The following is a 72,089-nucleotide window of genomic DNA, read 5'->3' as shown; positions in this document are numbered from 1 at the left end:
ACGCTCCGTGTGAGCACTGCTCTGCGAGTACCGCACTGCTCCCCACAGCTCAGCACATATATATATATATATATATATATATATATATATATATATATATATATATATATATATATATGTATATATATACCTGGAAAAAGTGCCATGAGTGAATTGCTACAACACCAAGCCTTTGATAAAATACAATCCAAACATAAAAGTCCTGGAATGGCAGGTGAGGAAACGCTTCCCATCACAATGACAGCAGTATCTCTGCTAAAGGCTAAAATCCAGCATATTATGCTGCCGATACACTTCCCATGCTGCTGAAGACGAGCACACTGAGTAAATCATCTGTGATTGCGTATTCCAGTTTGAACACAAAACAAATGATTGGTCAATATTGTTTAAATATGTGAAAACTGTACATTATGTCTGAGATCTCTGTTGGTCTTGTTGTACAGTTGTTTGGAATGAATCACAATATTTATGTTTCCAACAATGTATGTGCACACGCAGTTTCAGGTTTTCACACAGACGCATGGAAAACTTTAATCAAAGACAAAAACTGATGAAAGAGTTCAGATTCCAAGAAGGGAATGGTGTTTAAAATCTGACTGAGGCTGAACAGCATCAGTGCCATTCTCTAAATAACTACATACATACATACATACCATACATATGTTGTTTTGTCTGCTTGTGTTTATCAGTTTCTTGGCTCTGGCTCTGATTCTAACGCTGAGGTATGCTGGTCGCCATCAGCCTCAGCAGCCACTTTAACCGCGGCTGGAGCTAACTGTGGCTAGCTGACTACGCCGCCGTTAGCTTGCTTGTGTTTCGCATCGACTGGCTGGCTGACGGTAGACAGTCCATCGAGCCAGGGCGTCCTGTTCTGGCCTCAGATTACAACAATGAGATTTTAGCGTTTACTGGAGTGTTTGAGAGTGTATATCACAATAGAAAAACTTAACAGATGTAATCCCATCATCCCAGACCATTGCCACAGATGTGGTGAAGAGAAAGGAACATTCTTCCACTGTATTTGGAGTTCTGGATGTTTGTGGCACAAGTTGTCATGGAGATCTTCTCAGTTCAATTAGTAGTAAACCCTCCTTTTATTTCAGCAGTCGTCTCTTTATTGTTCATTTTTGTTGGTTGCTGGCGGTGTTAACACATCAGTGCCATCAAAATATCAATGGGAACATTCTATCCTTTGGAGTACTTCCCTCTTTTTTTTTACAGACAGTTTCATATCTCATGAAATTATTTGTTACATGTTTAAAAAAACTCTGATTGACCTGGTAGTGATTCATCTGTAAATACGGATAATGTTTCACCTTCACATCATCTGTTAAACGCTAAGGAGAATGAAAACTAGGTTTCACTGGATATGAAGAAGAAAAGTTGTAAACCATGATATTTCTAAATATTCCGTGTGAGAGAAGATCCACAAGTGTTTCATTTACACATGATGGTAAAACGAGTTGAGGGTTTGAGCAGTGTGCTCAGTAATGAAGGTGCTGGTGTGCAGCTGGTCTCTGCTCAGCTCAGAGCCACGAAGAGCATCTTCCTCCTCATCAGGACGGCAGTGAGGACAGGCCTTCATCAGCTGTTTGGACATTTGGACACTGGAAGACAGTCAATCACTGAGTTCAACAACTTCACGACCTGCTATCTGATGAAGAAGCAAACATCTGACAGACACTCACTAGCTGCTGCAGCGGCGGTCTGGATGGCTGAGTGTGAGGAACAGATGGAGGATTTCTAAGGACCGGATCTGTTTGTAAGGGTTCACATCCAGCATCTCTGTGACCAGATCAACGGAGCTCTTTAGGTCCCACTGCTCGGCCGCGATGTCCTCTGGTGTCTTCAGGGAACTGCAGGGACAGAAGAAAACACCAGTCAGAAAAGACTGAAACTTTTACGTTCAGACCATCGAAATGGTTGTTTTCCCTCACCAGCAAAAGATCCGTCAGACTCTCCATGAGGGACACCGGCAGGTCAGGATCACACTCCATCTGCTCTGGTGACTGAAGTACAGGAAAGATTTCATTTAGTCCCAAGAAAAGAAAAACAACCATCACCTCTGATCAGCACTGTTCTCAGAGAGACCATGAATGGTACCTTCAGAACTCAAGTTCCAGGCTGTCCATCGAAGTGGCTTTATTGAAGAAGTCACTGGCGTATTTTCCAGAGTTTAGTACCTCGTCTGGATTCTGTCCAATCAAGGACACGACGAGTCTTACTTGTGGACAAAACACGTTGGACTGTAAGTTAAGACAGAGATACTCTCATTTGACTGACATGCTTCTTGCAGTAAAGTACTGAGATCAGTGGCTGAACACTGCAGTAAGAATCAACCTGTACAACTCCAGGAGGATGAAATATCACCGTTGGATCTTGACTGTAGCACTGACCATATCAACGACGTTTCAACCAGGTAACAGGGATCTCCTCATCATCACCTTGACTGCAATGCAGCCCAGAGCCCATGTGTCAACGGCGTGGTCGTAGAGTGCTCGCACCAGCAACTCTGGAGCTCTGAGGAGGACACAAACACACTTTAGTCTCCATGACTTGGACTCGAGCAGGAATAACAAATGGAGATGTGGGCTTGCCGTGCTGACACAGCCGGTCCAGAGTCTGGTTACTTACAGGTACCAAAGGGTCCAGCGGCGGTAATCCGTCTGTCTCTCAGGGTCTGTGTGAGCCAGAGCGAAGTCCATGAGTTTCACCCTGAGCGGCTGCTGAACATGATTCACAAATATCACGTTCTCGGGCTTGACATAGGCATGGACAAACCCGAAGCTCTAGAGAACTGGAACTGGAGAGCTTCGGCCAGATGAAACCGAGGTCAGAGCAACATGAAAGTTCCCTGCATGTCCCAAACATTTCACATGACTGAAGACACACAAGGATCAGTGATCAGTAAACCTGCCGCAGCTCTTTACTCTGACTGTAGCAGCCCTCAAATAAAGATCAGACAGTCAAACCTGCTGGACGACGGGACGAATGTCCTTCAGCGTCATGGAATAATGCTGGATGTACTGAGACAGGCTAATGTCCAGCCTCTCGAACTCCAGGCAGTAACAACCGCCAGCCGTGAAGTCGTCGATCCATCGAACGATGCTGAACATGTGGGAGCCCATACAGCGCGTCATGCTGAGACAGACGGCCTGCAACCCAATCAGATCAAGTCTCATGTTAGACTCAGTGTTTCTGGAGAGAAAACCAGTGAAACTGCACTGGAGGGGCTTTTCTTCAACTCACCTCGCTCCTGGAGGAAGCGATGGAACTCTCATCTTTGATTTTCAAAGCCACCAGGTTGTTGGTGGGTTTCTTTTTGCAGAGAGAATATGATGGCTGCTGATGGATTCATCTCACATTTTCAACCCATAAATTCAAATACCTACAAATTTGAACTCATCCTTTTGTTAAAGGGAATTTCATGACGTTCAGGTTCAGTGTTGATAAACAGCACTCATAATAGTTCTGATTTTTCAACTTAAGGGCATCGTTAATGACTAACTAGCTACAGATTTGAAGAAAATACAAAAAAAGTGAATACAAAAATTAGATGTTACTGTGTTATAGTCTGATGAAGGTCTGTGTGAGTACAGGTGAATTATGAGGATTAGGCTCATCTTTCGAAGACTGAAAACGTTCCAGATCTCCTGCTGTGGCCGTCTGTGTGTTGGACTGTTCAGGCCAGCAGCGCACCGAGCACGGCTGGTGGGACAGGCATGACACACAGAATGCTGCGCTGCTTGTTTGACAACCTTGGGAACTCACACATGATTGGCTCTGGAACCAGGAAGTAGTGACGGTCTAGCCCCGCCCACTGAGGTTGTTCCAGCAGTGTTCCAGTGTAGATAAACAACAGAGTCGTAATCTGATGGAAGTCTGAGTCAGATCACTTTTTGAAACCTTCCAGTGTGAAGTCGAACTTCTGCTCTTGAACTCTTTTATATAATCTCAGAGGTTTTTCTCCTGCAACATGTTATGACCGTGTTCCCGGAGTGTTTGTGGCCGTCATCCACAGGCCCTGCAAACTAATTGTGCCTACTTATATACATTACACATCTCTCTGCTTTAATCTTGCTCATTTGCCATAATTATGGCTGGTGTGCAGCCTTATGAGGCTCTAAAGCAGGGCGACATGATGAGGTTGTTCTCTTTTATTCCTTCACTTCCTTGGTTTTTATGGCCTAATTAGGCCAGTCCTAGGGGAGAACGCTGTGCTCTGGCACAGAGGAGACGGGGAGGAAAGAGAAAAAGAAAGTCAGGCGTGCAGGATGAAGGCAGGGCTGCAGCGGGGGGGCGAACCACAGAAGGATCGAGAGGCTGATAGACAGTCGATACATGAGAGGCAGTCAAACATGTCGTGGTGGGAGGAGGGAGGAAGGATGGAGGACTGCATGTGTGAGCCGCTCACTCAAGTGCTTATCCAAAAGTGAGCCAACGGCCACCAGGGGACACTGCTGAGAGCTGCTCTTCACATGAAAAGACATTATGGATTAATAGATTCCTATTGGAGCTGAGATGTGACTTGTTCAAACACACTCTGCTCAGTGCTGCCTCTGCAGACCACAACAGGTATTTCAACCAGATTTTACTCACCGTTTCCTTCATTACACATCAGTTGAAGGGCGTGTAGCTTCAGGCAGGGGCACCGTCGATGATCTGTCTGTAAATTCTGTTAATTCGTTGGACAAGGCACCAGTTAGAAAACCAAGTTACAAACCCAGTAAGAGTCAGTGGATCCAGGGAATCCCTGCACTTTGACCTCTGAATACAAACCAAACAGTCACACTGATGGACTTTTAACTGAATATTTCTACAGAAACTTTCAGGGGGAATCTGAAAACTTAGAGGAAATTCTGTTGCGTTGAGGCGTCTCGCCATTTATATAATTCATCAGGGCTTGAAATGATCAATTTTCTTTTGATTTTTACATTTTTTAATCATTACACAGTTTTGCCTGCCAGTGCTGATTGGAATTCTCCACTTCTGTGGACAGAAGTTATACTGGAAATAATCACACTGGCCCTCATTTATCAAACGAGCGTTCGGACTGGGCGTACGACTATTTTCACGCTAGGATCAGCATTTATCAATATGATCGCGATAAGGATGGATGAAATCTCTCCACAGGTCTGACATCGCATAGTTTGAGTCGGTGTGGATTTGCGGTGCAGCAAAACCTGGAGGAGCGTCAAAATAATTATAAAGCTGCTGCTTCAGATGCTCAGAGGCAGGAGTCTCTGTTTCGACCCAGCAGGGGGAACAATGCTGTTCACCCCCGAAAAGGTGCAGCTTTACACAATATTACATCAACCGATGTGGTGACTTTTGATGTGCCGGAGCCACGAGAGGACCTGAAGAACCAAGACCCAATCATTTGTAGCTGAAATCAGTCAGACTGTTTCATAAATCTCACGTGGGTCCTGTTGTACGTTGAGATCAGCAATCAGATCTGCCCTCGTTTCTACTCTGGATTGATAAATAAGGGCCACTGTGTTTAAAACCATCAGCAGTGAGTGCCTTGCCCTGCGCCCTGCGGCCATGTGGGGGCGCTCAGGGCCGGTTTTGGTTTTGTTTGTCCCTTGTGCTGGCCCTGCCCCACCTGTTTCTGTCTGCTCCTGCCTCGTTACCACCTTAATGTGTTGCAGCTGTCTTGCCCTCTATTCAAGTCCTGCTCCCCTGGTGTGTCTTGTCGGTTCCTTGTGGGTCTGTCTGCGTGCTTCTGTGTCCTTGCCTGCATGTCGGCTCAGGTCAGCGTTCCTGTATCCTGCGTTCCTTTATCCCGTGTTCCGGTATTCCTGCGTTCCGGTATTCCTGCGTTCTGGTATTCCTGCTTTCCTGTTCCTGAAAATAAATGAGTTTGAACTCCACCTTGCTGCCTGCGCATGGGTCCTTTCACCTGCGCCCGTGACAGTGAGAGTTTGTTTTAAAAGTTCACTTCACAAAAGGGAAAAAGTTGAGTTCCGGAGCTTCCCCATATTATCAAGCGAGCACAATAGTCTGTTAAAGAGACGGCGCTGTGTTTTGTCTCAAGCAGAAGGCGGTGATTGAGTGAATCTGAGCAGATCCTGTACTGTTGCCTGGGAACAGCGTGGCTCCCATCAACACGTCCACCTCGAGGCGTCCCAGAGACCAGACAGCCATAGTGTTGTTAAACGGAACTCCCAGCAGGACCTCTGGACGTATTCAAAGGAAAAAGCATCACTAGCGGCTCACTGTTGACTGATCTTTTTAATGGCCTGGCCAGGAGAAAACTTTCAAACACTGCTTCTTTCATTTGCTCTCCCTTCGGCTCAGACACACGTTTATTTACCCGAAAGTGACTTCCAGCAGTAACACAGCAGCCGCATGTGTCCGTTCCTCTGAATGTTCCATGCGACTCAACCGTGGATGATTCTGATCCTCTATGACTGCTTTAAAAGTCATTTTTCTTCTCTAATGATATCAGGAGTGACCCCTCATAACAACTGGAGCGACTTCCAGGGTTTTACAATAATGTGTCACGAGCACATGTGAGCACCTACTCTGATAGATTTGATAGATTTTAAAGAAGAATGTGATTCCATGAATCAGTGGATTAATCAGTCCTGGACCTGGAGGGTCTTGGTCCTGCATGGTTTAGACGTCTCTCTGCTTAGACGTCTCAATGACGATGTCTTCATCGAGCAATAAAGAGCTTCTGATTACAGTCTGTGCCACCTGCAGGACAGGGAGTCCCAAGTCGAGGATTTGACACCCATGCTGAACGTTATTGGTTATGAGGGACTGTGGCTGAATCCAGTCCACTGTGAGTTAAAGCACCTGGACAGGGAGAACTCGTCTACACACACTCATGTTCACACCAGCAGCCAAACTGGGAATCAGCAGTTAACCTCATATTCATGTTTGGAGCGAAAGTGAAGCAGAGAGAGAGAAAGGCCCGGCATACAAACCGATAACGAGCAAAATCCACTCCGAAAGCCCTCAAGCCTGGAACTGAATGAGGAATATAGTCACTGAGAGAAGAGAGTAGGGTCTGTAGCACGATTTCCTAAGGTGAGGACCTCACTGTTAAAAGGGAAATTGACCAGAAAGACCGAGAGACAAAACCCAGTTTTTTAAAGGCAGTGTCCAGTGAACGCACAGCTGAGGACAGCAGAGCTGGAAGGTGGGAGTGTTTGGAGGAGATAGTCGAGGCTACGTCTGAGGGAGAGGGGAAACAGGACATGTCAGAGGAACTCTGGGTAACTTCTTAAATTTTCTAAAGTTATGAACCTCTGACCTTTAGAAATAATAAAATATGGGGCCATATCGGAAGTGCTCCACAGAGGAAGTGACTGCAGCCCGACGCCGATAATCATCTTCAATCTGGCTGCATGTGCTGCAGAGGCTGGCAGCAGCAGTCCGGGTCCAGGGTGGTCCTCCCTCCAGATCCAGAACACAAAGAAAGCATTCATGGGTGAGGCAGTCCGAATAGAGAGTTAGGATGCAGACGCCACATCAGGTGGAAGAATCACATCTCGCTATTTTGGGCTGGATATTTAAAAAAAAAAGGCAAATTTGTATTCATTTTTAATTTGGAAAACTGCATCAATCGAATTTGTTAACATGCAAAACAGGTTTCTGTTTTCAAAAAATCACTCAAGAGGCTGAATAACAGCCGTAAAATAAACCAACTGATGAGAGCTGGAAATTCTCTGACTGTTGTGAAGGTGTGAAGGTCTATCAGGTGGTTTTGGTTTGATGCATCGACTAAGAACAAGCCAGATCTTTGATTAGGAAACGTGAAGCAGGGACGCTCCTGTGTCTGCTGAGCCGTGGGAGGTGTGAGGCTGAGGGGACAGACTGCAGAGCACAGCCAAACCAATTACCAGAGTGGGATCTGGTGAAGGAGTGAGCAGCTAACAGCTGACATCAGGTCACTTCAGCACAACTCCGACCGACACGGCGAGACACGAGGGGAAGCAGCAAGCTGCAGCTTCGTCATGTTTACCCAGCTTTACGCTGTACAGGGAGAGGTAGCGAATGGCTTTTCTTACAATTAGAGCAGAGTAATTAAAGCACACGAGGTTCAGTGATTCGTCGGGGCACAGGGTGATTGTCTCAGCAGGACGTCTTTGTATACGGCGGCGCCGCGGCGCCCCGCGTCCTGATGACACCGTCAACGAAACACTTCAGTGAAACTGCAGCTCAGAGGAATCGCAAACCTGAAAATAGGATGCTGATGGATGCTGCACAAAATGCTTAGTCTACACTTTGGAGAGAGAAACTTTGAGTGTCTCACACACACACACACACACACACACACACACACACACACACAGAAATCTAGTATTATAAAAAAAACCTTTTTAAACATTATTAAACACACTCAACTGAACACTTACCTTGATGTCATCTCACTCATTTTTAACTGATCACCTGAGAAATATTCACAAACCGCAAACACTACAAAATTCTACATTTATGCAGAGTAATATTATTAAATCAGGTCCTTTGTGTTTGCCGACAGTATCGGGACTCAATAGCTGCATCTGTAAGTTTCTTAATAAAGCTGCTTTTTATTTACCTCAACAGCCCAAAGGAAAGGTCGGACGTCTTCACTGCATTTTCACACCTCGTCTGACGTGTCTGAACTGCAAATGAATTGCTGTCACACTTTTGACATCCAAACATAAATCTTTCGATTCTCTCAATCCAAGCCAATAGCTGCATCTTTGATGGCCTTAATGCTTGATTTTCTAGCAAAGCCTAGAAAACAGTGAAGAAGCTCTGGGTCCATCCATCCATCCATCCACCCAGGAGGAAATATCGTTATCTGAAGCCCGAGCTCAGAAAAAGTAAAAACCCATCAGCGAGGTGGAAATAATTCAAACCATGTACTTATTGAAACACTGATGCAAAGTAGTTTTGCAGGCTGGGTCAAGCTAATCAAAGCCATTTCATGTTTTTCTTGATAATCTCAGCCAAATGTCACTTTATCAGGTTGACTTTCCGTTTTTAGTTAAACTGGACTTTTTTGTTTCCTTGGTTTGAGAATCTGTTCTGATTTTACCATTTTATCCTCCAGACGTCACGCCGGTCAGAAATCCATGAAATTCAGATTGAAAACAGTTGGAAAAACACAGTTTGACACTAGAAGACACAGAAAAACAAACAGAATAACGTTTGTGAGTCGGGAAACCTGGCTGCTGGTGAAAATCTGCTCTCCGTTTAAATGCATCAGTATTACTTTCAATCAGAAAACCGTAACCATGGAAACGTAAACGGGAAGAGTATGGGAGTCGGTTTCTGTCGAAGAAGCGCAGCACCTTGTTTAAATCAATCAATCGCTGCAAAGCACAGTCGACAACTTGCAGCAATCTTATTGATGAATAAAAATACATTGGTCTGGGAGCTGGGAGCCTGATTGATAATGTGAAGTCATCGTCACGACTTCTAGGATTATTTCTCTGTGTGTTTGAGCATGAACCTTTCTGTGTTTGTGTTGCAGTGTATCAGTTTTTTTTTTTTTACACATTTCTAGGTCTTTCAAACTCAGATACAGTCAGGTTCCAGTGAATAAAGGCAAATATGAGCTGTAACTGGAGCTGGACGGAGGAGACAGGACCTAAAGAACTGCTACTGAAATGTAAAGTTCACTCTGAAGTTGATCAGATGCTCTATTTAATCAGTGATGTGAAGCCAGTAGCCTGGAGACAGCCTGTTGGCTGAACGGAGGTTGAATCCAGACAGCGGACGTTTTATTAGGGCTTCTTTAAATTATCCTTAATTTAGTTCAGTGTGTTTTTGATTCTCAAAGCCTGGTCACTTCTGCAGCCATCCAGCCATGATCTAACCAGGGAGGCCGGAGCACTCAGACGGAACCACCGCCACTGGTGTCTGCCTCTAAGACGTCATTAAACTAAACAATAAAAATACGACCTGTATAACGTCTGCAGTTGTCACTTTTTGTAATGTGAGGCTTCAATGAACCTATGATCTGACCTATGATCTGTTCAGACCTCAGCTGGAGTCTGGTCGTCCACAGTGACACCGTTCACTGCGGCTGGGTTCTTCTTCCAGACAGAGTTTTTCTGGATCCTTTAATTCCTGTGTCTATTCTTCCAAATAGCTCATCCTTATTGACCTCCACCCCAGATGTGAGGGGATCAGTTTCCACCTGGGAAACTCTCAGTGGGCGGGGCTTCCAAACCATGGATATTTCAAGGTCTGACATGGTAATGATGCTTCAATTCAGCCGCTGCATTCATGACCACACCCTCATTCAGACACTGAGATTGGTCAGATAAGTTTCGTGAATCTCCCGTCGAACGGCGAGATCAGCTCAGAGCCGCTCAGATCTGCAGCTGTGTCAAAGAGAGACTGATGAATGCCTTTTTCCAGTCAGACCCTCCAATAGGCCACGTTTGAAAGAAATATTAAAAATGTCCCTGCTGGCGACCGTCTCACTGAGGTCTGCAGAAAGTTCCAGCTGGTTCAATAACCGGTGTGTTTCTGGAGATATTCCTTCATCCACACGCCGTTGACGAAGCTTTTCTTTGTGTTCCTTGTTTCCATGTGAGCCGCCTCTCTTCCAGTTGACTCAAAGAGTGTATTAATGACCTTGGGGCTTTTTTTTTTTCTTTTTCCCCAATCACCACAGCGGTGCTCAGCCTGCCTCCTCTCTCTCTGATTAGCAGAGGATCTCCAGCCTCTCCATTCATTAAGCCTGGTCCCCGTTTTGGGCGCTGAGTGTCAAACCACAGGGACTCTTCACCGAGCACGGGAAGCAAAGTCAGACGGGATGCCATGCATAATGAAGCAAAAACAAGTTCACAGGAAAAAAAAAAGAAGCGATCCGCTAATTTAGCGAGCCTCCCTGCTCTCTCTTCCTCTCTCTTTACTTCTCCATCTGACTGATAAATTATTCATTGCTCTCCATTCAACTAGTCCTCCCATGGCAGCCATCATGTCAATCTTTAGTGGAGGTCTGACGGTGGGATCTGGCTCCTGGAGCCCAGCGCCAGGAGAACGATTTACTGCCAGTGTGTGTGTGTGTGTGTGTGTGTGGGCATGTTTAACATCCAGCAGGTACAGAACACGCAGACATGGAGGCTTACAGGTTGAGCTGGATCAATACTTTTCATCTTTTCCTGCGAAAGCATTGATTTCTTTTGAGCAAAATTCCTCGGACAATGAGTCTTAGGAGGCAATTAAGGTTTGAGAGGAGAGTTATGCTGTGAGATTACCGAGGAACGGCGCCCGGCGGCTCTGCCCCTCCTGTCTGTTTAAAAACAGCCAGTATATCATAACAGAACAACCCCGATAGGTGGAGTGTTCTGTTTTTTAAATGGTTCATGTTTCATGCAGTGTTCAACTTCATGATGAATTCTACGCAGATTGGTGTTTCAGGAGCAATCTATCCAAGACAAGGCACAAAGAAGCACTCTCGTTGATTGAAATCTCAAACAGACACCAAGAAAGCTGCAGCTGGGCAGCTGTGGCGCTCCTAAAGCATCACAGCGTCAGAGAGCAGCAGCAGGCGAGAGGACGAGGCTCTGGACGGACACAGAAGACATTTAGAGGCTGCCAGTGGGACAAAAGCTTAAAGATTTCTTCATGAAGGCATTTCAAACTCTGTGATTCAAAAGAAACAAACATTTCCTTTCTTGTATGTTTTTGAAAATTATGTGACGCCTCATAGTATTTACCTGAAAAGCACTGCGGCGTCACGTGGAGACGAGCCAGAGCTAAAGTTAGAGCGGGACGTCTTTCACGAAGCCGTCAGGAGGTGGTGAGTAAATTGGGGATTATGGCGGCGGTCCTCCTCCAGGAGCAGCAGCTGGGCAGGACTGCCAGCTCCCGTGGAGACTCAGGCCTTGGGCTCAGAGCGAGGGCTGTCACGCCATGCCTGGCGCCGCGGCAGCTTTTTGTTCAACGCGAACATTTCTGGGTTTCCAATTGAGATTTCTCCACGTTTGGTTTCTCAGAGCAGTGGACTGCTGCTGAGTGGCTAGGGGTCAAAGGTCGTGCTCAGAGATAAACAGCATTTGAACAGAAGAAGAAAGGAACTCTAAACTCCTTCAGGCTTTATTATTAATTAAGTGGAAGTTCACAATTTAATTATTATTCGAAATTCTAAATAATCTCTTCTATGAGACTGATCTTTAACTGGATATTATTTTCCTCTTCTGGGAATATTTGCCCACGATGGGATTAAATGTAGATAAAATCACACATTATTAATTTTTTCAGACCCTCCATTAGAGCTGTGTACTTTATGTTTTCAACACAATTCTGCCTCCAAATCATGAATTAATAAACAAAAATTTAATTCCAAATAATTTAAGATATTCATAGATTGCTTTAAAGTAATCTATTACCTACAGTAGTATTTTCTGCTATTAACCAAGCTTTTGAAGCAAATCCCAACAGACCATGAGCACTCATGAGGACGGGCTTTGTGTGAAGAATCAGCCAGCTGACGAATGCAGCAGAATCAGGCTGATTCTGTCGATTTACGATAAATCCAAAAAGCTGAAGGTAAACATTCATACAGAAATGATCTGGTGTATTTAATTCATTTGTTCGGACTCTCGCTGTGTGTTGAGTCCAGCCTGCAGGCCGCTCCGCTCTGTGGAAAGATATCTGATATCTGCTCCCACTTCCTGCACTGCTGCTCCAGCGGAGAGCTGTTTGGAAGTATTTAAAAAATGTCAATTGATTTATTTACAGGTCTCACTTGATTCAGTGTGTGTGTGCAGCAATGTCAAATGCAGTATTTATACAGTTGCTGCATCAATAGTTTCCACTTGTGATCATGGTGGAGAGAAAATTTTACTTTAAAAATAACAAATGGAAAAGCTGATCAGGCCCCGGAAAGCAGGTCAGTTTGGCCATTTCTCTGTGGTTTTTCAAAGTTTGAGTTATTCTTCATATCATATTTGTATAGTGCCGATCTGCAGCTGCGCAGCATGTGGGGAGTGTGTTCACACACCACGAAGAAGAACATGGAGCGGACGCTGGAGAGTTTTCACGGTGAAGCTCTGGCTGACAGAAATACGCGACTTTAAAACATGAAACTTTACTTCAAGGGTGTATTTTGGGACTTTTACGACGTGTGAAGTGGTCCCAAAGCAAGACGCCTAACATCTCTACAATTAAAGGCGTTAACCCATGTCTGGTCTTACGGCCTCAGACCGAAGAAACGGCCCTCCTGCTGTGATCCAAATTGAAAGCTGTTTTATCGAGCGCCTATGAACAACAATGTGCTCGTTTATTGAGCCCCCTCCATAATCTGCAGCAAAGTGTAACGTCTCATGGAGAACGCCTCGGGAGAGCAGCGGACCAGGGTTTTGTGGTCTTTCTGCTCACGACGTCTGAACTACGCTCCTACACTTGGCAGTTATGGAACAGAGTAGAACTTTTCTGGAAGCGACTTTAGGAAAGCGTGTGTTTGTGTGAATTCTAATCAACGTCCCGGCCATCTTCCCTGTGAAAGAGAAGGTAAATGAAATGGCTGCCTTCATTAGCGGAGGGCGATGTTAAACACAGCAGAGACGCTAACGAGACTCCGCGCTCATCTCCAGCCGACCGCGAGACTGAATGCAGGCAGCAGACGCTCTGCCGACGCGACTCCTACAGGTGTGTGAATGCCTCATTAACCTCCCGACCTTCACTAATGGCTTTTCATACACGTCCCTTCTTTAAGGAACAGTGGGATGTGCCGGATTAACACGTGCACGTGGGGAAATGACTTGACGTCAGCAAGGTCACGTCTGTTATTAAAGGTCCTCTCAGAGGCTGGATGGAGGAGGAGACCTTTCAGCATGATGGCAGCAGTGGAGGAGCGTCTGTCCACGCCACACACACTATCCTCTCATCCTCTTTCTGAAGCTGCACATTTCGGACTCCATGGCAGGGAGTTCTCAGACTGCTCACGGAAGATCCTGCATCCCCCACTGCGCCACAGTCCGCAACAAACACATCGTCTCGACTTTTTTGTGAACAGGGATCAGAGAATTCTCCTTTGACTGTCAGTGATGGATCCAGACCTGTAATTCCAGTGTGGTCGTCTCCATCTCATCGTCCTGACAGTCACTAGATCTGCTGCCTTCGGTTTGTAAAGTCAAATGTTTGACTGTCTGAATTCAGCGTAGAGTGATATTATGTTAATTTACTGCAAGCAAAAAAGGCTCACCCTGCCGAAAATACAGACACTGATGAAACGCAACATTCTTCCTGTAACACCAGTGATGACAAAAAGTGTGTGTGTGTGTGTGTGTGTGTGTGTGTGTGAGAACAGATTATTCTTTTGATTTTCATCAGCAATTTAGATGTGATTGCACATTTATTCATCCAGTTCCGCGTTTAGTGGAAGACAGGCCTGTTCAAAGCCTGCGAGACACATGAAACAGAGGACGTCACGGCAGGAAGAGGCTGACAGAACTGAAGCGAGCGAGATAAAAGGTGCGCTATAGCCGGCCCGCTGGTCTACGTTTCCATTCATCTCTGGAACTTTGTCTCCTTCTGTCCACTCCAATTTCTCTGTTGGAATTCATCAGAGGGAAACGCTTCTTCTTCACTGTACCACTTCATCGGAGGCCGCGGATTAAAGCATCACGCACATCTCATGACGGAGACGAAGGCCGGGCGTCAGGGAGGGTGTTGACTCCCCGTGTGCAGCAGGACGGCGATGATGGTCCACAATGACTGAATCTCTGAGACTTCACTGTCTCATCACGTCTTGTTGTGTTTAATAATCTGCTGCTTTTTTTTTGTTTGTTTGTCAGAAAATATGCCAGTGGAGCGTTTTCCTGCTCCGGTCCCCACAACGCCACATAAACCCCTTTGGGGTCAGACCCGTCCAGACGTGTGGACTCTCCCTGAAAGACAAAGTCTGCTGAACTTTTTTAATATGTCTGTTATTTTTTCCGTCTTCACACCATGAGAATCGCAGTCTGCTTCAGAGAAGAGAGAGAGGAGGAAGAGTCCCCTTAAACCATCTAAACCTGCTCGGCGTGGATGTGAATGTGTGTGAGGGACCATATTTTAATGAGATTATTTTCTCCCCTCACCAGGAGGATGCTTCCAGAGCAGAGCAGAGTCCCGATACTGTAAATCATAAAGCTGAGAGGCCTAATCCCACCTACTGGCCTATCTCTGTGAGCTCCTCATTATATGGAAGCAAAGATTAGAGACCTGCGGACCTCCGTGCCATTTGTCACATTCCCCTCCTCCCTCCCCGCATAACACCTATTGATCCTCTTATTTCTCTCTGCTCAGTGATCTTATTAGCTTCCTCCCCCTCCGGCCGGCCCTGTCCAGCAGCACTTCCCCTCCTGCAGGGTTCAGTCAGCTTCCATCATCATTACAATCATTCTGTCTTCTCTTGTCCTTTGTGCGTGGAAAGGAAAAAAAAAAAGGTTTTCTGAGGTCAAAATCTGCTGTTCTGCTTTGAAATGTAACCTTTTAAGAATATCTGGATGTTTTTACATGTCGCGTTGTTCAAAATGTAGTGACGACAGCGTGAATATTGCACATGCCAAGTGTTTCCAGTCAGATACAGAGCAGGTGTCTGGTGAAGTTGCATTTCATGGAAGTAAACCACGTTGAGTGTTTTTCAAGGTTGGCATTCGTCGTGAGGAGGGAGGACGCCGGTGCGCCCTCATCCTGGGTGAAGAACCCTCATCCCTCATTAGAATCAAAACACAGCCTTCGTGTCGGACCGCTCCTCCTCTCGCTCTTCATTAGGGCGCTGAGAGCGCAGATGGGGAGCTTGGTGAGGAGCGCCGGCGGACAGGTAGAGGGAAGGGGAGCGTTTATCTGCGGCGAGGCGCTCCGCGGAGGGCGCCGCTAATGCGGCACATCTGATTGTCGAGGCACTTCCTCTCCCGCCGACTCCAACGGGTCACCATCCACGTCTTGATTTCATCGCCGGCGCTCCTGCTACGCCGTCTGTCGAGGCTTCTCCAGTCGCCGTGTGAGACGGGACGGCGTGATGCCGACCGGCTAATCTGATTGCTGCAGAAGACTCCATCCAGTGTTCCCAAATTTACTTTTCAAAGCAAAGTACAACTTTAAACCATGCAGGACGACGCCTGCTTTCCACCCCGGACGGTCAGAGCTGCACATCGGCCCAGATTCATTTCTGCTCACCCTGCTCTCGTGTGCTCTCAGCTTCTCTCCGATTCAATAAAATCCATTTTCCTGGCCTTCATATTTCCTGCAGGTCAACGTAACCTCTCTGAGAAAGATAAGCTTGATTTCATGTAATTGCCTGAAATTGACTCAACATTCATAGTATTGATATTCAACTCTACTCCCACTTTCCAAGTCAAAAGATTCTGTCATTATTTCTTCAATTAAGTCTTTTATTTATGTTTATAGCCTCACAATAGAGGTGGAAAACAGAAGTCTGACCATTTAATGTTCATGCTTTATGAAACAATCAAGCAACACTAATACAAAGGAACAAATTAAGCAGCGTCGTTGCTCAATTTTGAAAGATCTGTTCATTTCTGTTTCTGAGGTTAGTGACTGTAAAAAATAAACCCAAATTTCAGATTCTTTTCATTCAAAAATGACTTTAAATTTTAGGCACCTCATCATATGTGACATAAATAGAGAAATGATCATGATTGCTATCTTGCTATCTTTTTTTTAAACTAACTATAACTTATTAAAAGTCACAGAATTCATATTTTAACATCTGTGCAGCAGATAAGACAGATTTGATGAAATTAGCTGTAAAACATTGCATGAACAAGCCTGGCAGAGCGGCAGTGTGAGGCCGGGACCGTGCAGAGGCGTCTACTGTAAAGGATCATTTCCAGCCATAAATTACAACGTATGACTGATGTTGTGCAGTTTTATTCAACCTAACCCTGTTAGATCATATATAAAGATGTTTATTCTTGCCAGACTGAATCGACGAGCGCCTGATAAAGAGACTATCACTGACTTTAGGTGCTTGATTCATGACGACCGCACAGAACCCTCAAATCGCACAGAACATCAGCGAGCATCAGCTGTAAAATTATCTTCTGTTCAGTCACCAATTGCATTTCTTTATCTGACAGTTTGATGGATGATTCCGCGCTCGGAGATTACAGGAGTATGTTTCCTGTCCGACTGGATTGAATCAGCCGGAGGAGAGATAATGGCTGGGACTTGTTTTACTGGTCCTAAAATAGTTCCACTCTCGGGAAAATCTGAATCATTTAGCTCCAAAGACTTTGTGGACAGTTCTTTGCTTCCTTCCAGCCGCAGTTTGGGGAAGACCCTTTTGTTTATCAGCAGGATTGAGCCCCAGTGCTCGGTGGCAGCTCAACAGCTCAAGGCTGAATGAGTTTGGTGTGGAAGAATAAAGAGTAAAGAAGTGGGAAAGGTCAAACGGACTGAATGTGATCAGATCCTGTGGGACTGTTAGCTCCCCCAATACTTTTACACTATTAGCTTTGCTAAAAAGAATCTTCAGAGATACATCGTGTTCCTTTGGAATGTTGTTGACGGATAGTAAACCTGACTTTGTCCTCGTGTTTTAGAGTTTCACAGATTTAACTCATTATGCTTGCAGAGGCTCACGGCGCCGGGAGCCTTTAGCCTCGGGGCCAAACGAGAGGCAGGGCATCGGGGTTGGGTCAGGACTCACTTTGGGATTCAGGTTTGAATTAAGTTTGAGGTCAAATGTTGATTCCAGAGTTCAAGGACTCCCAATGCTACGTCAGCAGACTTTATTTTGGGATGAAGAACAGTTTGACAAGGCCACCTTGATGTTTTCTGAGACAAACAGACCCAGTGCTGCGAGTTTAGAAGGAATCAGTATTCATGGTGTCAGGAGATGAGCGACAGTGGTCGAAGTTTCCCAGTCAGAGGTCACTTTATTGACAAAAACACACAAGAAAAGGAAAATCTCATGTCCTGCTCATAAAAGACATGAAGGTTTCAGTCTGCCCAGAGTGCAGCAACAGTCCCATATCTGTAAACTGACGGGGAAACCGTACACGCTCTGTAGCCACTGCTGTATACTACTGTCCTGTAATATATATGAGGAGTTTTCGTTCTTGGGCAAACGATCCTCTTTGAATAGAGCAGAAATGATGAGTACAGTAGGTGATGGTTGACGGTGATTTCGCCTGACACGATGCACGGCTGAGTGTAACAACGCTGTAAATCATTGATCGGGAGAAGACTTGTTCCAGGGCCGTGCTGTTGGCATCTGGAGCACGTTCTCTCCGCCCGAGCAGCCTCAGAAGTGGAGGTAGGGCTCGGCTGTTTGCCTGGGAGTTTCTTCCGCCGCCTCGGCTTTGGAGACTGGCCTGGTTGGCAGCACTTCACTGGTGGGAGCAGGATCCGGGGAACTGACCCAGCATGCCTCCTCTCCTCCACTTTCACTTTCACCGAGGCTCTCTCCAATTCAGGGCTCGCATTTGAATCCAGATTCGATTTGAAAGGCCACCGCCTGGGCCGCGGCGCCATACCGGCGACGTCCTGGAGCGGCGGAGGGCCATTTGCTATGTACATATATTTCAGGGCACACATAAAAAAGTGAATAAAAAGTGAATGACACGGAGCAGGATACTGTGACTGCTCTGCTTTATGTGGGATAATAAAATCTTAAAATTAGATCCGGCACACTCGGTTAGTTATGGTAGAGCAGCTGTTGGAGGACGGGACTTATGAACTTCATTCTTTGGAAATCCACTATTAATTACCTTAATGGGCTCTATACATAGCTGAAGCACTGAACACCTCCAGACGCTACTTCCAGCTCTATCGTGTGGGACTGGGCAAACGGGGATGTATTTTCTCCAAAGTAGAACCAGACTAAAGGCATTTACGCTGCAAGTGAAAGGAACAGCACACATACACACTGGTCCTTCAGGTTTATGGAGCGTTTCCAGTTGAGTCATGTTTGTTTGTATTGTGAGGGCATCATGGTGACATTAAATGGGTTCCTTAATGTTCTGCTCATACTTCAATTCGCAATCTGTAACTGTGGCTCCTTTCAAGCTGCCTCTCAAACCTGGAATCACATTTTCAACGCTGAACTTCTCTGGCACCTGTTCTCCGTGACCGATTGAAATCTGCGCCTCCCTGACAGTGACATCAATTATTGAAAATCAATTAGAGACGTGCTTAAACCTCTTTAGGTCAGACTTCCAAACGCGCTCAGCCTTTGTTTTCAAGGACTTAGGAAGCTCTTTAGTATTGGCGCGATGAGCACGTCGATAGTAACGAGCCGAGTGGAAATGCCAGAGGTTTAAATCAGACAGGTTCCACCTGTCACTCCGCGCTGGGTTTTTCTGTGCGCTCTGCTTTCATGACATGTAGTGAATTTTATCCACATCCTGTGTATTTGAAATCTGTTTGTCCTCCCTTTTGCTCACCACATAGCTTCATATTGATGTTTTCCTGGCAGGCAGGTTTGATGGAATAATGCTCATGATGAAGCTCTTTACAAAGAACATTCCGTTGCTTTCCAGGTGAGATTTCAGGAGTCTGGAACACTTGCATCGAGCGTTCCAGCTCCTCCAGGCACAAGCCTTCATTTCTGATATTCTCCACTTGACATGTGGCGCGCCCGCCACAGGCCGGCCCGCTCGCCGTGTCCGCTGCAATTACAGCGAAATGCCCACAGATGTGGAAACAAACTGCTGCAGGCAACATCAAGACCAAGGCGCCTCCACACAGCCACGGAGGGGGGCGGGGCTTAGCTGCTGACTGACCCCCGTCGATACCGTGGAGCCAAGCCGCGGAGCTGGCACTCAGGCCCAACACAGCCAGGGTCACCCAGCTGCTGGGTGTGAACCTTCCCCAGATACACATCTAAATGCTACCGCACGTCTTACAACACTAATATTTAGACTCGGCAAGCGGCCGTGGTTTCCCTCATTTGTTTCTTGATTTGACGTAAATCTTTATGAAGATCGGTTGAAGTCTCAGCCGTTTCTCCTTGGATCTGCCGCGACAGGGCACCGAGACATTTACCGGCCGTAAAGCACGGGAGGATTTATGACATTATGGTGAATTGAGCCATCAGTCCGGGTTTTTAGCTTGAGGACGGCGCTCTGGGCCAGCAGGAGGGTCAAACTGCATGTGGAGCCGGAACAAAGACGCCTGGATCAGTGTTTGTGGACAGACGGGTGACTTTGGTACAACACTGTAATCACTCTTCCTTTTCTTCAATTCTGCCTCAGATAATGAAGGGATTTAAAAGAATACTCCGAAGATTTTGGACCCACGCCCTATCCCGATCACTTTTTAAAAGACATGTTTTCTTTTCAATCCCTTAAAATAGCGTTTTGATACACACAGATCTGCACAAGCATAGTGCGCTGCGGAAGGATATACCAGGCGCACAGCGGCTGAGTCTATGCTTCTACTGCTGGGCTCCGGTATATCCTTCCGCGGAGCACTGCCATGCGCAGGTTTGTGTATCAAAACATTATTTTAACGGATTGAAAAAAACCCCACGTCTTTTAAAATGCTTTATAACCATTCGGATTTACTTCACGTGCTAAGACGCCGTCCCCTGGACCACTGGAAGGAGGATTATGTCCACTTTCTCAGTCTGGCTCTGCCTCCTCTTCACCTGCCGTAGTTGAGCTAAGCTAACTACGATGCTAACAGCTGTTAGCCAGGCACTGGACGAACGGACACAAAAAGGTATTTATGAGCTTATCTCACTGTGTAAATGATCAGAATAGGGCGTGGGTCCAAAATCTTCGGAGTATTCCTTTAAGTTCTCAGTCTAAACAGTGTTTCTGCAGCGTGTCGAGAGCAGCTAGCTAGGTCCAGGCTTGGATTGAGTGCCGTGTCCGGTGACGAGGGTTATTGTGGAATAAGTGATCTTGAGATACAGTCTGATGGAACATCTGTCACCTGATGTCAACTTTAACTTGTTGCTCTGCTCGGAAGTGCAAATCGCCTCAAAGCTTCCCTTTCTGACCCTGGACTCCTCCTTTCATGCTTCATTTGATGAGTTCAATTCTTTCAGCACCAAGCAGGACTCCTGTTCCACCGTCGCTTCCAGTGACGTGCAGTCAGGGGAGGCAGGGGAGGCACGGCCTCACCTGTCATCACAGAAAGAAAAAAATATAAAATGAAAAAATAAATCAAATGGTTCTATTTATTCAGCAATGTGCACTTTAAAGTTATTTTCCATGTAACCTCGCCATTTTTAGATTTTTTTTTTTTTTCAAAATCGCTGAATTTTCACAGTTACCGTTCAAATACTAAGAAGAGACGTGCGGTGAGGCAGCAGCCGGCTGAGCCTCACCGTGGATTGCGCAATGGCTGCAGTGAGACGGTATTACTGTCGCTCTGTGTGTCGCTATTAAATGTTTAAATATTTTTATTATATGAACTAAATTTCCATAGTTTAGCGGATGTATATAATATACAGTGTTTTTAAATCAACAACTGTATGTGTGTATAACGTGTTTCTTGTGCTGAGCATTCATAAAGCGCCTGCGAAGAGGCACTTGGTGAGGCACGCAGTTCTCCTGCCTCATGCCAGGGGGCGCTGGTTACCCCAGGGATTCTTCTTACTACTCCACAGCGGCAGAACAATAGAATTAGTGACAGCAAACTACAGCAGACAGTTAGCAAGTCAAGTGCAGCCGTCCAGATAGTTTTTCCTATTGCTTGGATTATATTCAAAATGGACTTCATTTATAAGTAAAGGTAAGACGATAAAAAACGTTTTTTCTGTGCTTTTTTCTGTGCTACAGTTTGTATATGTAAAGAATGCTGATATGAAGTTTTAAACAAAACACGTTAACAGTTGCCAGTCAAATGGTGGATAAGCTACTCTGCAGGCTTCATGTTTGTAAATCTGACTGATGACGTCAGTGCCTCACCAGCCATGAACCTCACCGCACGTCACTGGTCGCTTCAGAGTCGTTCCTGATGAGCACTGGAGACATGGACATGAAACCCTGGAACGCTCCAGGTTATTATATGATTTAATTTGTCTCAAAAGGGCATCTTACCTACGTGTAAATCAAAAGTATGCACAGTGATGTACCCAACCTAATGTCAGACAGAGTTTTTTAACTCTGAAAAATGGACTGATTATACCCTGTATGCTAACTGATTAATTAGCCCGTCCACATGCACAAGAGTGTTTCTATGAACCTCACACCCCACAATCTGTTTTTAATTTCAGTACAGCTGACAATAGAGAAACCCGAAAGTCCTTTTGTCATGATGAACTGGAAAAGAGAGATCAACTGTCACTGATCTCCAGTTCAAATATCCTGCAATAAAAAGAAAACTTTAAAACACTGTGTCGTTCTTGGTGCCTCGGGAGCTTGATCCATGAAATTGCTGCTTGAGATGTTGCCATGGCTCGTTGCAGATAATTATCTGATGGGGACACTTGGCTGGTTTTATTGTCTTTGTTGTCTTGTAATCTTCAAGAAGACTAATTACTTCGTACCATTGAAAACATCCGTTGCTTGTCTGATTAGGAATTTGAACGCCGCACAAAGTCCTCCGTGGAGGAACCATGGTTTTTATGACGCAACCTCTCAAATGAAGCTGTTCCTTTTCCAGCAGTCTAATCAGCGAACTCCAGGTTCGAGAAGACAACGAAGACACTACTACTAACAAGTTCCCACTGTGGGTACCTGAGGGTTCTGCGGGTATTTCTGGTTCTGCAGAAAGTCTCCTCCTCTGAGCCTTCTTGCTCATGTTAAATTGTTTTTTTCTCCGTAAAGGAGTCTTGAATTGACTGTGTTGTATCGGGCCTGATGGAAATAAATGAACTGAAATGAATTTAAACCACTTACCGAGTTTGAAAATGTCAATCCCTGACAACGCCGGAAAATCTGACATTTCACAAAATGCGCAAAGGTGTCATTAACAAATAAGGCAGGATTTTAAACTGGTTTAAATGTCGAGGAAGAAATTGAAAAAGAGTCTGCAAGAAAACTGAATTTGAGCTAAAACGAATGGTCAACAACATAAATGCACCCAAAGTTTTTCCTGCTGAAGGGAGGCTGCTGGGAACTGGGAAACATCTGCTGATGGTGCAAAATATAAATTCTCTCTCAGTCTGTTAAATTACAGCATTTAGTTTAATCAGCACTTTCCTGCAAAGGGTCACATATGGCAGAAGGAAGTCGATAAGCGGTCAGGTAACATGGAGATCAGTTGCTCACCAGTCGATGGCGAGACGGAGACGGAGCGGCCTGAGGAGCCCCCGCCGCCGCCACCGAGCCCTTCCATTGTTTCCAGCTCCCTCTTCAAATGTTTGACTGCTCTAATTAGCAGGCTCATCACACTCTATTGATCTATGGATTAGTGTCTGATGAGAGCGTCGAGAGGCAACAGTGATGCAACGAGGGGCAACATGAATACAAGTCTTGTTTCTGATGGAGCTGGCGCTTCTCGTATCCCGACGGCTGAACAGTAGCGTGTGAGCAAACTGACTCAGATTACTTTTGATTTGCTTTAAAAATACACACTTGTACACAGAAGAAGGGTGGAATTGAACTCGCCGTGAGTGTTTCTTTACCAACATCCTGTTTGTGAGGTTATGTGGCGTAACGAGCTCGGCGGTGAGGAGCTGACAGATCACACAACAGGTGAGAGGAGATCAGAGGGGATCAGACCGAACAGGCCTCCGCGAGTCGGCCGAGCCCCGAGATTAGAGCCAAGTGAGAGCTGAACGCGTGTCCGTACAGATGAGCAGGATCTACCAGCGGCAACAGCAGTCAGAGGCGAGGGAGCTTCCAAAAACAGCAAGATCTGGAAGATCTGGCCTTTCTTCACCGTTTCCTAATATCACCTACCAAAAATACTACTGTGTTTAGTGTAATGGATCACTGGAGGGACGGAAAACCAAAAGGAAGCTGAATTTCAAATGTCAGAAACCAACCGGAATCCCTGGAATTTCGAGATTTCCTTGATGTTAATCTAACATAGGCTCCCCGGGACGCTCCGTGGCTAACTTCACCATTTTGCGCTCACATGGCTGATTGACCCGTGCTGATTATTGAGCCGTAGACGTGTGGATGTCTGCAGCTTATGGTGGTCATAACGGGCTGAGCATCTCCATGTGAACATATGCACAGGAGGAATGAGAAAGACATTTGATATTAATGACCACAGACCCGACCACAAAATAGGTTTAAACTGCCGGCTCATTTTTATATAGAAGACAAAAAACAACAATAACAGTTGACAAACAGATGACAGATGTTCCAACATCACATTGAAATTGATTCAAACCTATTATTTGGTTTAAAAGAAGAGTTTTTTCAACCGAGGTTTCATTGAGTTTCAAGTTTTAGCTTTTAATCTATTATGATTTCACTCCGGTGAGCTCATTCAGTTCAGTGCTAGTTTAGTTCAGTTAACTAGTTTAGATCTCTAATTTCTAAATCACATTTAGGTTTAGTTATAGCCCTTCTTTCAGATTCAACCACCTTCAGTTTGACTAACCCAACCAACAGTTACACTTCAAATAACGCTGTTACAGCACTGGTTGGATGTGTCTGTCCTCCGGTCTGCTGCTTCTCCAGCCGTCCTGTCAGTCCGCTGCAGCGGCGCAGAAGAAAAGGGCAAATCCTAACAGTTTCTGAGGAAAAGCAGCATCCAGCGGAAGTTCACTGATCCCTGGGAGGCTCGCCATCTTGAATCACGCAGGCGGATTCCAACTCCAATGTTGACTCTGTTTCCAGTCCAAACCTTAATGGCCAGGTCCCGTTTAGGCAAAGTATCCAAAGCCACCCAGGCAGGGCAGGCTGGAAACAAAAAACAAATCTTTTTGTGGCGAGATGAGTCAGATTAACGGAAGCCAGACAACGCCACCTTGGGACTTACACCCAAGGAAATAACTAAAAAGTAATGATTGGTGAGGACACTCAGGTTCGTGGCTTAAGAAGCAGGAGACGTGGGTTCTGGCCAACAGAAAATATCTTTATTAAATATCAAATTTCAAAAACACATTCACTCTTTAAAAGACGGGGAAGAGGGGGAGCCCAAACAGGAGCTGAGGCTTACCGGTGGGACACGGGTAGTAGGGGGAATGAAGGCCTCGGAAGGATCACCCCAGACACACGTGGACACTCTCACTCACTGAAAATAAAGGTGAACACACTCAAACAAAAAAGGGGTGCGCAGCACATCACACGGGAGGGAGACCCACCACCCAGGGACACCGATGCCGCCACCGTCGTGCTCAGCTTCTGTAAGGGAGGGAAAAAGACAAGGGGAGTTAAAAAGGGTTTTTCCCTCGCATTCATGCATTCAAACAAAAAAAGAATTAACTGAATGAACTAAACACAAGTGGGAGGGCAGCCACAACTCACAAGTAAAATAAATAAATGCAAACCAGTAACTGCCACACCCCAAACAAAAACAAAGGTAAATGGAAAATAACAAAGAATGAACACACAATTAAAGAAGGAAACAATAACCCAAAAGAACAACAAAATATACCAACACCTAACCCAAATACACTTAATCAAAAGAAAAGATAAAGTAAGCGGATCGCTTCTGTGTATTCCTGGCGTCCCACAAGCGTGTAATCAGCTCGGTCAGGAGGCCAGCAGGTCGACAGGGGTGCAGCAACCTGCAGACGGCGGACTTCCAAGGAGCAGAGGCCGTCCAGGCGTATTTATGGGTGCCAACACTGGACTTCGAAGCCACACGGAAGGACAGAACAGCTGGCGGGCTCCACGGCAGATTAGCCGCTCCTGGCAAACAAACAATTAACTGACACGCCCAGTAGGAGAGGTGGGGAGTCTGCGACCTCCCTACAGCCACTCATCTAGCAGCAAGTTGACACCCAGATGAAGGGGGAATTGATCCCCAAACGCAGCCCAACAGGTAAGCACAGCTCGCACGGCTCACACCAGGAAGTGAGAAAGCCCAGGGGCGGGGTCTACTCCAGACTCAGCGGCAGAGGCTGCACCAGTGAGAATGGCCCTCTTTTATACACAGCTCCCCCTGGCGGGATTGGTTAATTATTACAAGCCAGGAGAGGGCCTCCTCCTGCTACATTTTAAAGAGCAAATATCAACTTAAAACACTCTTTTTATCCTTTCTTCTCAATTTTCTCCTCTCTTTACAGCAGCAGCAGCAAAACAAAACGTAACAGTCACTCTGCGGCGTGGTTCTTCAAAATAAGAGTCTGTGCACATTTTTCAAAAAAAACAAAACAGAAAAAAACATTAATATACACATTCTTTAACCATTTAACTTTAAATCATGAAATACAGCATTTATGACCATTTTATTAACTGTTTTCAACTGTTTTCAACTATTTACTACGACTTTATGTATTTCTTTATAGGTATTTTATTTATTGAAACTCTATAACTCAGGGTTACATTTACGTGATGAACATGGGCTCGGCGTGTGCAGTCTGGTCTGCGGCCCGCAGGCCGGCACTCAACCATCCGTCTGCTGAATCGGGCCACATTGACCAGCCTCCGCTCCCCACGCCGCTGGCGCCGCAGGACGCCGTTATTGACTCAGCTCTTACTTTTTGCCGTTGCTGTTTCCATCGTCACTTGACGGATGCTCAGATCCCTCTGCTCTCTGGGATTCCACTGCTGTCACACACCAACCTTGGAGACATGTTGACTTGATGCCCACCCATTAACACGATAAAGAGATAATCAGTGTTATTCCCTTCAGCTGCCGCTGTTCTTACTGTAACGGTTTAAAGGACAGCTACAGTATGAGGCTCAGTGGATGTTTTCCCAGTGAACCTTTACCCTGTCAAACTGAAGCCTGGCTGAAGAGAACCTGCTGCTGTGTTTGGCATACACACACCGCATACATGAGTCAAGATTATGCTCCCCCTCATCAGTCTTGGCATGAGCTCCAAAACACCATAAATCGATAAATTCACACGAACGCCATTAAATCTGCGATCCTTTGACAAGCTTGTGTAAATGCTCGCACGCTCAGCAGGATTAAATGCTTCTGATTTAGGCTGTGAGAGCATGTAGAGTGTTTGCTTCCGTTCTACGCCATAAAGTCGTCACGCACGGCTATAAATAAGGTTTGTGGTAGCAAAACGCTGAGCGGATTGATTTGCGCAGGGCTCTTTTTACGCTGCTTTCACACAGCAGCCCACAGTCTCAGCCGGGAGGGGCTGCTTCGTGAAGTCGTCAGGTTTGAAGGGTCACAGGTCACAGACCTCATTTGTCGTTCTTCCATCTGCAGATTCTCATTAAAGCCCAAAAGCTTCTTCTACTGACTCGTTGACTGAAACATTGGGTGCGCCTCGCCACCGGGACAGGACATGGTGGCGTCCTCAGAACTCATTTCTTCGGCGGTGTGAGAGATTCATGGCGCTGCTGGGAGAGTTTGAGCTGTATCGACTGAAGATTTGTCAGCCTCACATCCATGATGAGAATTCCCCCATAACGCCAAATCCCAGAGGCGCGCTGTGGGATTGAGATGGGGTGATTGGGAATGCAGTTTGAGCCCAGTGAGAGAGAAAACCATCAGAAGACAGCACCAGCTGAGCATGGTTTGAACGCCACGGCCTGCCTGAGCAGAGTTTATAGCCCTGTCCATCACTGGAACGACGTGCCAAGATATCACACACATCACAACAGCGGCAGCAGCTTCGGTCTGGACCACTGATACGAGGCAAGGTTGAGCCGTGCTGCCATGTTTTGGTTTATTTTACCAAATTCAAAATTTCAGAATTTCGCAGCGTGAATCCAGACATTTTCTCTGTTCTCACCATTGTCCAGTTAACCTCCGTGCTGACCGCTGTGCGCTCCTGCAGCTGAATTTAATCCACTCGACATCTCACTGTGCTCTGCTTTCTGCAGACCTTGAGATTAATCAGCGGTTCTTTGGCTTCCCGTTGTCTTCCAGTCGTCTCCAGCCAGCCTGGCCTTTCTCCTCTAACCTCTGGAATCAACAATGTGTCTCCACCAACAGCACAGCTGCTATTTTTCTGCAGACGGTTGTGTTTAGAAATACCAGCAAATCAGCAGTTCATGAAAATAGACAACACCGCTGTGATTAAAGTCACTGAAATGACCTTTTGCATTCATTGTGATGCTTGATTTAGTTTTTTAGAGCGTCTACCCGACATGCTGTTGACGGGCTGGGTGTTTGAGTTGGCCTAATGCTGGTGTGTATAAATGAGTCACGACCAACAGCAGAGCACAGGCAATTCTACTTCAATAGTCCTCTTTAAAGATTAAAAAGAGAGATTAATAATTGAAAATGTTCCTTGCTTTAAGAGTCATTAGGGTGAGATAAGCTTGTAAAACAGTGGGAATGTGTGGACACAGATGATTGCAGTTATAAGAGGACAAGAACTCAGTGTGTGGCTGAAGACGAGGATGAAGTCTGATCACAGCTGCATATTGACGTCAGAATGAAAGGACTTCAGGTGCTAGGTATATGTGCATAGAGGAGAGAAGCCAAGAAGCTTTGTCAGTGAACTTTGCTCTGGAGAGAAGAGTTTTGTCTCCTGTGAAGGCTGAGTTCTCCTTTCAACACGGACGACACGCCGTAAAACAGTAAACCACAACAAGCATTATGAAAAGAGTCCTGCTAGCTTAATGCTAACTTGTATGGGAAAACCCATTGACATGCTAACAGTTACAATAGTCACGGAACTTGCTGGAACAAATTAGACTGAGAAACATTTCACATCTTAAACACAAAACACAAACGCTAATCATTCCTATACTAGATATTTCCTTCATTCAGAAAAAGATGAATAATGAAAAACCCTTAAAACTCTGAACTTGGCCTACAAAATATTTTATTAAAAACATAAGATTTCCATTTACTGTCAATACTTATGAATGATTTTGTAGCTGACTTGAGGAAAAATACAACACACACACACAAACGCACACACAAACACACACCCCTCCTTTTCAGCTGGTGAATGTCTGTCTCTGCGTCCATACAGCTTTATATTATGTGTATTTGTTTATTACACCATTAAGGAGAAATGACAGACAGATTTCTTAAAAGCAGAAAAAAAACTCTTAAACTCATCACTCTTTAGTTTAGAGCGACGAATCCTACCAGATTGGCCCGTACCTCCCATCCAGCTGGGCAAAGTGAAGCGGGAGATGGAGGAGAGGGGCAGCAGCACGTCTGACGGAGCTCCTGTGGTCAAGATCAAGCAGAGTCTGACCAAGCTGAAGCAGGAGATCGCACAGATGAATGAGGATCGGCGTGGTGGAGCACAGGCTGCAGCAGGCCAAGCTCAAGGACAAGTCCAACATGATGCGCCACATGCACGCCACCAACATCCCAAAGCCTGCCACTCTCAACTCTTTGTTGACCCTCTGGTGATATTTATTTACTAGATTTGACTTCACCTTTAAATTTCAAATTAAAAAAATCCATAAATAGTGGCTTGTTTCATTTCATGATTTTTTGTTTTTGTTTTCCTAAGGACAATCTCACAAATGACATTATGAAGTATTTTATTCAATTTAACCTTTTGGATCAACACACAGGAACTAAAACCACTAAAAAAAAAGTTCAAATTTGGATTGAAAAAAGTTTGATTTTTTCACTATGAAAATCACAAACATGTTTGATGAATCATTTTTATCACTTGTAAAGCAAATCCAAACTATACATTTGCTGCATCATGCTTGACTGCTGTGGTGCTGGTTCAAGAGTCCGGGCCTCATTGGAACCCATTCAAAAATGCTGAGTTGACAGTAGCTCAGTTGGTAGAGCAGGTCATCTTATAACCGGAAGGTTGGCGGTTCGATCCCCGCTCCCGCAGGCGTAAAACTGTCGTTGTGTCCTTGGGCAAGACACTTCACCCACACTGACTAGTATGAAAGTTGTGAGAGTGAATGGTTGGTGGTGGTCGGAGGGGCCGATGGCGCAGATTGGCCGTCAGTCTGCCCCAGGACAGCTGTGGCTACAGTAGTAGCTTACCACCACCCAGTATGGTGTGAATGAATAATGGTGTTTTAATCACTTAAGCAACTTTTCATTCCTCGCCCCCTCCTTCCTCCTCTTCCCCACCTCGCTCCTTGCTGCTCAGCTGCTGGAATGATAAAGCGTCTTTGAGTGTCCTGAAAAGTGCTATATAAAACCAATGCATTATTATTATATAAAGCACCCGGTTTCAGAATATCTTCAGGTCCCAATCTCTAGCTTCTACAACCATGTTGGCTTAACAGACTCTATATAGTTGATTTGATTTGATGAGTTAAGGTTTTGTGTAAATCGCTCTATCACAGCACCTCCTCTGTCCAGGTGATGCAGTCACAGGATAGGCTGGATCAAATACATTTACATCTGTTTATACATATGACTAAATTCAGCATCACACTGTCATCAGAAATGCCCTGAGAAACCCGATCTGTGATCAGATTCAAATGAGGCACAACCAAAGATTCAAAAACTGTATTATTTTTACCAACCTGGTGCTGAAAGACCTGGCGATCACAGACCCAGACCCAGACCCAGACCCAGACCCGGGGGGGGGGGGTAGCCGAGCGATGCAGAGCGATACAGAGAAGTGCGCTGCTCACACGGACTGTCAGTGCGGTGCAGAGCGCTGCTCACACGGACCGTCGGGGCGCCCCTTGTACGGCCACGGCGCCCCCCCAGTACATGGTGCCCCAGGCAGGGAACTGCTTCGCCCGTAGGACGGACCGGCCCTGCCGGGTGCTGATGGGAACCAACTTCGGCGTCAACAACCAGTTTCCTAAAGAGATCCTGGATCGGTTAAGAGTTCCGTTCCCCATCAGAATAAAGTCCGTCTCCGAGGGCTCCCTGCCGTCATCGCCACGGATAAATTATTGATCAACAGCTGTTCAGAGTCCCGAACATCACTCCGTGGCTCCGCTGATCTCAGGTGCTGAACTCTCACCGTCCCATTACACTGAACAACAACAACTATATGTGACACTAAACTGGATCACTTGTCATCAGGCAGCAAAGACAGAACAAAAACTTTTATTTTGAAACTGAATGATTACATTTCCGTAAGTCTGCTTTGACTATTATTTTGAAAAACCCCTCACTTCCCTCACTGCTTCTTTTCTTCCTTCACTCTATCAGCTCTTTTCATGCATCAATAGTCTTTAATGTCTTCATGTAATGTTTTTCTGAGACGTTTTCTATTCCTGACCTGCTGGTCGTTTGTGGCCCCTCGACCCCGTCCGTCCCCGGAGAGCGCCCCCTGACAGACGGGGCCGTGGGAGCCCCCCTCTCCGCCACGCCGCGGTGTATCCAGCGCTGAAATGAGGCCAGCTCCACTTTTAATAACAAAGTCTGCATCTGGCTGATCCCCCGGCTCCCGGCGGACCGGCGGGGGAAAATTGGATTTCACTCTTGTTTTGAAGAGGCTGATATTATCTCAGTCGGGGCGGAAATCATGTTTTAATAATTAAAACGATTCAGAAAATGACCAATTACGCTGCTTTTCAGCCGTGAACGAGCCCCCGGCCCCTGGCGCTGCAGCAGAGGACGCACACCTCCCTCGAGAGGTCTTTTTTTTTGGTGTTTTAATCACTTAAGCAACTTTTCATTCCTCGCCCCCTCCTTCCTCCTCTTCCCCACCTCGCTCCTTGCTGCTCAGCTGCTGGAATGATAAAGCTGTCTGTTTTTTTGTAGCGATGAAACGATTCTTGTCTCCACTTCGTGGTTCATGTAGATAAAGGAAAAACAGGGCAGAGGTTCCACTGTTCATCCTCTGCTGTTTGAATCCGTTAAACGTCACATGATGGTCACGCTGGTTAACCACACAGCCAGGTTAACCACACAGCCAGGTTAACCACACAGCCGGGTTAACCACACAGCCGGGTTAACCAGTGGAAAAAAACCCTCAAATAAACATAGAAAATGTGATGAACAGTGTGAAGTTTTGGGAAAGTGATCTAAAAGTGGAATCCAGTGTCCTTCATTGGGCGTTCTTCCCTGTGTTGTTGATTGTTTCATGAAGAGAAGCATGAAGCCCGTCTGCTGCAGCCGTTCTCCACTGGTCTGGACAGATGGGTGTGTTCTCAGGTTTGTTTGACTCGGCGATGTGAAACAGGCCGAACGGTGCGGCTCTGACAGAATGAGGACGAGACGGAGGAAAAGAGGTCAGTTATTCCAACACCCAGAGAGTGGAGAATCCTAAAAAACTAATCACTCTCAGTACACCATGTCAGCTTTAACTCAGGACCCAGGATGAGGTTGTAGAAACGTGTCAATGCAGTGAATTTACCACCACTGAACCAAATGAAAAGTAAAGAAACTTGGCCAAAACCATGTAAATGGACCTTTACAGTTCTCACACAGACAAAACACCTGTTATTTGAAAAATTATGAATACAGATTGATAAACTACTATTGTAAAAATATTCCACAAGAGTATGAAAATAAGCTTTTGTCAGATGACTGTGGAAATCAATTTTTATATCACTGGCCACAAATTGTGTTCAGAACTATCCATCTTTCTGCAGGAGCTGATGCATTTCAAAGGCAGAAGAGCAGCATTCAGGGTCACCGGGGTGAAAAGCTTCACGTCTTCAGCGCTCTGTGGACGTTTGAGGCTGTCCTTCACTCCGACTCACACACTGCTGGAAACGTCCGTCATGAACTGGTTATTTAAAAATACCAGCTAACAGATGGCGCTTTATTCAGCAGTCCAACTTTAAACAAACCACCGGTGGTGCAGCTTTTTGTCTGGACTGTCTCTAAAACCCACATGGACCGGCCGCTTCTTTTGTATGTGCTGCACAGAATAATCACACCCATTTTTTTTTTTCAAGCGCTTCAGTGATGGAATTATACTCATTTTGTACAACATGAGTTACTGAAAGAAAAAATAGCCAAGCAGTAAAATAGAAGATATCAAATCCGTAGAGTGTATGAAAGTGGTATACATGGTGTTACTGGAAGTTTTACCAACAATGTTCAGCTGGACTTGAATTCAAACGTCAGAGAAAATAAACACGCTTCTGGTCGCGGCGCCGGCCTTCCCTGGTTTTTGATGAGTTTTTACACTCAGGTCATCCATTCATGACTCCTTCACAGAGGTATTCCCAGAAATACAAAACCCATCCAGAACCAGTCGCAGAGTTGTTGTCAGCCGTCCATCTAGAAGCTTCTCACAGTTACCGGCTGCTGGTTTTTGACTCCCGTCCATCGTGAAGCATTGCTGAAGCTCTTCAAAGTCTGTGGGAGTTTTGAGGGAAGAGGTGAACTCTGCTCTATCTCCAGATGTTCTGATGAATTTTGCTTGGATTGGTTGAAGTCTACGCTCAGATACGTTCAGCTGTGACCGGTTGTCATATCAGAACGTGGTTTTCCACAGCGTTTGGTGGATGGTGCAGGTTTTCTGATGCCTCTGGAGTATTTTCACATTAAACCAATGACTTTCTGGTTAAAGGATTTCACTACTTTTAGAATTTTGATGAAAAAAAAAACAACTCATGTAGATAAAGCAAGAGCTGACCGTATGAAAACCGTTTCAGCCCTGCTGTTTTCCTAACGCTCTGACCTGATGTGTGATTTTTAAACTGATGGAAAACAGTAGAAATATGACGTCTAATGTGTTCAGAGTTAAATAATGTTTCCATTGATTTGGTGGAGGGTCCAGGAGGCCTGGAGCAGGGGTGTCAAACATGAGGCCGACAAGCCGAAACCGACAGCATGAAAAGTAGAAAATGCTGACTCAGCAATTTTTTTCAATAGAATATTGAACACAGCACAATACCGAGGCAGAGATTCATGGGGGGATTTGTTACACAACCCTCTTGACTGTCTTCAAAGCAGTCAGCGTTAAAGGTAAAAGTTAGAGGATTCAACATTTCCATTAGACTTATTGTTGGTATTATATTATTAAATGTTGACATTATATTTATTTGAACATATTTTAAAAGATATCCGTTTTAAAGTAGTGTGAAGCAGTGTCACTGTGTTGAATGTGAACATCCTGTCTCCGTGATGCTCAAAGGTAAACTGTCAAAGTCATCAGCAGGAGAAAAAAAGTGGCGTAGTGTCGGTGAGAAATGACAAGCAACGAGAAAATCAAGAAATTTGCAGAAAATATGGTGTCAATGAAGCAATGGACTACATTAGAGCAAAAAGCATCTTTCGTGATGAAAAACTGTTCAAAAACTTGAAACTTTAAGCTGAAGCGGTTCTAGTCCTCCAAACACCACGAGTCATGAACCCAAAGAGCTGATTTTCAGAGAAAAGAAACTCATCGTTACAGAAAAGAACAAAAAGGCTCCTTTACCTTTATTTTGCAATTGCAGAGGAACAGGAGGGTCGTCTGGGTTTTTACAGCTCGAAACATTTGAGCCCCTCAGGAAAAAAGTGGGAAACCAGTGGTTCAGAGGGTCTAGAGAGTCTACAGGACCTCCAGGGTCTAGAGAGCCTTCAGGACCTCCAGGGTCTAGAGAGCCTTCAGGACCTCCAGGGTCTAGAGAGCCTTCAGGACCTCCAGGGTCTAGAGAGCCTTCAGGACCTCCAGGGTCCAGAGAGCCTTCAGGACCTCCTGCTTGATGTGTCTCGGCCGACAGGAAGTGTTTGTTTTGAACGAAGTGGCAGTGTGAAGATTTCAGCTGAAGGCAGCAGAGCGTCAGAGATCAAACCCTGAGACGGAAGAAGAAGCTGGGAACAGGTTTTATCTGAGAGCTCGGTCGTCGTGGTTTATTTTCCATTTGCTGCGTTGAGCTGACGGTGGATGTTGGAGCAGCGTACACCGTGTGTGGCGATGGCCTCTGGCATGGCAGAGGCCTCGCCCCCACCTCGCCGGGACACTCTTTCACTTCCTGTGTCTCTCTCTCACCATCCACAATCAATACCTGACAGAATGTCAAAGCCACTGGTGTCCGTGTCGTCCCCTCAGCGGGAAACCGATCCGTCGGCCTGACTGTGTCGAGGCTGCCGGAGCGCTAATCTGTCTCACCGCTGTCCTCTCAGCACAACTCAATCAAGACGCCGAGCAAGACGCCGATTGAAATGAACTGATGTCAGAATAATATGCACTCTAAAAGTATTAGTCTCTTACCCAGCACAGCGGAGAACGGAGCAGTAATGTATTCCTCATGCAAATGTTCCTGCTGTTAGTCGTCCATTTAAAATGTTTGATTTCAGTGTAAAAGTGTCGAACTGTCTCAAACTGTAGGGAGCAATTAGTTTTATTCATTTCACCTCTGGAAATACACACAGAAACGACAAAGGCTTCTTGTTCAAATGTCACAATGGTGTTACAGCTCCAGCGGGGGATGAGGCTAAAAAAAGAGCGCCAACTTTCTGACCAGGTCTTACAAACGAAACGCAGAAGTGGCCGGAAAGAGTTTTCTCCGCAGGGTGAGGCGGGCGTCTCCTCTCCTGGTTCAGGTCAGAGCCGGCTGAGGCGGTTCGGACGTCTGGGAGGAGGATCTCAAGTCATGAGAGTCATTTTTTTTTTACCCTAAAGGGCAAAATTCATCTTTCCCCAACATGAGTAAAGGTATGCTACTAGTCCCAGTACTAGGCCGGTCTTTCTTTGCCATCCTGGACGTTCACCTTGTCAGCGGTTTGGATCCAGATCCTGTCAGCGCTCGGCTCTAACAGCTCTCAACACTGACAGTTCATGTTCTGCTTCTTCTTCTTCTTCTTTTCAAAGCGGCTTTACCTGACGCCGTCTCCTGCACTTTGCTGGCCCGCACTCGTCTCAGCTGTACGTCGCTCCATCAAACCGCAGGCGCAAAATCAATTGTTTGCTTTCTATTCGTGCGCAGCAGAAACTCCGTGCTTTTCAATCAATAACACCCAGTCTGGATGACAAAGGTAACACGTTGCCGTGTGTGTGTGTGCGTGTGTGTGTGTGTGTGTGTGTGTGTGTGTGTGTGTGTGTGTGTGTGTGTGTGTGTGTGTGTGTGTGTGTGTTTTCACACGCGGCTCCAAAGTGCTCAGGATTTGTGGGTTTATTCTCTTGCTCCCAAAAGAAGTGACGTTATAAATTTACCGTCCTACTGTGAGCAGTTACACACAGAACAAAAACAGGACTCATTACTCTGTTATACCAGCAGAATATACAACCTCGACGAAAATATGAGTGGTGGGAAATATTTTCTGAGAGGGAAAACAGGGTCTGGTGGACCTGTAGAATATTCTCAGAATGTTCTCAGAATGTGGAATTGCTAATTTTTTTTAAAGTAAAGGTTTTTACAGACTAAGGCTACGTTCACACTGCAGGGCTTAATGCTCAATTCGGATTTTTTTGTGAAATCCGATTTTTTTGCGAGTTCGCTCACATTTACAATAAAATGCGACTTGTATGTGATCTCCCGTCTGAACGGAATACCACCCAAAAGTGTCCCGCATGCGCAGAAGAGGACATAACGACGTCACGCAGCAGCGCGCTTCAGTGTTTGCGGAACCCACAAACAACATACAGAATCTACAGCTTTTCAAGCGTCGATGATTTATTTAAGAACTGATCAAACACGCATTCTTACAATTGAATAGTGAGCAATCATTTCAGTGCTGCGCTTCTAATCAGCCGTGCTGAGCTCCTTCTGTGTGTGTGTGTGTGTGTGTGTGTGTGTGTGTGTGTGTGTGTGCGTGTGTGTGTGTGAGAGAGAGAGAGAGAGAGACACACAGGGAGCGAGAGAGAGGGAGAGAGATAGGGAGAGAGGGAGAGCGCGCGTATGGATATTATTATTATTTTTCCTCCCCGTTGTCCTGGCGCTGCAGAATTTAGCGAATGAGAAGGAAGAGAGCCAAGTTTTTGGCCATGGCGTTTTGTGGGGCAGTGGCAGCAGCAGAGAAATGCAGCCAGGAGAGGTGGAACAGTGATGTGAGAGGCTTTAATGATACGGAGTTCAATAATATTTTTCGGATGACAAGAACTCCCTTAATGTGCGTCTGCCAGCGCCTTTTTTTTAACACTCACGGTAAGACACACGTCTTCAGCGCCACATCGTGACGTGCAGGTCGGATAAATGCGACCTGGCCGTTCAGACTGAAGTCGCATGGCAAAAGATCCGATACGTATCGGATTTAGGACCACATATCCAAGTGGCCTGGGTCGCATTTGAAAAAATCGGATCTGTGTCGTTCAGACTGTCATGAAAAGATCCGATACAGGTCGCATAGGGGCAAAAAAATCGGATTTGGGTCACTTCAGCCTGCAGTGTGAATGTAGCCTCAATGATGTGAGGCGGTTTCATTATTTGACGTTTTGCAGTGCAGACTGATTAACAGGCAACATGTTTTGCTGGATGGACGCCATGGAGTGACGTCCACAGTCATGTGGAGGCTTGGCCATGCATCAATAAGCAATGATGGAACGTCGTCGTGCGTGTTCCAGTTCTGAATGCACCAATACCAGAAGCTATTGGGTCTGTATTGCTGCAGGGAGTCTTCATGACAGTTCCCTGATACAACCTGACAAGCACTACGAGACGTGATCCATCAGCGTCGCCCGCAATTCTCCATTCCAGAGTTCAGGATGCGTTGCAGTGTAATCCAGTCCAATGAATAGTGTTTTAACTTTTACAATCATGATTACGTTGGCTTCTGCCGTCGATTGGAGATGGAGCCAGAGTGTTTTCTGGAAGTGGTAATGGTAAAACTGAAATTTATTTGATAAATAAAACCTCTCAGAACAGTTGAAACAGCTTTAAAAAGTGTAAAGTTGCACCTTGAAGCCCTCTGAGGCAACTGTTGTTGTGATACTGGGCTATACAAAAATAAATTGATTGATTGATTGATTGACCTTAGAACAGCTAAAATAGATAAAACAGCTCAAACTGAAGTGGCTGAAGCCTTATGGAAAGTTGGACTGAGCGACAATAACTTTTAAAAAACTGGAATGTTTGACTGAGTTTTTCACATATTTTTTAAAACCAGACTCATTGAAGAGTCTGAACCAGCGCTCTGCAGGCGATATCTGGATTCTTTATTGCAGTTGGTTTGTATCGAGGTCAAACATATCTCATTGGTCGTGATCACCGTGCATCTTTGTAACTCTGTGCAGATTCAGTGTGAAGCTGCCACTGATAGAAAGTGATCCATGCACTGGATGCTCTCTAGAAAATGACATTTTTCCTATTTTTTAAATAAAAAAAAAAAACACAGAACTCACATGCAATTCATACATTATGTCTGATGAAGCTTTTCGGGTCTTGTAGAAATAGCAGATTTTGAGTTAAAACAGGAAAAAGCTTTTCTATGATTTAGATTTCAGCAAGCCTCACAGCTGACGCTGGACGGAAAACAAAGAACTGAATGATTTAAAGCGGGAGATGAGCAGGCTGGATGGCTTTAGTTCTAATGATGCTGAAAGAATGATACGAAACATGACAGGTAAAATGTTGAAGTGAATTAAAGATGCTCTTCCAAGGTCAGCCTGGCAGCATGAAGAGACACAGCAAGCGTCCGCCAGACGGAGAGCCGCTCAGCAAGGCCTTTCCTCTTCAGAGCTGGGTATCCATCCATCCAGACACACACACACACACACACACACACACACACAGGGAGATCGTGCAAATTCCACACAGAGCCAGCTCACCACTTCCCTTCCTTCTGCTTTTCTTTCCAAATTCTTGTCTGTATTAAACTTAGAACTGAATTCTTTGCAGGTTTTAAATCATATAAAGAAACACAACTTTACCTGAAATAACAGAATCATGAAGATCTTTTCAGGATGTTAAACCAACAAACCATCAGAAAGTCTGCAGAACTGTTTCATTCTCAGTTTCCTGGCGTCAGGACTGCCCTGTTAGCTTGCCGTTTGCGGCGAGGCCGCCATGTGGCGATGAGATTAGCGCCCTCACAGAGCAGAGCTGCTCTGAAAACACACTTCCCTGTCCTCGCTGAGCTTCAGGTACGTCTCTCGTTGTCTAACTACCTCCGGTCTGCTCCCTCTTTCACGCCCCTGTCCTCACAGAAGTGGCTGGACTTGTCTTTCCGCCTCTTTCGGGAGTCTTGCGTGGACGGCCCGGAGCCGCGGTACCGGCAGGCGGTCTCTGAGCCGCGGCTGCATCACTCGCCGGACTCTCCGGCTGATAAGCAACAATGTCTGACACTCCATGTCTCCGCTTCTTTATTTAGCCGCTTCATCAGAACATCCCGCCACGGGGCTTTTATCTCCATCCTCAACCGACCGTGCATCGTGACCACTCTTCAATACTTGGAGTGTGTTTTATCCTTGCCGTGGGAGACTGGGGAACATGCATAACAATGTCGTCACGCGGACGGTAATTCGATATAGTCCTGGAATCAGCCCGGGGCACTTTGCTCGCTGTGTGTGGAGAAAAACATGCACAGAGTGGCCGGGTGCCATGGAAACACGGAGGATGAGACTCTTAGATGTTCTCCGTCCAATCTGAGGTTTACTCAACATTTTACATTTCATCCCCCTAAACTTCACCAGCCCTGGGAGACGGAGAGTTCCTCAACTTCTCTGGTCAAATACATCTATATGTAATTAGCGCCGTGCTTTGTGTCCACCTGCAGACGTCGACCCGGCTCTCAGAAATGTTGATATTTCAGTTCCGCGTCTTCAGTCGTCACCTGGTCAGCCTTCATGTCACAGAGAGACCCGCCAACGGGGAAATCCCGTCTATTGGAAACACAAGAAGAGTACGCCTGTGAAATGTTCCACATTTCATTTCATACGTTGATGACTTGGCACCTGTTTCATGCAGTCCCCTGAGGAAGCATCACCTCCACAGCTGTTTGAATCTTAACACACCTTTACCTGAGCAGAACATTCAGAGGATGGATTTATTCTACGTACAGAATCACAGCAGAACGCTGAACCTGCTCAGGCTGAACCAGTGTTGTTTTAACACATCCTATTTGTTCTGAACTCTCAGTCAACATCTGTTCTCAGCTTCCATACGCAGCCAACGCCTAATGAATCAGGAATTACCATCGGAGACGCTGTATAATAACCCCTGCCTCATTTATTAGGCGTCCTCCAGAACTGCATAGCGACTTGTCAGCAATATCTTATGTAAGAAAATAAGCAATACAAATGACCCCCTGCTGGTCGCCATATGTTGCTACCGCCGCGTTTTCAACACCCAGGCTGTATGGAAACGGAGAAAACGCCTGGACTTCAGGAGACACTGATCAGTTCTGTCAGAATCAGCAAACACTCCCAGGATCTCGGGATCCTCAGCGTCAACGTCTCTGCTCCTTCATTTGTCTTTTCAAATCACTGCTTTTCAGCACAGACAGGTCAGAATATAATTATTCAAGCGGTGTTTCCTCAGTAGAACACTTCACAGGTTCTACTGGGTCAGCTTGATCACGGAGTGGAAACCTTCTCCGGGGCCTTTCCTTCTATTAATTTTCATTTAAGCATCCCCATCAGTTATGAATCCTCAAACCTCTCTAACGGCCGATCCTCCCGCTCTGCTCCGTCCAAAAGAATACTAATGTTTTGATCAATTTGGTAATAAATACATTGTTGACTGTACAATGCTTGAGGATTGCTGACTGTTCGCTCCTCGCTCCGGCCGCTGCTACTGTAAACACTATCGATCAGCTCTAAACCCTGCCGGCCGGATTAACACCATTAATCTCTCCTGAGTTACGTTTAAAAGTCTCGTTTTAAATTCCATTAATACGGAAATATCCCTCAAACTCCTTACATTTAATCATTAATGATTCAGTTTAAAAAAAAGACAGCTTTAAGCAATTCAAGCAAATCTTTCTTTTCTGAAACAGAGTTTTTCTGTAGGGTTTAACCAGTCCACATGAACTGGAACCATAACAGAATCAAAAACAGATCAAATTAGAAGACATCTGATGGAGCCTGCTTTTTCTTTAATCCAAAACTGGCAAATGAACATTAGATTATAAAAGGGATCTGTGTTGAAATGACATGTAGTGGTTGAAAACGAATTAGAACAGTCAGATAAAAAGCTCTCAGCCCACAAAGAGCGGCGGTTTTCTGCTTTCTGCTGTCAGTGTCACTCACCGACTGCTTATTCTTCACTTCACTTCTGCTTATTGTAAACAGGTCTCGCAAACAAATAATGAAAGTGGCGCCACGTTTAGGAAATTACCCGGCGTCGGAGTGTTTGTCTGCAGCGATCCGGCAGCCGGCGGACGGATTTCTGGGTGGAAGCGCTGAAAAGCCGTGGCATCCCTGTGACACTGCGCACTCTGACTGCTGCGCTCTCCGCTTTTGTTCCAGTAGATTCCTACATCTGTCTGGCAGTAATGAGCTCCTCATCCAATCCAAATTTCTGTCAGGGCCGCTGGAGATGCCAGAGCGGTGGCGGCGGCAGCGCTGACACGCTCTTTTCCAGCCTGACAAATTGACAAAGATTTGTAAACAGCGCGAGCTGTCACAACTCTCCACCAATTTGACTCCGACTTGAATAAAACATCGGACCGCACCGATCCCGCGCCACCGGCAGCGCGAACAACCCCAGCATCCGGCTGTGCACTCACAGCCATTTTTCCTTATAGTCCAATTTTGTAGTTACTGGAGTGTGGCGGAGGCCCGGGCTCACATCAGCGCCCGATTGCAGAACGCATAACAGGCTTTGTTACAGCTCAGAGCTGCTGGTGCCAATCTGCATCTTGTAGGAAATGGAGAGGAAGAAGCTGCAGGCTGCCCGGGGATAGATGTCAGGAAATGGAGCGTGGCGTTTGTTTTCTGGTTTGTTTAAGCTTTCTTGCTACCATTCACCAGCCACTGCAATTAACTGACACATTTTGATTCACCGCAAGGACCTTCTGAATCAAAAACACAGATGCTGAGGCCAGAGGAGAGATTGTCCTGATTCTACCGTTCCTCTATGCTGGCTGTGTTCAGTCATGTAGAAACATCCCGGATGTGTATTTAGTGGCTGATGTGAGGCAGGACAGCATCATTCATATCCTCGTTTTCCCTTCTTGCTCTGCTCTTTGCTTTATACCGAGGGTTTCTCATACAGCTCGAGAAGCAATCACTGCTTCCTCCATGAATGATCAATGAGTGAACGGGAAGGACTGGCTTCATGTCCAATCCACATCGCCACACTTTTCTGTTGAGTTGCCAGATCACCGTCAAGAAGCTGGCCTTTCGCACAGCAGGAAGCACCAGGTGTTGATATCAGCCAGCCAATCACCACGAGGGGCTGCGCTTCGTCCATCTGCACCGCTCTGGACGCTCTGATGAGCCTCTGCTGTTATGTGGAGAATATTTCACAAACTTGGATATGTGTTTATTGTCCTTCGTGAAAACTGCTCGAGTGTTTTAATATCCAGCAGAAACCTTCTTCCCCTTCAGCTCCACACTACAACCTGATGATTCTACTGCACCAGAATGATAAAATCATTCTCTGGTTTATAAAGACATTAGAATTTTGTTCCAGAAAAAAAACTTTCTTTTTCCTTGACAAATAATTAAAAAAAAAAGTTCCAAGTTGCTAAGCAACTGCTGAAAGAGTTGCTCTGTAACAAATACAAATGAAAATCCAGCAGAGCATCTTCTTGAGAGTGAAGTGTTGGCCACCATAGCTACAGTTCCTCAGGAATGGTGGCCTTCAAGCGCCACTCGTGTTCTCCTCTTCCTCCTGTCTGAAAAAATAGAAATAAAAAACAACATTACAAAGAATTCATGTCTTTCTTTTTATTGTACAGGATTTTTTCTTCTACTTCTGCAGATTTCAGTCTGTCTTCATGGTTATCTGAATTTCAGGGTTGATTTTTGCCTGATGGATAATAGTTATTGGTTTTCATTGAAGCTTTGATCGAAGTGTTTTAAATATATATATATATATTTGCAGTCGGTCAGTCATTCAGATCAATGGGAGTTCAGCTCTGTTTCAAACGTCTCATCTTTCTGGGAAAACTGATCCTTTAACTTGACACTTGATCCGAGTTCCTCAGTTTTCCTTTTTTTCCAACACCAAAGCTTTGCAGAGTTCTGCTGGAGCAGCATCAGGTTGAGATTTTCTATTTCAGCGTATCTTTCTTCAGCACTGCAGCAACACTTTTTCTCTTTATCAATGAGAACATTGCAGTTGTTCATTTCTGAGTAAAATGGGATGTGGAGGCTGTGCGGGGTGAAGCCACCAGAAAATATGAAATTCTTCTCTGCGGAACACAGTGGGAAAAAGAAAACAGCGAGACACATGAATTCACCAAATTTCGACATTTTTTCCGAACCATCGAAAATTCTGAAAGCCTGTTCTGCTGTGGCTGAAATCCCCGGCAGTAATCGTGCCAGATCCAGAACGGCAGCCCGGGAGCAACGTGACGGACTGCGGCTCGCAGCATTAGTCCAAAGGAGCAGCAAATTGTCAACAAGTATCGACGGCGGACGGTTCGGGAAGGGGGTCAGGGCTGACGAAAAAGAAGATGTGTTGCTCTGGAGCTCTTCTGGACTGGTTGAAGCCTCCCCCGGGCCATGCGCTCAACACCAGGATGCTGTAAGTGAAAACCAGCGGGCGGCGGCGGAGAGCGGAACTCTGCTTTAATCGGTGCGAAGCAGCTTCTTCTGCACCGGCGTGATAAATGCTTCGGGTTGGGACAATGGCCTTTCTTCTCCACAGGTGCTGAGTTGAGTTTTGTTCTGAAACCGTCTTGGTCAGGGGTGTTTAACCGGTGGGGGGCCTTCTCCAACCTCGCACCGCATGATGGACGTGACTCATATTAATGGGAACTGTACAGTGGGATGTAGCGGCTTCAAAGATAGATGAAGAGAAAGCTTCAGTGTTTCTGCGTCACTGTGGGACAGTTTGTGTTGCAGGAAAGTGTAAAAACTCCGTGACGCACAAACTTCCATCAATAATGCACAAACATCCGTACAGGCACAAACATACATGACCTACAATGTTTAGACATCCAGCAGAGAGCGATCTCCCGGTGGCCGAAGCAGCATCAGTGACTCCACAGAACAGTGAAATAAGCTGGCAGCTGATAATGTCACCAGGGTCCGGTGTTATTTTCTATCAATGCTTTAATAAAGCCTACAGTCAGGATGTTTTTTCTCAAGTGTTAAATACTCATCTGTTCAATGGTACCAACATATCCGACACCTTCTCCTCTGGAGTAATAATCTTCTGCAAACTCTCTGAAAATGGCAAAGAGTAGCTCATATATTTCAAGGTGACGGGGAGTTAAACATTCCAGCTCAACAACGGACAGAAAGTTCTCATTCTGACTTTCACAGAGTACAAACGTGGATGTATGAGAGAATATATGAGAGCAAAAGAAGACTTGGTCAACTGTAATTCTTTGTCACCATGCACTGTGCTTTCACACTCTGAGAAATTCAAAATTTCATCATTTATAATGTAAAAAACCTTCATTTTTCTGACAGTGCAGTTCAGAATTCAAATTCTGTTCACACTTGACTTTGGAGGCGCTTCATGTGAAATCAGACGTGTTCATACAGAGAGACTGATTGATATTGCCTCAATGGATTGTTTCATTTCTTAACTTTGAGACTGTAAACTGGAGATAAAACAGATCCGACCCACGAGCTAAAATCAGGCCAGAGTCCAGACAGCATGGCATGTTAGAGACATGTTAGCATCAACGCAGCATCCTGCTGAAACAGCTTTCAATCTGCTCAATGTTCATAACAACATCCTGAAGAAAAACACCAGGATATAAATTCATTATTATTTTCCCCTCACCACATGTGGAGGGCGACATGGAACAAAAACTTAATTTTTGGATGCAAGAAGAGAAAAAAAGTGAAGCTTCTAAATGAGAGTAGTTTAAACAGGAAAAAGTAGAAAATAAGCTCAATGTAAACTTTCCATCCATCCATCCTGGAGCCAATCCCAGCTACATTTGGGCTCGTGAAAAATAATTTTGGGATATTGTTACTAAATAGAGAAAACATCTCGTTTGACTGGTCTATTCCATTCAAGATCTGGTTTGGACTCTGGAAGAAGAGACAGTGAAAGGACAGGGTTTGTGTGAATTTGTCTTTGTCTTCATCCTGTTTGTTCCAGTGCCATGTTTGCTAATACTCACAGAACGAATGGTTCATAGTCATACATTATTTTGAAGTTTTGAAGTTTCTGCTTTGAAAACCAACACTTACATAATAAACGCGATGAAATCCTTCCTGCTAATCTGCTCGGATTAATTAAAATGTCTGCTTAGCTGCGGCGCAGCACGTGCACGGCCCTGCAGAGGGTGTGTGTGGACGGAGCGGAGGGCAGCGCCGCTGTTTAATTGGACCCTGGTGTTGCGGCGGTTGTTCGCCTCTTCCTGCTACGCTGACTTCTGCTGACGCCGCGCCGACTCGGTGATACCACCAATTTGCAAAGTCAGTAGACCGGGGAATTATTTTGGCCTTAATCTCTCACACGGCCACGCCGCGCTCGTGTGAGTGGAATAGATGGAGAAAACACGCAAATAATAGCGGAGGAATGTGGCGAGAGGAGCGGGCGAGGCGGTTCTGCCAGGCGCGTGACGCCTTTAATCACCTTGTTAACGCCGTGAGTTTCAGAACCGTCCCGGCATTTCCAGACCCGTGTGACCAAACAGAGTGAAAGACATCGGTAATCCAGCCGTGGCCGTCCTGCCGAAGCGCCCCGCCATGAGGCGCAGGTTCGCTCTGCGGAGGGAGCCGCCGCAGCCTTCAGACAACAGATGAATCATTAACAGGCAGCAGGAAGTCTGCTGCTCTGCATGCGGCGCCGCATCTCCGAGCCCACAAACTTAAATAATACAGTCTGAGGCTTCCGAGCGCCGCGCCGGGCCCGGGACTCTGCATCTGCTCTTTATCCAGATGAATATTAAAAGATTAATGGCAGAGCGGAGCCCTGAGACAGTCGCAGCAACAAGCCGTGGACGGGGCTGCGAACGTCTTAATACAAGAACGTCTCCTCGCTCGCAAGAACATGCAAATGAGTTTTCAGACCGTAATGCCTCAGAGTAACAGAGCCGTGCAGGAAGCGGCTGGGATTGGCTGGTTTTTTCTGGGTTTTTTCCCTCGCTCCAGCCTTCTGAAGGGCTGGTAAATTGCTGTCACTGCTGTAAATGGTGACGCACTCCGAGCTCTCCTTATAGGAAACATACAGGCCTGGGCGTAATGACATGAAAGGTTTTCTCCTTTCTACTGAGGAGCATTACATGCAGATCTTTCTTCTGCCTTTAAAAAAAAAAAAGCCAATCAGAAGCCCATTACTGGCAAGACTACATTCAAAGAGAGAAGCAAGTCTGTGCTGGGTAATGTTTTGTGTGCTACACATGTACCAATAAATCATTAAAGCCGCGATTGTTTGTTTCTTTCGGCCTTCGCTCACACCCCACAGTGAACACGGTGTACCGAGTGTGTGGAGTATTCCTTCATGCGCATCGCCTTTAATTTTAATTGAACACAAAAAGTCTTTCATGGGCTCGTTCCACAGCTCTGATAAATATTAATAGTTGGAGCTCCCTTTGAAACTGTAGTTGGTAAAATGTCGAATTAAAAGCAATTAAAATGGAATCAGAGTATTAAAATATTCCAGTGCTAAAAAACACACTGCACTAAATAGATAATAAAAATGAAGACGATGAGCCACTGCTGCTTCCAGTCTGTCCTCAGCCAGCTTCCGCTTGTTTGCTGAATGTTTAGTACAAAAACAGAAAGATAAATAGAAAGTCTTCCAGACAGACCTTTAAGATCTGGAGCTCATCAGCAGATGATCCCTGCTCGGATCTCTGTGTGGAGGATCAGCTCCTCCACCCTGCTTCACCACTTTCCTAAAACTCCAATTAAAAGAAACCTTTTGACCTCAAACCTTCCTGGACGGAGATCTTTGTGTGTGTGTGTGTGTGTGTGTGTGTGTGTGTGTGTGTGTGTGTTCTCGTATTTCTATCCTTGTTGGGGCCAAATGTCCCCACAAGGATAGCAAAACGTGGAATGACGTGCCTTGTGGGGACCTTTTTCCGGTCCTAAGTAGGAGAAACAGTGTTTTCTTGACCATGTTGTTGTTACTGAAAAAAGTAAAAGTGCAAAAACATTTCTTTAGGGTTAGGCTTTGTTGTGGTGTGGGTTAGGGTTAGGGTAAGGGTCAGGGTTAGGGGCTAGACATGAATGGGAGTCAATGGACGGTCCCCACAAGGATAGAAATACAAGACTGTGTGTGTGTGTGTGTGTGTGTGTGTGTGTGTGTGGAGATACATGAAACACAATGACTCATCAGTGCCGTTGGTTCAACCTGCGTCACCTAATATGTACACAGAAATGTAATCAGAAATAATCATGGTTCCTGTTGCTCTAAATGGTTGCATTTGAAAAAAAAAAAGAATAAAAAAAATAGAGAGGAGCCACAGGACAGGAAGTCAACAGATCCTGGCGCTGCAGCTTTCTCTCTTTCTTTCTCCGTTAACTTTGATGCTACAGCTGTATAATATGTCTGCACAGATATGCTTCAGCCCATCCACTCTTTTCATGATATATTTCTACTGAGGCTCTCGTTAAATAAATGTCTGGAGGGAACAAGCCTGTGCAGAATGAGCAGAATAAAGTCCTGTCTAATTTACATATGAGACATATTAAAGCTGCTCATTAATTAGAATAAACTGGCAGGTTAATTCCAAATAAAGGTTTCAGGTGCTTTCGTGGTCATTTTAAAGCATAATTAACTTATTTTTTTCTTAGAATTAAAAGTCCCATAGCCATAGCCACCCCGCCCTCCCCACCCCTCAAAGCAGCTGGGGCTGCTCCAGCCCGGGGCGCTAAACCAGCTCGGACCGCCACTGCTCTCAGCTGCTCCGCTTGAAGAACGAGGACCAGAGTCCACAGCCTCCATCTCCGGCTGCAGCCTCCGGTTCCTCACCTCGTCTGCTGGAGACTCTCTCACGGCCGTCACCGGGGCAGCAGGCGGGGAGGCGGTGCGGCGCGGGGTTCCTCGGCTCGGCCTGACCCCGGAACGTGAGCTCGGAACCGGACCGATCCGCGCTGCGTCCCGCCCCGCCGTCACTCCGCGGGCCCGCCGGGTTCACGACCCGGCCGGAGCCCGGGTCAGGCGGTGGGTTTAATGCTCCATCAGTGTCAAGTACATGCTGGACTGAATAAAACACTTTATTGCAGACTTCCAGTACATTAATCGTATCGTGCATGCACGCGCACATCGCATACACACACGTTCCGAGTCAGACTCGATTCATGAATCAAGAACCGAGTCAGACTCGATTCCAGGTCATGTGACCAGAGTCCGACTCCGTTTCCATAGCAACTCTTTGATCCACTCAAATCTGCAGCCAGTTTGAACTGGATTTCATTTTAAATTTTTTCGTGGTCCAGTGCAGACATTCAGCCTCTTGCTGTAGAACTTTTATCATCCAAACATTAAAAACCTACCCTTGAAGTTGCAGAACAATCTTTTGGTTTCCAGTTCTTGTCGAAATCAAGTTGTCCAGGGCGTTTGGCGGAGGACAAGCCAACAGGAGAACCAACCGCTCACTGAGAAACGTAAGAACCCTTGTTTTCAAGTCAATATTTCACATTATTACTGGAAATAAATAACAAAACCAACGTTTTCTGAATTGGCAGCACTTCACAACAACTTTACTGGCTTTCACTGTTTCATTTTGCTCATATTGTTAGATTTAGCAGATGTGTGTGTGTGTGTGTGAGACAGGTGTATATTGGACATTTGTGAAAGCAGCATGTTCTGAACCGATGTATTTACCGCAGTCATCCAAGATGAACCAGCTTGGACCCAGTGGGCCTCAGCGAGAGCCTAAGACGTGCCCCCAACTGGGGTCCCGGGCGCGTAACCGCCGGAAGGCCCACGTGCGGCCGGGGTTTGAGCCGTACTCTCACCCCCGACTGGAGCGCCACCCACGCCCCCTGCAGGAGCTTCCTGCAAGCCTCCAGCAGGAGCCCCACCCAGGCACCCAGCAGAAACCCCACCCGCTGGGACCCCAGGTATGGAGATAATTTAGTTTCTTTATTATTCAATCAATCATGGAAACATGGAATCAGACTTCATGTAGTGGCTACACACTTCCTGGCAACACATAAGGCCAAAGTCAGAAACTTCTTTTGAGTTCTTCTCAAATGAGCTTCAGTATTTGTTAAATCCCCGAACAAGCACATGTGAGAACCTGATGAGAGATGTACTCCCAGGAGTCTTGTTCTCATGTCTGAGAAATCATACCAGAATGTATTAAGTTTAGTGGCAGACCATGTGCAGTGCAGGAAGGAGCCCTCTTCAAGACCACATCTAAAGCACAGGCTGGATATCTCAGGTTTATATTGATGCAGTTTCTCTGGCGTGATGTAGGTTTCATGGAGAAAGTGGTCATTGGTCAGCCTGTATCTGGAATTAATTGTGGTAGTTCAACTTTTTGACATAAGTCAGACCAGAGCTCTGGACGAATGTTTCATCTGAAACCCTTGGAGGTTTACCATTCCATATGAATTGTCTAATATGTTTATTAAGGTTCTTAACAAACTGAGTGGTAATGGAATCGGTAAGGACTGAAAGAGGTATTGCAGTCTAGGCAATATGTTCATTTTAATACAATTTATCTGGCCAGTCAAGGTAACAGGTAGATTTATCCATTTTTTCAGACCCTCTGTTATTTGACTAATTAGTGTCACATAATTAAGATTGTACAGATTCTTTAAATTTTTATCCACCATTATTCCAAGGTGTCTTATCCCCTCTGGGGACCATTTAAATGGGCTCTTCTGTTGATATTCCACATAATCAAAGTCTGAGAGGGGAAGAATTTCACTTTTTTCATAATTCACTTTATATCCTGAAACAAACCCAAAATGATGTAAAATTGATTGTAATTTAGCCAGAGAAATTAACGGGTTTGTTAAATACAGAATAAGATCGTCTGCCATAAGATTAACTTCATGTGTCGTCCTACCCACTTTTACCCCCTTTATCTCTGAATCTTGTCTGATTAACTCGGCCAAAGGCTCGATGGCGATAACAAAAAGGCCAGGGGACGAGGGGCCGCCTTGTCGTTCAGGGGGAAAACAGTGGAAATTTGTCCGTTAGTAATAGTTTTAGCTTGTGGTTTTCTATAAAGTGTATTAATCCAATGAATAAAATAAGAACCAAATCCAAATTTAGATAACACCTTGAATAAATGAGGCCATTCCAGCCTGTCAAAGGCTTTTTCAGCATCTAAAGTGACGACAGCTATACTGGGCTCAGCACTGGATGTTGCCTCATGAATAATATTAAACAACCTGCATACATTATTGGCAGAGGATCTCTTCTGAATAAAACCCACCTGGTCTGGGTGTGTCAGTTTTGGTAAATATTTACTCAGCCTATTTGCTAGAGCTTTAGAAATCACTTTATAATCAGCATTCAAAGGGAGATCGGTCTATCAGATGAGCACTTTAGGGGATCTTTGTTTTTTTTTAGGGATCACTGTAATTATAGCGGGGAAAAAAAGGAGTCAGGAAGGCTTTGTGTTCTGGATGCTAGATTTATTTATCCATAAGAAGAGGCACAAGCAAATCCTTAAACTCTTTATAAAATTCAGGAGGAAACCCATCTTCCCCTGGTGATTTAATGGATTGTAAAGAAGATAAAGCCTCCTGGATTTCTTTTGAAGTAAATGGGAGATCCAGATCCATCTTGTCCTAGATTAGATAAAAATGTATCTACTGCAGACAGATCTTCCGGTGATTCTGATTTATATAGATTAACATAAAAGTTTTTGAAGGTTTCATTTATTTCTTTTGGATTTTGGGTCATGCATCCACATTCATTTTCAATTTGATTAATTGTTTTTAAACTTTCCTCCCTTTTTAACTGCCAAGAGAGGACTTTTTGAGCTTTTCCCCCCAGTTCATAGTGCCTTTGTTTTGTTCTCAAAATATTCTTCTTAGCTTTATAAGTATTTAATGAATTATGCTTAAGTTTTTTATTGACCAATAAATTGTAAGTCTTTTTATCTTTATGATATTGAAAATTTTTCTGCAGGCTCAGAATTTTCTCTAAAATTTCCAATTCTGCTGTATAAGATTTTTTTTTAAGTCTATTTGTATAGGAAATGATCTGTCCTCTTAAATAAGCTTTTAATGTATCCCATAATATGAAACTATTGGGTGAGGAGACGCAATTTGTTTCAGAAAATAGTTTGATTTGTTCTCTGATAAAAGTACAGAAGTCAGTTTTCTTTTGGAGGGTTGGATTCAAACGCCACCTGTATGAAGTTGTCCTTTTTCTGGCATTTCTATAGACAGAGTAAGGGGGGATGATCAGAGAGAATCCTGGGTAAATATTCAGACTCTAATGCTCTGTAACTCAACCGTGTTGCGCTCAGATCCGGAAAAAACTTCACCACGCTTCCATTGTGGATGATCGGCCCTTTTTCTCTGGAGATCTTAGCGGCTGTTCGGAGAATCCTCTCCCGATCCTGATACTTGAGCAGGCGGATGAGAACGGGTCTGGGCCGTTTCTCTGCCGGGGAGCGGAGGGTCGGGGACCGGTGCGCCCATTCGATAATCAGCGGCTCGGGAAAGTGCTCTTTTCCCAGCACTGGGAATCCAGTCTGTGAAGAACTGCACCGGATCCTTGCTTGTTTGTCACAGACTGCTATAACTTATTTCTATACTGTTCCTCTCTGGAGTGGAAAGTGAAAAAAAAAACAGCACACATGAATAAGCTAAATTATTATCAAATGCGGGAGTAAATTCTAAGAAAATGATTTCAAACTACGTATGTTCCCCTCATCTGTACTGTACCATTTAAACTTTCTGACAGAGTCCTTACACTCCGTGCTGCGTGCGCACGGGGGTTGGGGCGTGTGTGTGTGTGTGTGTGTGTGTGTGGGGGGGGGGGGGGGTTGCGCTCTGACAGAATGAAGCCGATACTGATATGAATGAATGACCTGAGGGAATGAGCTCTTCGCTGATTATTAATAGTGGAGTTTATGTGAACACAGGACTGAAGGGAAAACGCTCAAAGTCAAATTTGACTCCGCGTGATTTGGGAGTGAGGAGACGATTCTCTGATGAAGAATCTTCTAGTCTGTTCCTGAGGACACCACACACTAGAAGATCAGAAGAGGAAGATCTGGTGCGATCTGTCCTCTGTTGTCTTCTAGTGAGGGGTCTCTGAATCGGGGAAGACTGAAAAAAGCCTGTAATGTGTACTGGCCTTCACCGACTGTGGAAGCAGCCAGCAACAGCGCGGAGACGGGTGGTGGAGCGAGGTCAAAACGAACAATAGGAGCTCTTCTCTCGTCCACCAGTGTTGGCCCCGCCCACTGGGTTCAGTCAGATTCGCAAGCAAAACTTTTGGATTTGCAACCAAAACTTTTGAATTCAAAACCAAAACTTTTTTCTGTTTTGATCTAAAAAAAAAAAGTGGGGTTGCCACTTAAATTATTTAGTTCTCAGATCTATTCTAATTGATTGAACTTTTATTTTTTAATTGCAACTTTATGTTTTTTGGTCTCAGCTCTCTTTCTTGTTTGCAAACCCGTTTTTGATTGATTGAATAATAAAGAAACAAAATTATCTCCAAACCCAGGCACATTCCCGGCGAGAGCCCCGCGTGCGCCCAGGGTACGAGCTCTACAGTCACCCCCGGCAGAAGCTCCACCCAGGGCCCCAGCAGAAGCCCCAAGCAGGCCCCCGGCTGAAAAACAATATGTGCCCCCAGATGGAGTCCAACACACATTCCCGGCGAGAGCCCCGCGTGCGCCCAGGGTTTCAGCCCTACATCTGCGCCCACCGAAAGCTCCATCCAGGCCCCCAGCAGGAGCCCAAACCAGATCCCCAGCAGGAAAAACACATTCGTCCTGAGCTGGGGCCCCACTCACATTCTCGGCAACAGCCCCGCATTCGCCCAGGGTTTAAGCCCTACATGTGCCCCCACCAGAAGTCCCACCCAGACCCACAATAGTAACCTCTCCCAGGACCCCAGCAGCAGCCCCCCACAGGCCCCCATCAGCAGCCCTCCTCAACCCCCAGCAGCAGCCACCCTCAGGCCCCCATCAGCAGCCCTCCTCAGGCCCCAGCAGCAGCCCCCCTCAGGCCCCCATCAGCAGCCCTCCTCAGGCCATCCTCAGGCCCCGAGTAGCAGACCACCTCAGGCCCCCCTCAGGCCCCCAGCAGCACCCCTTCTCAGGCCCCCCTCAGGCCCCCAGCAGCACCCCTTCTCAGGCCCCCCTCAGGCCCCCAGCAGCAGACCACCTCAGGCCCCTCAGGCCACCAGCAGCAGTCCTCCTCAGGCCCCCCTCAGGCCCCCATCAGCAGCCCCCCTCAGGCTCCTCAGGCCACCAGCAGCAGCTGTCCTCAGGCCCCCCTCAGGCCCCCATCAGCAACCCCCCTCAGGCCCCTCTCAGACCACCAGCAGCAGCCCCCCTCATGCCACCAGCAGCAGCCGTCCTCAGGCCCCCCTCAGGCCCCCATCAGCAGCCCTCCTCAGGCCTTCCTCAGGCCCCCATCAGCAGACCACCTCAGGCCCCTCAGACCACAAGCAGCAGTCCTCCTCAGGCCCCCAGCAGCAGTCCTCCTCAGGCCCGCCTCAGGCCCCCATCAGCAACCCCCCTCAGGCCCCCCTCAGACCACCAGCAGCAGATCACCTTAGGCCCCCCTCAGACCACCAGCAGCAGCCCTCCTCAGGCCCCCCTCAGGCCCCCAACAGCAGACCACCTCAGGCCCCGTCAGACCACCAGCAGCAGTCCTCCTCAGGCCCCCCTCATGCCACCAGCAGCAGCCGTCCTCAGGCCCCCTTCAGGCCCCAATCAGCAGCCCTCCTCAGGCCCCCAGCAGCACCCCTCCTCAGGCCCTCCTCAGGCCCCCAGCAGCAGCCCCCCTCAGGCTCCTCAGGCCACCAGCAGCACCCCTCCTCAGGCCCCACTCAGGCCCACATCAGCGGCCCCCCTCAGGCCCCCCTCAGGCCCGCATCAGCAGCCCTCCTCAGGCCCTCCTCAGGCCCTCCTCAGGCCCCCCTCAGGCCCCCCTCAGGCCACCAGCAGCAGCCGTCCTCAGGCTCCTCAGGCCACCAGCAGCACCCCTCCTCAGGCCCCCCTCAGGCCCACATCAGCGGCCCCCCTCAGGCCCCCCTCAGGCCCGCATCAGCAGCCCTCCTCAGGCCCTCCTCAGGCCCCCCTCAGGCCACCAGCAGCAGCCGTCCTCAGGCCCCCCTCAGGCCACCAGCAGCAGCCGCCCTCAGGCCCCCCTCAGGCCCTCCTCAGGCCCCCAACAGCAGCCCCCCTCAGGCTCCTCAGGCCCCCATCAGCAGCCCTTCTCAGGCCCTCCTCAGGCCACCAGCAGCACCCCTCCTCAGTCCCTCCTCAGGCCCCCAGCAGCAGCCCTTCTCAGGCCCGCCTCAGGCCTCCATCAGCAGCCCCGCTCAGACTCCCCTCAGACCACCAGCAGCAGTCCTCCTCAGGCCCCCCTCAGACCACCAGCAGTACCCCTCCTCAGGCCCCCCTCAGGCCACCAGCAGCAGACCACCTCAGGCCCCTCAGGCCCCTCAGACCACCAGCAGCAGCCCTCCTCAGGCCCCCCTCAGGCCCCCCTCAGACCACCAGCAGCAGTCCTCCTCAGGCCCTCCTCATGCCACCAGCAGCAGCCCTCCTCAGGCCCCCCTCAGGCCCCCCTCAGACCACCAGCAGCAGTCCTCCTCAGGCCCTCCTCATGCCACCAGCAGCAGCCGTCCTCAGGCCCCCCTCAGGCCCCCAGCAGCAGCCCCCCTCAGGCTCCTCAGGCCACCAGCAGCAGCCCCCTCAGGCCCTCCTCAGGTCCCCATCAGCAGCCCTCCTCAGGCCCCCCTCAGGCCCCCAGCAGCAGACCACCTCAGGCCCCTCAGACCACCAGCAGCAGTCCTCCTCAGGCCCCCCTCAGGCCCCCCTCAGACCACCAGCAGCAGTCCTCCTCCGGCCCTCCTCAGGCCCCCAGCAGCAGCCCCCCTCAGGCTCCTCAGGCCACCAACAGCAGTCCTCCTCAGGCCCCCCTCAGGCCCCCATCAGCAGACCACCTCAGGCCCCTCAGACCACCAGCAGCAGTCCTCCTCAGGCCCCCATCAGCAGACCACCTCAGGCCCCCCTCAGACCACCAGCAGCAGCCCCCCTCAGGCCCTCCTCAGGCCACCAGCAGCAGACCACCTCAGGCCCCTCAGGCCCCTCAGACCACCAGCAGCAGCCCTCCTCAGGCCCCCCTCAGGCCCCCCTCAGACCACCAGCAGCAGTCCTCCTCAGGCCCCCCTCATGCCACTAGCAGCAGCCGTCCTCAGGCCCCCCTCAGGCCCCCAGCAGTAGCCCCCCTCAGGCTCCTCAGGCCACCAGCAGCTGCCCCCTCAGGCCCTCCTCAGGTCCCCATCAGCAGCCCTCCTCAGGCCCCCCTCAGGCCCCCAGCAGCAGACCACCTCAGGCCCCTCAGACTACCAGCAGCAGTCCTCCTCAGGCCCCCCTCAGGCCCCCCTCAGACCACCAGCAGCAGTCCTCCTCCGGCCCTCCTCAGGCCCCCAGCAGCAGCCCCCCTCAGGCTCCTCAGGCCACCAACAGCAGTCCTCCTCAGGCCCCCCTCAGGCCCCCATCAGCAGACCACCTCAGGCCCCTCAGACCACCAGCAGCAGTCCTCCTCAGGCCCTCCTCAGGCCCCCATTAGCAGACCACCTCAGGCCCCCCTCAAACCACCAGCAGCAGCCCCCCTCAGGCCACCAGCAGCAGTCGTCCTCAGGCCCCATTCAGGCCCCCATCAGCAGACCACCTCAGGCCACCAGCAGCAGCCCTCCTCAGGCCACCTCAGGCCCTCCTCAGGCCCCCCTCAGGCCGCCCTCAGACCACCAGCAGCAGTCCTCCTCAGGCCCCTCAGGCCCTCCTCAGGCCCCCCTCAGGCCCCCAACAGCAGGCCCTCTCAGGCCCCTCAGGCCCTCCTCAGGCCCACATCAGCAGCCCTCCTCAGGCCCCCAGCAGCAGCCCCCCTTTGTAAATAGTTGTCAATTCACTGATATCTTCATTCTGAAAATGTTGAAAAAAAAAATAATAAAGTAAAAAAACAAAAAAAACAAAAACAAATGTTGAAGAATCTGTCTTTGAAAGGTGCAGTTTGCATGTTCACATGATGGAAGAGGAGTCTGAAGAACCTATTAAGCCCTACACTTCAGGTTCTTATGTTCTGTTGTCAGCAAGGCTGTCAGGTCGTTTTGAAAATGTGTGTGTGTGTGTGTGTGTGTGTGTGTGTGTGTGTGTGTGTGTGTGTGTGTGTGTGTGTGTGTGTGTGTGTGTGTGTGTGTGCTAATCCAGAGCTCACTACTGCGAACCACCTAATAAAGGCTTGAAGCACCCAGCACCCGCCTCGTGGTTCCTGAAACAGCCGCTGCCATCGGTTCGATTGGTTTGGAAATGAAGGTAAAGTGAATCCTGCTGGTTCCAGGAAACACCTGCTCCTCAGAGGCCTCACTACCAGCTGCCTGAAAGCCATCTAAGTCATGAGAGGACGGCCAAATCTGGTAACCAACAGCAAGTTCTGCCTTTGCCTGAAGCTATTTTGATAAATGTTGATCGAATCCATCCACAGCTGCGTTACCTTCATGTCTAATGGAGCGGGGTTTCTTGGATCCTTACGTTCCAGTTTCTTCATCGCTGAGTATCGAGTGGCTGTTGACACATTTCCATGAAACGATTTAGAAAATGTTTGATGATATGACAGAGGAGGAGTGAGCCTTCAGACCAGGTCAGAGTACGCTCCTCTGGTTTCACCGCCAGCTAAACGGCGTCAGATGGTCGAGCCAGTGAAGAGAGGCAGAAACGACCAGCTAATCACAGCAGATTACAGGTATCGACCGCTCCGCGTTGTGAACAATAGGTCTGATTGCTTTGAGTTGCTCAGAAGTTTGCCGGACTCGGGTTGTAAATGCCACCTGCTTGTTCTGGAAGCGGCAAACCTGCTGTTAAAGCCCCATGATGCATCTGTCCCGCCAGCCAGGACCAGCGGTCTTTATCGAAATTATATGTTTGGATGACAGAGAAGTTAGTTGCTGAGTGTTAAGTGACATCTGGTCACACAACACTTCTCGTTTGTTGTTTTTTACTCAACCTTTAATCTTGAAGCATAGAGATGATCCAAATCGACTTCCACACATCTTCAGGAAATATGGCCTGGCGGTGTCGACAGAGCTGCATGGTGGAAGCAAATGGAAACATTCAGCATTCCTCTGAAGAATTATTTAAAGCGCAGCCACCAAAGGAGGACACAAGGCAGCCTTCACTGATAGACATGATTAACAATACAGAATATGTTGGAATATAAAGCAACATGTTTATTTTATGTGTTTCTTTCTTTCTGGTTCTGCAGAAAGGCTCCTCTCAGTTGGGTTCTGCTGGTTTCTTCTTGTTTAGGAAGTTTCTCCTTTCCAAATAAACTCTAATAGAACATGATCTTTCTTCTTCTTGCTTGGCTCTCGGGGGAGGCGGAGGCTTTTCCTGTCGCTCTCTGTCTTGCTCCTCCCCCTCCTTGGTGTCTCTGGCCGCTGCTAAACTTTGTCTCGTCCGATTGACAGGAGCAGTCGCTTGGCTTTGGATTTTTCAAATATATCAACATCAAATTGATCAACTGGTATCTTAACGTAACTGATACGATCATCAGCTATCCGACAAGTTGAGAACCAAGCAGAGAAAGAAGACGGGCCAAACTACAGACACACACACTGGACTAATGAACTGAATCCACACACTGCCTCCATGATGCTCCCTCCCCCACTCCGCCGTCCAACAACCACCGAACACGGAGTCTTCATCCAGGAAAAGAACCCTCAGTTTCGACCATTAAGCACATCAAATCAGCGACTGAACACAAAGTTTGTAATGCAACTGTTACTCCATTACATTCTCCAACCACTGAACACAATAACAATATGCATGAAATCGATTAGCATCCCATGCTAGCTGTAGTTAGCCTCTTTCTTTTTCTACATTTACCACAATGCAAAGATAAAACGTGGCACTGCATTGTTTTCCTGGACAACAGCGTCAGTTTCTCACAGTCCACAGAAAAAATTGACTCTTTACTGTTGAAAATGAGCGACACTTTGGAATTATTTCAGAAAAATAGCTGCTTTTCAGCTGGGTTTTTTTCCTCCATTTTTTTCAAAGTAACACATATACACAAAACACACATGCGCTACTGTGGTTTTACGGAAAGTTGCTTTAAAACCTCCAGTTTTCCCAATGTTCTCACTACAGCTCCACGAAAAGAAACTCCCAAAATCTGAATCTTGGTAAAATAGAAAACATGCTTCTGAGAATTAGCACTAAGGTTAGTATTGTGCTTTTTTTTTTTTTTTTTTTTACTTTAAAAACTACAGAAATACAGAAATATCCCAAGCTGTATCACATAAGAAGTCAAAACTTTGGGAAGTTTTTGTGATTCAGGAGTCGGGCCCCTGAATCGCTCTCGTCTGGAGCAGACGCCGCTCAGCGGCGGGATAATGAGGCCAAACACACCGTAAAGGTTTCACAAACGCCTGGAAGACCAAAGAAAGCCACAGAGCTGAGCGTGTGTGTGTGTGTGTGTGTGGGTGTGTGTGTGTGTGTGTGTGTGTGTGTGTGTGTGTGTGTGTGTGTGTAACCTGATCTCAACCCCGGTGAACGTTCCTGGGAGCAGGAGAAAACTCCGAGCCAAGTGATCCCCGTGTTGTAAGAAGCAGTTCGGATTGTCAGATCATGCTGGGATAACAAGGCTCATCAGATTTTCTACAAACGTTTGAAGTGCGTGCCGCTCCAGTATAGCTATTCATAATTTATAAACGCTTTTTCAGCACACATAATTCTATCAAAATGTAGCAGGGCAGAAGTTGGAAACTTGCTTATGAATCTTAGATACACAGCGACATGAGAAAAGTGAACGACTCGTTCTTATTTGCTCATATTTAATTTCCTACTTTAAATTTTAGCCTGTATTAAATAAACACGCAGTGCATTCTGTTAACCTGTTTTCTGTTTGTAAGCAGACGTTGAGTCAAACGCTGCTTTATTTAAAGACACAAGCGAAGCTCACGCTCTCAATCTTCTGCTTTCTGCCATCATTTTCTCCAAATTATGGGGACTCCTGTTGAAGAGACACTTGAAAATGGATAAACAGGCTCAGACCAGTTTAGTTTAGCATTAGTATTTATGATTTATTTAAAACGTAGAGAGAATGATCACAAAAAGAAATGGGATCTCGGCTGGAAATCAGACCGGCAGAGTGAATAAAGTCTGGCGCGCAGCTCGCTGGAAAAACTCAAAATCTCACCAATGTTTTTTTCAGTCTTGTTTGCAGAGATATGAGATCTGATTTAAGATAAGAAGTATATTTCAGCAAGATAAAGGGCCTTGTTTTTAGTTAATCAAGGTCATTTTCAATTATTTTCAAAGTAAATGTACTTTAAATTGTCAGGAGCCGGTGAAGCGTGAGACTTCAAACTAAAACAGGAAGCAGTCAGGACAGGAAGCGAGCGCTGCGACGTTGTGTTGGGCACGTTTCATGTTTGTGTTGTGCCGTTAGAGTCACGCTGTTTCCTGAAGATCATCTCAAGTCATTTAAACCGTTCTTCCTCGTGTTTGTGGATTGTTGTGTAAAAGCACAGAGTCCGTACTGAAGCTGCAGAGGGAGAAAACCAGCTGAGTCCATTAATATCCGGCTCTCTCGGCGGAATCTGTTTCTCTTGTCAGGCAGTTGTGGCTGTCTGGGTGATGAGTGGGACCCGAGCGGAGAGCGGCTGCATCACTCTGACACACAAACACACCGACGGAGTCGCAGCGAAGAGCGATGAGCGAGGGCGAGGGCGAGTGAGGCGGCGGGTGAAGGACGGGCAGAAAAAGCAAACAAACGGGAATAAAAATACAAATCGGTGGGAAGGAATCAGACTGATCAGAGGTGTGAAGAGGGGAGAGTGAGTGACGGGGAGTGAGGAGCAGCCGGGCTCACAGCGTGAGGCCGAAACACTCCCAGGCTTCCTCCGCCTGCCACTTCGGCTGCTGTCAGCCCTGAGAGCTTTCAGCTGAGAGACGAGGACACGCCGCAGCTCCTCAACCGGCTGTTTGGACTTGTTTCGTTTTGAGGGTTTTTTTTCTGATTGCTGCAGGAGACGGTTCTCCCGAGCTGCAGATTAGAGCTGAAACATCTCCAGTTAACACTCAGCTCCTCCTGCAGTCGGCTGGTGTAGAGCGACACTCCTCCCCCAACAAGTATTGAAAACTTCAGGTTAAACCTGATTTCCAGGAAGAATCATTGCAACAAAGAAATATTCAGCATTTAAAGTCACACAATGGAGAAAATTAATAAATCACACTGTGTGTTGTACAGTAAATTAATTATAGCTCCTTCCAGTATTTTTCATGATCTGGAACATTTCTGATATTCCTTATTCATGAAGGAGAAAAAGCTCCAAATGGTTCCTTTGTGTCAGACTATTCTAGAGCGTCCTTGTAACAACCATTAGCCTAAGAATAATTATTTTTTCTGTCAATAACTTCACAACTGCCAATGACTATCAAGCATTTTAACAGCAAACTGCACATAAACCTGCAAAAAAGCTTTTATTCTGAATAAATTCAGTTGTATTTATCTATTATTGCATTAATGGCTGCAGGTTTCCATACTGGATGGATTTTTTTGAATGTTACGTCAATCATGCAGTCAGTAAATGTTATTACAGCGTTGGTCTGTTATTCTGTGATTTGCTGCCACAGCCCTGTTAGAAGAGCTTCCACACGTCTGGATGTGTTTGCTTCAGTAGATAAGGCCCTTGTGATCTGAGCTGCAAAGAAGTCACAAGAATGGACAAACATCACCGGTACATAAACTCATCCAAATTTAGATTTTAGATATGAAACAGAAGTTGTCCGTTTAGTTGGATAACTTCAATTTGTCTCACAATCATCAAATACATCAACATTTTGTCTTAATTCATTTTCTTCTGCTGTTTTTTAGGATATTTTGTGGCGAGATTCAATCCATCAGAGCTAATATTTGCCGTGTTTATTTGGCTCTGACCACACGGCGTCATTATGGCCGCTTTTTGCATTTGGCTGCGGCGAACCGTGTGCAGCAGGAGACAGGAGGCACTTCACTGAGAACCATGTTTTATTTACTGGGCTGGAGCCACTTGGCAGCAAACATGTGTTCCTTGGAAAGCCCGGCTTTGTTAAAAGGAGCCGCCTGGCAGTTTGCTGTTGGGGAAGATGTAAGCTGTGAAATTCCCAGTGTGAGAGGAACATACATTAAGGTGCTAAAGGCTATTTCTATTCAGCGCGCGTGTGTGTGTGTGTGTGTGTGTGTGTGTGTGTGTGTGTGTGTAGGCTCTGGATGGCTCCACTCCCAAAACGAAGCAGTGCTGAAATGAGGCTGGCTGATATGGCCTGCAGCACGGCTGCAGAAATGAATGTTAGATAGAAAACCCATTGGAGTGCATGGGTGTAGCAGGGAAAAGGTCCAGAGTGAAATGTACATTCCGCTTGTTTTTATCAGGCCTAATGTGCTGCTGTGAATGCTTCCAGTGGTTTTTTTCCCACCGAGTGTAAAGATTTTCCCCAGGCCGTTAGCCCGTATCGATCCCGTGCTCTTCAGATCCCTGACAGTGTGAGGAGGTGGGAGGTGGACGGCTGCTCTTTGTCATCCATACACGTTCGGCTGATGGAAACTCACGCAGGAATCGTGTAGTTTGTAGGCCAATATAGAAAATGTAGGAAAACATGTGGGATGATTTTGGAGGGATGCCAAAAAAAGACAGGAAAACACTTAAACTGCTCCATCTTGTGGAACAAAACAGACATTGTGGAGTTAACTAGTTCACTTTCCATTTATACTCTCCAGATATCATTAATCAGCCATTGCTGATTCATATATTAAAACTGAGGAAGCATTTTCAATCCAAAAAAAGTGACGTCCTCTGTCATTCTCAGTGTTCAGGCTGAGAAAGAGGCTTTTGTGTGAATTGTTTTCCACACGATGAATCCTCTGCTTCCAGAGAAACAAAACCTGAGCTCGGATCCAATAAATGTGGAGAGGAGGTACAAATTTGACCCAGAGAGGAGCGGAGCGCCGGTGGATTATCCAGTCCGGCTGTTTGCGGTGCGAGCGGCCCCGAGGCCCAGCGCTGTCTCAGTGTCTGACCGGATAGCTTGCTCCATCAGAGCCTGTGTGCTTCAGCGGTTTCCAGATGGTGTCTTGCTTGCCAAATCCTCTCCTGCGCTGGTATTAGCATCCTGTTTCATGTCATCAGGCGCTCTCCTGCCCTTTGACCAACTTATTATTTACCGGCAGCGTGCACGGCTGCAGGACGGGCTGCAGGAGCCGTGTAGTGGCTCGGCCATATGTAATCCCCGCAGAGAGAGCAGGGTTCAGTGTGTTCGTCTCTACATCCACTTCCTGAAGCCGCGGTCCTTCTCAGCCGCTGCACACTGAATGAAATTCCTTTGATTTGAGCCATCACTCAGGTTGAGAGGGTTATTTCACAATTCCCTCTGAAACGTGTAACCAGCAAGTTACTCTAACTACTACAGAATGAATGTATCGGATTACTTTGACTTATTTATTACTTTCATTGTAAACATATAAATAAAGCCAGGACAGTAAAGAGGATTTCTTTCAAACATTTTGAACCGAGACACTGTACTGAAGTATTCTTCCATCAGGTGTTACTGTATTGAATCACTGCCATGCTTTACTCCACACCACCAGTACCGCCGCGGCACCATCGGTGGAGGGAAACCATGGCAACGTGCAGCGCTACAGCGCTAACATGTAATTAGTATGTGATTAGTTTACTTTACTTGGATCCTGATGAGCTGCAGCAGATGCTGCTGCTGATCTTCCTGGGGAAAAATACCGTGTACAGATATGTGAGACTCTGTGAACAAAAACAAATAACAGAAAAAACCTGGATAGTTGTTTTTTTTTTTTTTGTTATTCAGTGTAATCTAAGACAGTATGTTGAAATACATAAATGTATGTTGTTTAGAATAAAAAAAGCATGGCGTGAAGCTGTAGGATCTTAATAATTTGTTTTTGTTAGATTGTGTTTATATTCCTACATTTTGTTAAATAATTTATTTCAATTAAGCTTTTTTTAATGATAACAATTTTATGATGCAAATTAGCATCAGCTGAATAAAAACAGTCATAAATGCTGCCAACTTCTCTGTAGCCCACACTCGTCTGGCCAGAGGTCACAAACTCACCAACCAAAGGTCCTGGGATGTGAACAGTTCGTCTTTGAGATTACTGAAGGAAAAATATTTTGTGATGCGGTCTGTGGGCTGAAGAGGCAAAGCACCATCCTGGTTGTTTCCATGGTTCATTTAAAAATAACCCGTGAGCGTCTCCAGGTGTGTGATTTTACACAGCTTCATGGATAATATTCAGTTCTACTAATGCACACTGACACTGGATGGTCCATGTTACTGTGCATCACTGCTGTTTAAGCTGTGCATATTGTGGCTGGTTATGTTGTATCTATATTTTATCCAATGTTCATACAATGTATTGTGAATTCTGCCATATAAATTCAGTGAATATTGACATTTCAGTGTACCCTTTTATTGTTTTTCTATATCCTAATGTGTTGCTGAGCAAAAAACAAAAGTTTGTTCTGGATACACTTGCTGAATACCTGAATGATAAAGTTGTTCAAGTCTCTCTCCGCTGACTTCAGCAGAGACATGCAGGTGTAACTGCAGTGTCGCCTCATCGTTAGAGTTCAGCTACTAAATCTGACAAGAATGAAGGGTGCCTGTAGTTTCCTCTGCAGGGAAGGAGTATATGTCTGTGATGAACCTTCAACAATGACCCATGACAACTTTAAAAGAAACAAACTCATCTGTAAATCACATCATTGTGCTTTATTTCATATACATGTGCAACTCTATGCAGAAGAAAGACTGTACAGTGGAAGAGTGTGAGAAGCTTCTCCCACTGGCCACGATGGCTTCTGCCTCCAGGATGATACGTTCATCATCTGAAAAACAGTGACAGGGTGTGTTTTCTGAAGAAGTAAAATGTTTAGTACTACCCCTACATTTTCCTCCATTCCGTTAATGACTTTCAGGTCCCTCTTATTTATTTTCACATCAACTCCTGTGAGCTCTTCAATAGCCCTAAGATCTGTTGAAAAGAACAATACAAGTCAACAAATTAAACTTTTGTCAGTTTGTGAGTTTTTATTACCTGCTTGTCACTGAAAGGCAGTTTGAGGCCCTGCTGCTTGAGGCCAAGAGATGCTGATGCTGTGTCAGATCGTCATGTAAGCTCTGAAGCCAAAGAGTAAAGGGGGAACATACAGTATAACAAGCACTAGAGAGTATAATTACAAACAGCACAGTTTGTTCCACTTATCTCCATCTGCTGTCTGGGAAATACTGTTCCAACAGCCTCAATGAATTTGTAGATAAAATTGAGTTGTGAAAAGTCATGAAAAGAGCAACAACGGTGACAATCACACTTTCGAAATTTCAAAACTGTTTAGGAAGTATTTTCTCTGCCATTTGACAACGGGAATCGTCCCACTGTAGACGAGATGCAGAATAATGGGACGAATAAAGCCATGAGCCTCAATGAGCTTTTTCAAATAAGGCTGCTAAACCAAGGGGGAGGACTGAACATTGAGATCAACCAAACATCAGTATGTCAACACCACTTTGAGAAGGTCAGACTTTGTCTGTTTGATGGGATGATGGAGGGTTTCTGGTCTTGGTCCATGTTCTGGCTCTCTGGTCCATTTTCAGAGTCTCTGATCCTGGTCCGCGTTCAGGGCCATTGGTCCATGATCAGGGCCTCTGGTCCTGGCCTCTGGAACCTGTCCTCTGGTTGCAAATTAAAAAAATAAAAATAGTAATAATAATAAAAAAAAAGATTTCAAAATTATACCTCTGATTCAGTGCAGTCCCTTGTGGGAGGACTGAGAGGATCAAGAAGTATTTACTGGAGGTGCAACATGTTTCTTGAAGACAGTTAATCATTTTCACTGCATTTGATGGCAATTTCATTCATTTCGATATATATACCGCTTCACAGTTAAGCTAAGTTCCTTAGGCTTTCAGTTTGTTTTATTGTATTTTTGCCTCTTTATTTTGCTTGCATCTATAGTCAAATAGTTTCAATGCAGTTTTTCTATCTTCATCAGAAACATAAAAGCAAAACAAAACAAAATACAGAACTAGAGCTAACTAGAACTAGAATCTAGAACATGCAGGACACTGGCACTTGAGGACCGGAGCTGGACACCCTTGGTTTATGATTAGAAAGTACAGCACCACAGAGAGTGACACTGACACAGTTTAATGTTGGAGTTCAGCACCATGGACAGTTACACTGTGACACAGTTTAATGTTGGAGTTCAGCACCATGGACAGTTACACTGTGACACAGTTTAATGTTGGAGTTCAGCACCATGGACAGTTACACTGTGACACAGTTTAATGTTGGAGTTCAGCACCATGGACAGTTACACTGTGACACAGTTTAATGTTGGAGTTCAGCACCACAGTTATATTGTGAGAACCGTTACCAAGTTCAGCACCATGGACAGTTCCACTGTAACGCAGTATACTGTTGACAAGCTCAACGCCATGGAGTTACACTGTGACACATTTGGCGTGTTTCCACAGGCCCTACTCTACTCTACTTGACTTGGCCCTACCGCGCTTGTGGGCATTTCCACCAGCCCGCTTTACCGCAACCCGGGTAGGTTTTTCAGGGCCAAATCAGGCTGAGTCAGGCTGAAAATGTGACGTCAAACACATACTGGTTGCTGATTGGTCAAAATCATTGACTCGATTTAAACCCGATACCTGAAGCGCCGCCATTTTTCCAGTAGGGTGGAGTCGAGTCGAGTAGAGTAGGTCCCGTGGAAACACGCCTTACTGTTGCAGAGTTCAGCACCATGGACAGTTACACTGTGACACAGTTTAATGTTGGAGTTCAGCACCACAGTTATATTGTGACAACTGTTACCAAGTTCAGAACCATGGACAGTTCCACTGTAACGCAGTATACTGTTGAGAAGTTCAGTGCCATGGAGTTATGCTGTGACACATTGTTTACTGTTGCCAAGTTCAGAATCTTTTTTTTTTTTACATTCTATCTCACAGTTTAAGTGTACCTACAATGAAAATCGCAGATCTCTGTCATCATTTGCTTCCCAGAAAACGGCATGAATTATACAGGACCTCAGCTTCTGTTTTTTCTACCTCACAGCTGTGTGTGTGGGTACTTGAACAGAGCTGAAAGCCTTTTAGTGTAGAGTAAGTAAGAATTACCAAAGGTAAATTTACTTTGACTGCAACGGTTTGCAGCAATCCTGTGATCTGCTACAGAAATCGGCAGATGCATGAGCGTGCGCTAATGTTAACAAACAGGAAGCTGTCGTCTATAAGAACATGAATCAACAATCGTTCCTATCTAAACCTGCCAAGATATTCAAGAGCAGCACAACAAGGCGGTGACACTAATTTGTTGACTGTGTCTGAAGCTGACGCTCCCAGTGGAATCCAATCAAAGACTGCACCAAAGATGAACAGATGATCGTTTGTGTGGAAAACTGACTGGAAATAATGTGCCACTGAAGGTTTTTTTTTTCTATTGCTATTATTATTTGAAATCTGTTATGAATTTGATGCTTGTTTTGTGGGACATATGTTAAATTATGAGGGAACACAACATGTCACTGTTTATTATTCCAGTTGTCAGGAAGTTAGAAATACCTGAGCTGCTTCATCACCTGCATGATGTTAGGTAAGATATCTGGTAATGTTTTGAGTGCTGTTATAAAAAAGACATATTTTCTATAACTCAGTTTTATTTTCTTATATTTATGAAATTTTTTCTTCCAAACTCTAGTTCTTCATATGTTTTTCCATCAACTGTACATCTGCGATTTTCAGAAGCGGATGATTTTTCTGACTCTTGGTTTTCCAAGTTCAAGCTGCGGTTCATCAGTTCAGACCTCAGTCTGTCGATCATCTGAGGACCATCGCAGGTCAGAGCTGAACTTAACTCTTTGTGGTCTCATCTCCCAGAAAACACATGAAAAAAAAAAAAACAAGAAAAGAAAGATAACACGTGATACATGTTGATGGGTTTCTATTATAAAATGCGGAGCAGGGAAAGCTTTCTCATGTGTTGGGACTCCATCACAATGCTTTAGGTGGATGTTGTGTTTTGTCTCAGTCTTTAGATGTGAACATGGATCAACAACTGAGACCCTGCAGTAAATATGGAGTGGTTTATTAAAACCAACAACTGAGAGGCTGATTGTGTCTCATACTCTGCATTCGAATGTCAACGCCATCGCGTCAAAATGCCTGTGCTTTTGATCTGTGTGGATCTCTGCAATAATATGAACTGAAAACACACGGATTCTCTCACAGACCAGGTTCAGCAGCTTTGATGCTGAATTTGATGCCAATCATGTAGAGTCAGTCAAATCCCCATCACAGTGATGAGTGGCCTGAGTTCATAATCAGCCAGGTGTTTTTGTTTTATGTGCTTTTTATTTACTTGTTTTTATTTTCTATGGTAACAAAATGCACTAGTTTAATAAATACGCTCTCCAGTTCTCCATTGCTCTCTTTAATAGCTGCATTAGACTTGAACACTGCTGTTAGGAGGGTTTACCAGCTGTGGTTAGTAGAAAACACAGTCCACACATAAAAGCTGCAGAGGCCAGCTGAGGAAACGTCTCTGACCACCAGATCAGCAGCGTCTCTGTTACACCCTGATTCACGCCTCAGTTCAAGAAGAAACACAATCATAAACCTTTTCACACACTGTGTGTTGTGAGTTAATTGATAATCATGGACTGCTCCTGTTTTGTTGTGCAACCTGCAACACAAGCCCGATATTCCATTATTATTAAGGTGTAAGGTGTGTTTGATTTTACATTATCAGGCCTTTAATGAATCAAGATGTAACTGGTTGAACCAGCTAATGTTTCTCCAGCTGACAAGCAGCAGGGTTTAATAATCTAAGGATTATTCATGGCTGACATGAAGGGGAACGTTCTCCTTCAGGGAGGAGACGGTATCCACGACAAATGCAGAGTGGTTTATGCAAGTTTTAGATGTAAGTCATTTCGGGAAATCCATTAAATATGGAGGGACTGTGTTTAGCTGTCTTTGTTTTTCTGGAGGGTTTTGTTGTTTGTAATGTGACTGGAGTTGAAAGTGCATAGATTTACTCATCAGGAAAACATGAATCCACAGCTGTGGGGATGTGTTTCAGTGCAGGTCTCACTCGTATAGATCTGTTGTCATTTGTAATATATGTTGACTTTACAGAGCAGAGCCTCTGTAATGAATCAATCCCTGTAATTTATCTTTTTTTTTTGTAATTAGCCTGATGGTGGATTATCTGTCAGTGAAAAGAGTAATGGTGTGAGAAGCAGCCGTTCAGGAAAGTCGTCCTGTTTGCTAACTTATGAATCTCCTCATGCTTTGTTCTGGACTAAACAGTGATAAATAGAAGGAAATATTACTGTATAAAAGTTAGGTATTGGGTATTGAGATGGATGCTTTTCAAAAGTTTTTTTTTTTTATTAAAATTGCATAAAACATCAGTTTTTGTTTTGAGGAAAAGCAAACAGGGATTGTGTTGCAGGATTCATTCAGACAATGTTCTAATGAGGGCCAGTGAAAATGGGACACAACAAATACTGAAAACACTGTCAGCAGTGTGGATGAAGTCTCTCGCAGGCCGAGATCCAGAACCATCCGGTACTCCCCATCACAGAATGTGGCTGAGCACTGGAAAGACACAGTGTGGAAACATTTATTGTACAGTCCAGCAGGGGGTGCTGCTGTGCACTCAGCACCTCAATGTTCCACATTTAGAAGGTAGAAAAAGTCAGGATTTAACTAAGTTCGTAGTCTATCCTCATTCAGACTTTTTAGAGCTGAACACAACCGATGAAAACCGTCCAGGATGAGTTTTCTGTTCATACGTCACGTTACTGCACGTGACCTACAGGTTCTCATCGATTTTATGGTCATAATTAGGAGTGTTTATCATGCTTAAATGAATAAATGATTGAAAATTAAACCTTTACAGTGTTCACAATGTTTTAATGCCTCTTATGACAAAAAATATAATTAGACATGCTGTTATAACAAAGAGGAATCCTAATCCGAAGAAAAGGGACACATTTCCCAAACAGATGAGTTTCTGCTGTTGCATTGGGCTTGCACTTTAAGCTTCTTCAATTGGAATTGTTTGGCTTTTCTCAGTGAAATTGTGTTGAATTAACTGTGTTACATTTGGGGAAAGTGAATTGAACATTGATTGTAAACCCTGAGGTGGTTGATGTGACTGGGGATGGAGCAGAGAGAGGGTCTTGCTGTTTTCTCTGTCTGCTGAGGGTTTTTCAGCCTCGAACATGTTATTTTGACTCACTGAAATCAGAAGTTCCATTGTGATATTTGTAGGCATACCCCGTCTTGAAAAAGAAGTTTCACATCTTTTCAATCCAAACCAAGAAAGAAGACCCTCCGCTGTCCGTCCTTGGCTGACAGACTGAATAGATTCAGTTCAGTCGGTGACTGTCAATGACATCCTACTTTCCTTAAAAGTGGTTAGCATCCAAATGTAAGGGGACAGTGAGCTTTAGTATGAAGTAGCGTCTCTTGTACAGTGTACTAATTCTGTGTGACAGGAAGTCAAGCCAGCTCTTTGCTCTTTGTCTTTTTGGAATTTAAGTTTTTCTCTCGACTTCCTTGTCAGCTACCTGTTTAAAATCCCTGCAGTGTTTTCTTTTGCACAATGGAGTAAAAATGCATTGATGAGATCAGGAATTCAGAAAGTGTAGCTATTTTAAATTTTTTATATAATTGAGAAATGATATTTTTCATTCGGCTGCAATTGTTTTTTGATAAAAAAGAATAACTAGAATTTGGCACTCAGAGAGCGCAGACCTCCGCCACAGCTCAAATCAGTCACCAACAACAATAAGAACACCATATATAGTAAAACAACATTGTGATCGGGGGTGTGATCGGAGCGGAGCTCTGAGGCGTGCGACATGGCGGCGCGGCATGCCGCACGCCGCACAGGCCCCCTGTCGGCGGGCCTGCTCAACTATGTGAAAGACTGCCCTATCTCTCAATGATAAAGAATCCTTCAAAACATTCCTGGATCCAGACAGTGATCCGGATCATCACCAAAATTTAATGGATTCTAAGTTAGCCCAAGACCCACCTTTCCACAAAGTTTCATTGCATTCCGTCCATTACTTTTTCCGTAATGTTGCTAACAAACCAACAAACAAACCGACAAAGCGACGTGCTTACATAACCTCCTTGGCGGAGGTAATAAAAACTACTGTGCTGTTATCACTTTGATGACATTCACATACTTTTTTTTTTTTTAAAGGGAACTTTCCTCTTTCTGATGAATTCATAAACTCCCTGTAGGACAGAGAAACCCTCGTGTCTTCAAACCGCCGCCTCATTATTCACACTGCTGCCTTGAGTTCAGTGAAATGAACTGTCGGCGTGGAGAACGGCCGCTCCCTCACCGCCGTTCATCACGGGACTGTCGTCTGCCGCAACAGAAGGAAAATGGAGTCGGGAGACAGGTTCTGTGTGTTTGACTTTGCAACCAATTTCTCTGTGAAGAGTAGACTGGGTAGACGTCCAGGTGAAATGAATCCCCGTGGCGCCAGAGGTGCTTTCAACAACACCAACAATTCCACGTTTCAGACGAAGAAGACCAGAGGAAACGGCTCCGTTCTTCAGGAGTTCAGCTGTTAGCACATGTTAAATGAGCACCAATATGCCTTGAAAATATACATGGGAACATTTTTTGTTCTGATTCCACCCTCGGTGGCATTCACAGAGGAATCTTGGCTTTCCCTGTAGCAACGTTCACATTCTCTCAGGTGTGTATTGTCAGCCGGTGCGATCACACTGAAGTTTGACGCCAGATGAACTTTCACATCTCAGCTCTGCTTCCAGTCCCCCACTGCGCTGAAGAGACGGAGGGGAAGGTCTGAGCTCAGCTACTTTACAATTCATGCTTTTTAAATCAGGATGCTTGAATGTGAATATGAATTAAAATGTTGCTGTCTGAACTGTTTTACCAGCTGAATGAAATGCAGTCAGAGAAGAAGAAAATCCTTTATCATTTATTATTACTTCATATATTCACTAGTTATTCTCAGTAACACTTCATTAGTCTTTATCTTCTGTGTGTTTTGTACTAATTGTCAGTTAGATGCACAGACATCTGCCTTGTTGAGCATCAATATGAAAACAGCCTCTAATCCTCCAGTGTTGACTTTGTCTCTGCAGGAATTGAGTCGGGAAAAGGAAGTCCTGCGCTGAAGACTGGCGGACTGATGCAGGCTAGTTTGTGTCCACATGTTGGCAGAAACAGCTTTGTTATCAATATTCAAGCTTTTCTCTGTTCTTTTTGGACATTTTGCTGTGCTGCAGTGTTTCATGTTGGTAAGTTTTAATGATTTCTTGTGAATTAAATAGGTTGTATTTGCATGATAATATTCCTACATCCAGTTAGCATTCATGTTATTGAGTACTGCAGTAATGATATGATTTGCAAAAACTACAAGCATGTACTTTTTTTTAATAAAGTCTGTGGTCTTGTTTTTGTGAATTAATTGCGAAAAATCTCGCAAACCTCTCGCAAATCTCGTCTCAAACCACGTTCTCTGTCAGCGGATGAACGATTACTGTTGTCCTTGTACTCTGCAGCTGCAGAACGATTCGGCCCGGCCATGGTCCAGCGTTACGGCCGTCAACAAGAAGACGGGTGTTTTAAAAAAGTTTCATCTTGGAACCATTTTTAAAAGTTGCATTTTCAACGGTTGCACCCCAAAATGCAATGCAACTTCTGTAACTCAGCTTTACTATTGAAGCAACATCATTCGAAATCAACAGTCCAGAGCTGCAAATTGTTGAGAGAATAAAAAAACAAAAACGCAACAATCAATACCGAGACAAAATCAGCTCAGGGACAACATGCAAACTCCAAACAAAGATTTCAAACTAAGCAAACGCTGGTGCTTGTTTGTAGATTACACAGCAGAAAACAGGCTGTTCGAATCACACACGTGTGTGTGTGTTCAGTCAAAACACAAAGTGAAGAAAACAATGTTAAATCTCAGTAGAACTGCACAGCGGGAGCAGGTAGTTTCCTAAATCTACTCTTTAATAGCAGGAATATATTTTTTTACAGTGTACTTCAGTTTTCAGCTGCGTCTAAATCACTGGAAGGCAGTTTGCCAACATCTTTAAAAGCGGCCGTGGAGCGTGGCATTTACAAACTGCTC

Source organism: Salarias fasciatus, chromosome 8 (genome assembly GCF_902148845.1).
Source record: "Salarias fasciatus chromosome 8, fSalaFa1.1, whole genome shotgun sequence".
NCBI lineage: Eukaryota > Metazoa > Chordata > Actinopteri > Blenniiformes > Blenniidae > Salarias > Salarias fasciatus.
Note: the sequence above shows the minus strand (reverse complement) of the source record.